Source organism: Pelophylax lessonae, assembly GCF_965119305.1.
Source record: "Pelophylax lessonae genome assembly, chromosome: 2".
NCBI classification, from domain to species: domain Eukaryota; kingdom Metazoa; phylum Chordata; class Amphibia; order Anura; family Ranidae; genus Pelophylax; species Pelophylax lessonae.
The window spans coordinates 727,635,177-727,707,265 of record NC_138769.1 but is presented as its reverse complement, the minus strand read 5'-3'; the positions used below and the strand labels follow the sequence as shown (position 1 = coordinate 727,707,265).

General features: G+C 45.6%; 1 protein-coding gene across 1 annotated transcript; it reads right to left on the bottom strand.

Moving 5' to 3' along the window:
- Window positions 1–18,922: 18,922 nt before the first annotated feature.
- Window positions 18,923–51,409, bottom strand: LOC309548304 (olfactory receptor 6N1-like; the record flags this gene model as incomplete). Its single annotated transcript, XM_082248243.1, has 2 exons — window positions 18,923–19,879; window positions 50,906–51,409. 2 exons carry the CDS (start codon window positions 51,407–51,409, stop codon window positions 18,923–18,925), a joined length of 1,461 nt encoding a protein of 486 aa, XP_082104369.1.
- Window positions 51,410–72,089: the final 20,680 nt, after the last annotated feature.

Genomic DNA, 72,089 nt, shown 5'->3' with positions numbered 1-72,089 from the left:
GGAATGAGCTGATGGAAGATTAGTTGGCAGTGTGATAGGCTTCCCCGAAGAGATGAGTTTTCAGGGATCGCCTGAAAGCAGCTAGAGTAGGAGATAGCCGTACAGGTTGAGGTAGAGCATTCCAGAGGATGGGAGAGGCCCTGGAGAAATCCTGGAGATGAGCATGGGAGGAGGAGACAAGGGAGAGGAGCGGAGAGGATGGTTTGGGTGATATTTGGAGACAAGTTTGGTGATGTAGCTCAGGGCAGAGTTGTGAATGGCTTGTATGTTGTGGTTAGTATTTTGAATTTAATTTGCTGGGCAATCGGGAGCCAGTGTAGAGATTGGCAGAGAGGGGAGGCAGACACTGAGCGAATGGTAAGGTGGATAAGCCTGGCAGCAGCGTTCATGATGGAATAAAGAGGTGATAGCCTATGAAGTGGTAGGCCTATGAGAAGGGAGTTGCAATAGTCTAGACGAAAAATAACAAGGGAGTGAATGAGTAGCTTGGTGGTTTCAGTTGTTAAAAAGGGGCAAATTTTAGAGATGTTGCGGAGTTGAAGTCTACAAGTTTTTGACAATGATTGGATTTGGGGCTGAAAGGACAGGTCAGAGTCTAGGATTACACCTAGTACCCTGGCATGTGGGGAGGGATTGATGGTTGCATAACTAATTTTGATGGAAAAGTCATGGAGGGGGGCACGGGAGGGGGGGGATTACCAGCTCAGTTTTAGAGAGATTTAGTTTGAGGAAGTGGTGTGACATCCATGTTGATATGTCAGTAAGGCTCCATGTACACGGGACGCTGGAAATGGCCGTTTAGGAGCAGTTGGGAGTTTTTTTTAGAAGCCCCTGAACGCAGCTCCATGTTATCCTATCTGTCCATGTACACATGGTCGTTTACAGTCATTTGCAGGCAGTTGCGTTCAGGGACTTTTTTTAGAACGCAATTATTTGCGTTCGAACGTGTGTTTCCTGGCGTTTGAAACGCAGAAACGCGGCCGAACGTGACTAAACGTGACTGAACGTGATGAACCTACGTTCAGCCACGTTATACGTTTTTTTCCTTCCATTCAAAATCAATGGTTCCCTATGGGAGCCTATTGATTTGAATGGAAGTCGCACCGCAAGTCGGATCCGACTTGCGGCGTGACCTGCACTGTGAGAATCTTGAGGGGGAACTCCACGCCAAAAATGGGAAAAAAACTGCGTGGGGGTCCCCCCTAGGGTCCAAACCAGGCCCTTCGGGTCCGGTATGGAATTTGAGGGTAGCCCCACGCCGAAAAAACGGCGTGGGGTGCCCCCCAAAATCCATACCAGACCCTTATCACTAAGCTAGGGCAAGCACTAAAAGAGTTCACCCTTATTTTTTTCTTCAACAATTTTATTTTTTATTTTTGCAGACATGTCCTCTAGAGAGGAGGAAAAGATACAATGTATCTTCTCCTCATTGGTAGAGGGACAATGTATAGTTTTTCCTCTTCACAGAGGAAAAACAACACAGGGGTGCTCTAAAGATTGAATAATCACTGTGATAGCCATTCAGAGGCTATCACAGCAGTCATGTGATCAGGATCTGGTTCTCCCTGGTCCCAATCATTAGGAGAGACCCAGGGGCTGTCACCAGCAGCCTAGTCTCTGTGCTACAAGTGAGCAATCGAGCCACCTCCTGGCACAAACACATATATGCAGCGCCCAGGTTTGAAACCCACTTCCTGGATGCCCCATATATGTTACTGTGCCATAAAGGGATTCATATTATCAACATGACACTCCAGTAAGACAACACTTCTTTATACCAGGCCACCGCAGAGGACACAGAGAGCATGCTTGCTCAGAAAGAAAATTTGACATCTGAGTGAAAGCGGAAAACTAGAAAATATAAATATATTGAAATGTTCAATAAACTACAGCAAGGGTTGAACTTGAGGCAAGAACTCATAGCACCTAATGTCACTTTGCTATGAGTATTTCAGGAAAATAATGATTTCCTACCTTTTACATTACAGTGCTAAAGAGCAACTCTTTGAGACTTGTGAATTTGTTGTTTATCTATTTAAAATATTTGTATTATTTTTTTTTTTTTACTATCATATTTACAATGTATGGATTGACATTTTATCATAATACCTGAAGAAGGAGCTGCAGTGGAGTAGACACCTTCAAAACCAAGAAACGTCTTTGGCTCCTCTTGCTTCCTCTTCTGCTGCAGTCTCGGCCTCTCCATCCACATCTGTAGTGATACCGGCACCTGCCACCCCGCAAACAGACGATCTGTCAGCAACACCACCACCTGGGTCACCAACCATCTCCACAATGTCCTGTGGAAGCGTTCAGCTTTCCATCTCCAAAAATTCAGTATTCACCTACACAAGAACGAGATTATAATATGTTTAATATAACATGTTATACTTTTTGTATTTCAATCATTTTTATTGAATTTCCAAGAAGGGAATTACGGACAAGTAGCATTCTGTATAGGTAGGATTATTACAGAGAGTACATGAATGAATACATCTTTCCATAAAAATCGTGGAGATTGTGAGCATACAGTAGCAGTTATGTTACATAAGTAGTCGGGGTGTTGCCTCCTCTCCCTGGACACCCCCATTGGAATCAAGAATTGCATCCTTAGGAGGGTGGCAGCATCCATGGTGTACTTTTTGTTCACAATAGTTACGGTTATTTCTTATCACATGGACTTTATATTGAATTCTGAGACCAAAAAAAAACCTGATTTTGAAACTCCAAGAAATGAATTGGCAGCCCATTCAAACAAATGTGCATGCAGAGCTCAAAGATCTTAAATTTTCAGGGGTCCTACCTGTCCATAATACACAAAAAGGGAAGGTCCTTTGTATTGCAGAGTTCAATGTTTGGTTAAATAAGATACGAAGCCAAAGGTTTGGTTATGTTAGTCATGATGTTAGCAGTTGGTCAGATATGGAGCTGTACAAAAGAGGGTCTGAAATTCTCACACAAGGCCATTGAGTTATGTTGTACTTAGTAAGGAATTCAGGAGTTATTTGGAAATGCATTCAAACTGAAAAATGGGGGTAGTGATTTAGGTGATTTAATTGATGAGGAGCATTTCTGTTCCCAGCAGGTAAGAAAAAAAATTAAGGATTCGTATTGCTGAGGACTGGGCTGATGGGGTAGTTAGAATGAAAGACAGTTGTTTAACATCTGTTGTAATTAGATTAATGGAATCACTCCTATTGAGGAACAATCATATAATGATGAGTGCACCACACAGACGTCCAAGGGTCTAAAGTTATTAATAATAAAATTGATTTATAGCAGAAAAAAATCCAACGTGTTTCAGAGGCCAAACACACTTCCCCATCCCACCTCCCAACACAAATCCCCTCAAATCACAACTCCCAGCACACCTTCCCAAATTTCCCTTCATAGAACCATTCTTCTCCTCTGCTGCCCCCCAAATTGACCCTCCCAACACAAATTCCCTCCCCCAACCTCCTTGTGGTCCTCACCCCCCCCCCACCTCAAATAATACCATAGTACGCCACAGTGTTTAGAGTTACATGTTGTTGAGTAGATATTTCTGTACTATACAGTTTATAGAGTTGGATGGTGTGGATCAGATAACCTACAGTTAATCCTACTTGCAATCTGCATAATGTTCCCTCTATGCTACTTGTACAGCCCAGCACAGCATTTAGAACATTCCTGGATTCTCTCCTGGGTGTACATAATATAAGTGGGTATTAATATTTATAGGTAAAGTCAGTGGTGTACCAACGGGGGCTGCAGGAAGAATAGGAAAAGATCAATTCCTCTATATGCAGCTGCCCCACCCCCTCCTATACAACTTCTTTTGCTGGCCCCCCAGTGATCTCCAGCCCCCCCCGCACTCTTAACCCCCCTCCCAGTGCTCTTAACCCCCCTCAATGCTCTTAAGCCCCCCGTGCTCTTAACCTCCCACCCCAATGCTCTTAACCCCCCTCAGTGCTCTTAACCCCCCCCCAGTGCTCTTAACCCCTCCTCAGTGCTCTTAACCCCCATTGCTCTTAACCCCCCTCAGTGCTCTTAACCCCCCCCCATGCTCTTAACCACTCCGTGCCCTTAGCCCCCCCAGTGCTCTTTACCCCCCCCTCAGTGCTCTTATCCCCCCAGTACTCTTAACCCACCCCCTCGCCCTTAGCCCCCCCAGTGCTCTTTAGCCCCCCCAGTGCTCTTTAGCCCCCCATGCTCTTTAGCCCTCCCCCGGTGCTCTTCAGCTCCCCACAGTGCTTTTCATCTCCTCCCCTATGCTCTCTGGCTCCCCCAGTGCTCTCCACCCCCCTGTGCTCCCTGGCTCCCCCCTCAGTGATTTCTAATTCCCCCAGTGCTCTCCAGTTCCCCCCTCCCCCCGTGCTCTCCATCCCCCTGGTTTTCCCTGCCCCCCAGTGCTCCCCCCAGTGCTCTCCACCCCCTGCGCCTTCCAACCCCCCTGCAATGCTTTCCAAACCCCCCTTAATTCTCTCCAGTCCCCTCCATACCCTTCAGCTCCTCCATTCTCTGACCATCTCTTGTATCATGTCTGCAGTGTCTGACCATCTACTGTATCATGTCCTCAGTCTCTGACCATCTCTTGTATCATGTCTGCAGTTTCTGACCATCTCTTGTATCATGTCTGCAGTCTCTGACCATCTCTTGTATCATGTCTGCAGTCTCTGACTATCTTCTGTACCATGTCTGCAGTCTCTGACCATCTCCTTTACCATGTCTGTGGTCTCTTACTCAAACTTAAACACATTGCTAAAAATATTAGCTATCTGTTTATGCTGAAGGTAGGACTGTGCAGGGGAGGCAGAGAGAGCAAAAGGGGGAACTGTGATTTGAGATAGGGGGGGGGGCAGACTGCAAGAGGCACTGTGATGGGGGGCTGTAAAGTGTGTGCAATATATATATATTCTTGAAAACATTACACATTTTTGTGGGTGTTTTTACATTTTAAAGTTGGGGGGTGCCAGATATAGGATCCGCCCCGGGTGCCAAATGCTCTAGGTACGACACTGGTCCAGGGAATATGTATCTGACTGCCTCTCGGGGGATCAGGAAGGATTTTTTTTTCCCCTGCTGTAGCGAATTGGATCATGCTTTGCTGGGGTTTTTCTTTTTGCCTTCCTCTGGATCAACTGCGGGTATAGGATTGTGCACATGGGTGTATATGGGCTTGTATGGTTTCGTTTTCATTACTGTTTTTTTTTTTTTATTGGTTGAGCCAGATGGACTTGTGTCTTTTTTCAACTTGACTAGCTATGTAACTATGTAACCTCTAGTAGGGTCGGACACCTATGCAATGACAAAGTTGTGGGGCAGAGTCTGTCTTGACATGCTTTGTGATAAGAAATGGACATGCCGGCACAGATCCTTACCTCCATCGTCTGCCCTCTCCACCTGTATTATAGACAAACAGAGCAGAGGAAACGCTGGGTCAGCCCGTACAGACTGTGCAGAATAAAGTAGAAATTCAATTGCATGTAGAAAGAGGTCTCCATATGGTGACTGGGTGGTTAGGATGTTAGATCAGTAAGTGTCACTGTTGCCATTTTGGTCTAAAACAACAGAAATCCTTTAAGTATATAGTACTGATGTGTACAATTTTATTCAATGGAGACAGAAATCTAAAACATGAAAAATTATTTCCTAAACCTATTGTGGCACAAGAATATATATTTCCTGAAATAGAGCAGAAGAGGTTCTGAGGTCCAGAACTGTCAACTACTAACATTTTTTAGGAGAACTCCCATAGCCAAAATATAGCAGAAAGTCACAAATAAAACATGAAAAGTAGTAATTAGGCAAATCTTAATAATTTTCAGTTGCTCATTAGCGGATAGAAGAGTACGTGGCTTACATGCTTAGTGTTTCCTTATATGCTAAACCTTATTAAATCAGTGAGATCCTTTTAATTATTTTTTTTTCCTTAGGGATCAATTACATGACCTGTTTGTAAATAATAAAATACTTTACTAAACACAAAATGAGGTTGAAGGATTGTAAGAGGTGCATGAAAGTCAGCCAGCCCCCAGTTTGATTTAACCTAATTATTTGAACTTTTTGAGACAATAGCCAGTCGTGCATGGGGATGGGTTGGGGGAGGTTGGGCTGTCTCCCTCTCACCTGTTCCCCATCCACCCATTAGCGGCCATGTGCCTCCAGTGTGAGGACACTAAATTAAGAGTGTAGGACTGCAGATTTAAACAGGGTGCCGTGACGTGGCTCTGCAGCTTTCACATGCGTTTGCAAATGTGTGTCAACTAAACCCCTGTTCTTTGTACCAAGAGACAGGTCTTATTTGGTTGGTGACAGACTGGAAGGTGAGTACATCAAACTGGGGGCTGGCTGACTTTCATGCACCTCTTACAATCCTTCAACCTCATTTTGTGTTTTGTTATAGGGATGGAGACGCCGGGCAACACCAGCCTGGGTCTCATCTAAAGTCCCACCTAGTCCAATATGTTTAAAATACTTTACTAATTACTTGTTTGTATTAATTGTATAATTATATAATAAAATTATAAATTATAAAATAATTATTTGTATTAATTGCACATAACATTAATTAAACAGCTGCAGAAAATCTCCTGGGATGATATGCAAATTATATATATATATATATATATATTTTTTTTTTTTTTTAATGTTATTTTTTATTGAAATTTAACAACATAGCAAAGAAACCAACCATAACACAGTCAGGTACAGTGCAAGAACAAAAAATGCAGCAGTAAGTGGGGAAGAGGAAGGAAGGGGGGGGGGGGAGGGAGGGAATCCGACATAAGGACACAGAGTTACAATTAGCGTTACAAAGACAAAAAAAGGAAGAAACTCCAATATTAGCATACGTAGTAGACATATCCCATTCCGAAATATACCGTAAGGGGGAGGAGCAAGAACCACCCCCACAACCCCCAGTGGAAACATACACGCCATGAGGGTGGCCCTCGCACCCCCTCTACACAGTCAAAGTACACACAGGGATAGTAGCTCCAGCAATGCCACACCTTCGCAAATTGATTATAGGAAAGGGAGTTCACCGCCAACGCTTTTTCTAGAACATAGTTGTCAATGACAGTTGTTACCACTTCATAGAAATTTGGCACATCAAGAGATTGCCATCTGCGCAGGATCAGGACCCTAGAGGCTAGAAGGATATGGATAACGACCTGTCTATATTGGACAGGATATGAATCAATACCCACGTTTAACAGAGCTAGTTCCTTCCTAGGGGGACCTAAGATACCCGTACATTCCGCTATACATCTAAAGATCCTGTTCCAATAACTTGTCAACGAGGGACATTCCCACAGAACATGTGCTAACGTTCCTTTGTGACCACAATTACGCCAGCAGAGGTCAGGAACTGATGGGAAAATCTTGGACAGTCTGTGTGGGGTATAGTACCACCTATTTACAATTTTTAGCATCATCTCCCAGTGCGAAGTACAGTGGGAGTACTGTTAAGCAGAGGTAAGGGCACAGGACCATTGTTCCGGGGTGACGGTGAGATTTAGATCACGCTCCCATCTCCGCATAGAGACGGAGACCGGAGGGTCCGGCCTACGCAGAAGTAAATCATAGAACAGAGACCTTTTTCAGGGAGAAATGGTAAAATGCCCACGCTTTCATAGGGACCTTTGCGGTCTGCAGGGGATGCTTCCTGAGGAAGCTGCAAATCTGCAGTATTGGGAAATACAAGGAAGAGGGCACCCGGAAACGATGCATCAGCAGCTGTGGGGTCAGTAATACACCTTTGTCATAAAAATGGGAAATTTGGAGATGCCCAATTTAAGCAGGCGGGACGCTGGTAAAGAGGGCATGTGTGCGGATAACACAGTCACGGGTAAGGATGAAGAGGAGTGGGGAGCCACCCCATCTTTCCCCCCCGCTGATTTCCCCCAACTTCCTCCATGACAAGAGGGCCTCCCGCAATGTCGGGGGGAGCCTAGACAGCGGCCACTGTATCCAGAGGTCACACAAAAGCAACAACCGAAGGTCTTTAGTGGGTGCCATGTGACTTTCTAGAGACTTCCAGGGGAAACCGTTCCCAGGGTCAAACCAAGACCTCAATTGGTCCAATCTAGTGGACCAGTAGTACGTGTAAAGATCCGGAAGTTTGGCGCCCCCCCCAAGCCTTGGGCTGAACTAACAGGGATGTAGAGACTCTGGCCCTCTTCTCATGCCAGATAAAGTTGCGCAAACCACAAGATGGGGCAACCATGTATTTCCTGGAGAAGGGGATGGGAATCGCCCTGAAGATATAGAGTATTTGTGGCAGGATCATCATCTTATAGGCGGCCATCCGACCTCCCCAGGAAATTTCAACCTTAGCCATATCCTCCATCTCTTCATTTATTTTCTTAAGCAAGGGGTCCAGGTTAGCAGGAAGGAGTCTAGCTATACTCGAGGTAACTTGCACCCCCAAATAAGGGATCTGGTCTCCTGTCCAAGGGTAGGGACACTGCAGTTGAAGGAGGGCAGCCACCTTCAGATCAATTCCCATGTTGAGTACTAAGGATTTGCAGGCGTTGACCTTGTGGTAGGAAATCTCCCCAAAAGCCAAGAGTATCCTGTGAACCGCCGGCAAGGACCGGACTGGGTTCGTCAGGATAACCACAATGTCGTCCGCAAACAGGTTAACTTTGTGGACGGTGTCTCCCATCCGGTACCCCTCTACCCGTCGTCAGAACGAATAGCCTCCGCCAACGGTGCCATTGGTGATGACGAACGGGGCCGAGGCAGTGCCCGAAGCGAGAACCTGGGCCGATGGGCAGGAGTAGAGAGCCAACACAGCAGATAAGATGCCCCCCGAGAAGCCAAACTTCTCCAAGGTCATCCATATAGAGCCAATTCACCCTATCGAACGCCTTCTCTGCGTCCAATGTGAGGAGCAGAGAAGGGGTGCGGGAACTTTCAGCCAAATGCACCAGGTCAATGATACGCCTGGTAGCATCCGACGTCTGTCTTCCTGGCATAAACCCCATTTGATCGTGTTTGATTAAGTACGGGAGGACGGTCTGTAAACGGGCGGCCAATATTTTAGCATATATTTTGGTGTCGCTATTCAGAAGGGAGATGGGCCTGTAATTAGCTGGAAAGCTAGGATCCTTACCCAACTTGGGGATGGTAGTGATCTAGGCACCCAACATTTCATGTGGGAAGGTGGATGTCGACATCGCCTTATTAAAGACCTGAGCAAGGAACGGGCTGAGGGTATGGTTATGGAGCTTATAGTATTCGTTGCCTAGTCCATCTGGGCCCAGGGATTTGCCATTAGGGAGGGACTGAATTGCCCTAGACACCGCCGGTATGGTTATCGGAGCTGAAAGGGATTGAAGGTGAGTTTCAGATAGGGAGGGGAAGGACAGCTTGTCCAGAAAGCTCTGGATGGCCTCAGTACTGGGTTGGATGGTGGAGTCGTGGGACAAGTTGTAAAGAGAACTATAGAACGTTGCAAACTCATTCGCAATGTCCTTAGGGTGCGTAAGTTTAGCTTTAGAGGCATGGTGCGTTAAGTGGGAAATGCGGGCAGACGCCCGCCGTTTTTTTGACCCGGGAAGCTAAAACTTTACCCGCCCTATTGGTGTGAACATAGTAGCGAAGTCTAAGGGATTTGAGGTGGCGATCATAGCGTTCCAGGAGATGGGATTTAAGGGACTCCCTCCTTCGGGTCAAATCCCTAGTCACTGTGTCAGTAGGATCTCGCTTGTGGATGGTCTCCAGCTCCTTAATCTACGCAAGGAGATCCATTAGCTTCCGGTTATAGGCCCTGCGCAACCTGGCCGTCTGTTGGATACACACCCCACGAATGAAAGCCTTGTGCACCCCCCACAGTGACCAAGGATCCGAAACCGAAGGAGCGTTGATGAGGAAGTACTCTGACAATTGACTCCCTATGACCTTGCCTGCCGCTGTATCCTGGAGAACTTTAGTGTCACATCGCCATAAGGAAATCCATTCCCTGGGTCCACCCTCCTCCAGAACCATCTCCACAGCCGCATGGTCAGACCATGTGATGCTTCTGACAGCCGAGAAGGAGACCTTGCCCAGTAAAGGGAGATCCGTCAAAAACATATCAGTACGGGCATAGGAACGATGCCTGGAGGATTAGTGGGAGTAGTCCCTTTCCGAGCCATGCTGGCACCTCCCTGTGGAGAAGGGATTGCAAAGAGAATTGTCGCCCCCGGGCGGGCACCGAAGTGTCAAGCCCTGGGTCGACCACCGTATTAAAATCCCCACACAGTACCAGATTACCATACACATTAGCAGACACCTGCCGAAGCAGCCTCAAGAGAAACCTCTTCTGGTGACTGTTCGGAGCATACAATACCACAAGAGTCATAGGAAGAGAGTTGAAGTCTCCTTGCAGGATCAAGAAGCGACTATCCGGATCACTGGTCTGACTCCATGGGAAACGTTCAAGCCGAGTGAGAGCAAAGTAACAGAACTCAAGGTGGAGCATGAGGAGGAGCACTGGAGTCAACAAGGTTACCAAGTGTACAAAAGTCAATCCAACGTCGGAGCAGGAACAGGAGGAGGAAGGGAGAGGAACAGGTGTGTCGGGCGTAGCCCGAATCATAAAAAAAGTCTAAAAGCAGGAGGAGCCTGCAACAGGTAACGAGGGGCCAGGAGGATTTGGGTCATCCTAGGCCTGAGACTAAAGTGGAGATTGTGGGAAGACACTCTCACCTATAGACGAACGATGCGTAGAGTTAGAGCGCTTGCGTGATGCTATCTGCCATTCACTGGAGACAGGTGTAGGTGAAGGAGCCGTAGAGGGTCGAGGGGACGAGTCCGGAATGATGTGCCAGCGTCGCAGCCGAGACAGTCCCTCCTCCACGGTAGAGATGGTGACCGTAGACCCATTGTGCGTTATGGACAGGAAGGCCGGATGCTTCCACTTGTGTGGGATGTGGTGATTTCGCAGGGCCTTAGTCACCGTGGCCAGGTTTCTACATTTCTGTAAGGTGTGCCTGGACAAGTCAGGAAGAATCTGGAGTTGAGGGTACTCTCCCGGCATGGATTGCAACTTTCTGGATGCCATAAGCACTTTGTCCTTCGTTTGAAAAAAATGGACACGGAGCAGTACATCCCGAGGCAGGTCCTGAGTAATGAAGCTGGGTTTGGGTATCCTGTGTATTCTGTCTATTTCAAGCTCAGCTGCAGAGAGAGATGGAACCAGCGCAGTAAAAAGGGTCTTGGCCATTTTTTCCAAGTTTTGCGGCAGCACTGTCTCAGGGACACCCCTGAGCTTCAAGTTGTTCCTGCGAGACCTGTCCTCCAGGTCCGCAACTTTGTCCTTCAGCCAGGATATGTCCTCAGAATGGCTATTATGAGCTGCCACCAAGGTGTTAAGAGATAGAGAGCATTTATCCATGGAGGCCTCAACAGTATCCACCCGCTGCCCAAGATGGCGGACCTCGCGCTGTGTCTGGGACAGTCCCTGCACCATATCAGTGTGCAAGGAGGTCCACAGGGATCGCAGCATATCCTTCAACAGGGAAGCTGATACCGGCTGGTCTCCAGCAGGGAAGGCTGCAAAGGGATCGGCCATAGCTGCAGGCTGGGTCTGAGATTGTTCAGGAGCAGCAGCCAGGTCCATGTGTGCACCGCCATAGCTTTCAGGGGGAGAGGGACCCCGGCGGGGCTTCTGCTTCGCAGGGCTGTGAAAAGTTGGAGAAGGTGGGGTAGACGAGCCCGAGAAATTCCCACTATCGGGATTAGCAACTTGCCTGAGCGGCGGGGATCCATCCCCTGCTGGACTAAGGGATCGCTCACGTGGAGGCCTTTGCTGCAGGGGTAGGTCGGAGCCATGTTGCCTGAGACCAGCGGCGCTGGAAATAAGAAATCCGTACATACGGGCGAACTTGTGGAAGCCCTTCTTACCCTTCGCCATCCGGGATGTCACCAGGAGTCAGACAGAGGTGAGAGGATCGTTCCGTGGGAGCTGTGGAGGCTGTAGTCTCGGGTGGCCGAGCGGAGCTGCAGAGCTATGTGGCCATCTCCAGCGCCGTACGCCACGCCCCCCTTGCAAATTATATTTCTGAAAATATTTAAGTGTATCTCTAGCCTAGGGATCTCCAAACTTTTCAAACAAAGGCCCAGTTTATTGTCCTTAAGACTTTAAGGCCAGTGAGGGTAGAAAATGTTTTAGGCCCAACACCAGTGAGAGTAAACATGGCCTCGGGGTTGGTGGTCAGTAGGGAAAGTAGTAGTGCCCCATCTCCTGTATTCATAGGTGGAATAGTGCTCCATCATTGATATTCGTGGGAGCAATAGTACCATATCATTGGTGTCAGTGGTAGCAATAGTACCCCATCATTGATATTAGTGGGAGGAATAGTGCCCCATCATTGGTGTCAGTGGTAGCAATAGTACCCCATCATTGGTATTAGTGGGAGGAATAGTGCCCTATCATTGGTGTCAGTGGGAGGATTTGTGCCCTACAATTGGTGTCAGTGGGAGGAATAGTGCCCTATCATTGATGTCAGTGGGAGGAATAGTGCCCCATCATTGATATTTGTGGTAGCAATAGTACCCATCATTGGTATCAGTGGGAGGAAAGTTCCCCCATCATTGGTATTATTTGGAGGAATAGTGCCCTATCATTGGTGTCAGAGGGAGAAATAGTGCCTCATCATTGGTATTAGTAGGAGGAATAGTGTCCCATCATTGGTATTATTGGGAGGACTAGTGCCCTATTATTGGTGTCAGTAGGAGGAATAGTGCCCCATCATTGGTATCAGTGGGAGGAATAGTGCCCCATCATTGATATTCATGGGAGCAATAGTGCCCCATAATTGCTGTCAGTGGTAGGAATAGTGCCCCATCATTGGTATTAGTGGGAGGAATAGTGCCCCGTCATCGGTGTCAGTGGGTGGAATAGTGCCCCTTCATTGGTATTAGTTGGAGGAATAGTGCCTCATCATTGGTATTATTGGGAGCAATAGTACACCATCATTGGTCTCAGTGCGAGGAATAGGGCCGAATCATTGTTATTAGTGTGATCAATAGTACCTCATCATTGGTATCAGTGGGTGGAATTGTGCCACATCATTGTTTATAGTAGGAGGAATAGTGCTCCATCATTGGTATTAGTGGGAGGAATAGTGCTCCATCATTGGTATCAGTGGGAGGAATAGTGCCCCATTATTGGTATTAATGAAAGGAATAGTGCCCCATCATTGGTATTAGTGGGAACAATAGTATCCTATCATATTGGGAAACAGAGTAGTGCCCCATTACAGGTATCAGTGGAAGAAATAGTGGCTCATTGTGAGTATTAGTGGGAGGAATAGTGCTCCATCATTAATATTAGTGGGAAGAATAATGCCCCATCATTAGTGTCAGAAAAGTGCCCCAATGGCTGGATAGAGGCTAGCAAAGACCCTCATCGGGCCCTTAGGACGCAGTTTGGAGACCACTGCTCTAGCCAAAACTTTTTGGGCTATGAGTATTAATCCGTAGAATTTATCCAACTGCCCTTGTGGCCTCAGCAATATGTTCACCCTATCGTGCAAATGTAGCCCCAGTCTGAGGTACTTTCTGAACTACAACTTTATTGTCCAGACTGTCATATTAGTGTAACACATACTGCAACAGTTCACACATAGTCAGCGTGAAACCAAGCTGCTGTGGTTTTTTGGAAGGACAGAGCTTGCTGGGAGTACCAATGACTTGCGGGGAATGTAGTCCCCATGGAGATTGAGCCTGTATTACAGACTGGCTTTGGTACTACATATTCCAGCATTATCAGAACTCGGTGGTACTATGGTAGTGGACATCTCCTGGTTTGTGGGTTCGCCGCTGTCAAGCTTGGTGTTGCTGTCTGATGTCACTGCAGCTGACACTGTTGACAATACGGGGAGTGGGAGAAGACAATTCTTCACACTAGGAGTTAGTAAAAGGCTGGCAGACATACCCTACTGCACTCCGCTTAAACAAAACTACTGCTTACTGGTTCCACCTACATCCAGGTTCAGTGTGACGTAATTGTGAGCGCTTGAAGACCAGATTTGGTCTCCAATGCACTAGCCAGTATGGGAGGCCTCTGCAACATTGCCCTAGCTTTGCCCCTTAGAAAGGACCTTCCTTAAGAAAACAGTAGAGCCTGAAGGGTATACATTAATTCAGAATGAAGCAGATTCTGAGAGGCACCCTATACACTGACCAGATCTGGATTTAGTTAAAGACTTCAGAAAAAGGGACGTCACTAAGTTATACTGAACTCTTAAAGGTAGTGAGAGAAGAACAAGAAGCTCTGTTTGAGGCCAGGAGAGTCATGGCTGGTTTAGAATGGGTTAGCTGGAGTTGGATCAGTGGGTGCAGTCGAAGAATATTCATATATAGCAACCCTAAATGCACAGATTTCATAAGTGATGGAAATGATGACTCTGCTGGCCCCCAAAATCACCACATCTCTTTTAGAGAGTGTTCTGGGGTCTGATCAGTCCTTGACCCCTGCAGCTGTTACTGCTGAAAAGTCATTATGTTTAGTAACTTTCTCAGGTATCGGTGCATCCCTAGTAACTAGTGTGCTAGAGAGGGGTGGGGGAGAACATTAGTACCCAGTGAGTGGTGGGGAAAATAATAGGTCATAGTGAAGAAAACAATATTGCCCAGTAAGAGGTGGGGGAACAATAGTGCCCAGCAGGGGGTGGGGAAGATTATATTGTCAAAATAAATATTTTTGCATACTGTTAGTGTGTAAAATACAGTATCTCACAAAAGTGAGTACACCCCTAGCATTTTTGTAAATAGTTTATTCTATATTTTCATGTGACAACACTGAAGAAATGACACTTTGCTACAATGTAAAGTAGTGAGTGTACAGCTTGTATAACAGTGTAATCATAGAGCACTTAGGGGGACATTTTCACTTAAGGGTGTATTCAGTTTGGTTTGCCAGCAGTTTAGACATTAATGGCTGTGTGTTGGATTATTTTGAGGGGACAGCAAATGTACACTGTTATACAAACTGTACACTCACTACTTTACAGGTAAAACTCGAAAAATTAGAATATCGTGCAAAAGTTCATTTATTTCAGTAATGCAACTTGAAAGGGGAAGCTAATATACGAGATAGACTCATTACATGCAAAGCAAGATAGTTCAAGCTGTGATTTTTCATAATTGTGATGAATATGGCTTACAGCTCATGAAAACCCAAAATCCACAATCTCAGTAAATTAGAATAGTACATGCAATCAATAAAACAAGGAGTGTACATAGAACAATATCAGACCTCTGAAAAGTATAAACATGCATATGCACTCAGTACTTGGTTTGGAAAAGATATTCGGATCCAGTGGTTAGAATGGGTATTGCCAACATCCCTGAATTTGGAAACTAGAAAGAATTCCCCTGGGTATGGGATTTTATGGGCAATAACCAATCCTTGAGTAGTGAAATCAATATATAATTTTATTATTCATGTTATACAAAATGTGTATGAAAAGATGTATATACAAAAAAGGAAAAGAAACAAAAAACTTTAAAAAGCATTTGGCCATATGTTACATCACTTGGACTTGAGGTGACTTGAGGTGACCAAACCTTTTGTATTTTAATTGAGCATTAATGTGGATTCAGTGTCCAAAGGTGACCAGACGCGTTTCGGACAGTCGCCTTTTTCAACGGTCAGGTGGAAATATATCTCAGACACAAGAGCTAGTCCATGGGATGTATGTAGCTACAAATTTTTAAAAAAGACAAGCAGAAATAAGTCTGCGTCTAGAGGGACTGCTATAGCCCTGACAGAGTCCAGTATGGCTCAATTGAAGAAGAAAATGGAATGCTACAGCTGAACCAAAAAAGCTATAGAAGTGACCGGACGTCATTACATAGCGGGAATAACCACACTCCACCAGTAGTTCCCACGAGGATCCCAGTGATCGATCCAAACAAAAGGGCGTTGTATGATATATGTAGATATGTCACAGTCCAGAAAGTATGTCGAGCTTGAGGTATTATTCGAGTATCTGATTTGGTAGTCCTCTGGGTTTCTGGTGAGAGAGATTCCTATGGCGGCAGTACTTGGTTTGGGCCCCTTTTGCAGCAATTACTGTCTCAATGTGGCGGGGCATGAAGGCGATCTGCCTGTGGCACTGCTGAGGTGTTATGGAAGCTCAGGTTGCTTTGATAGCGGCCGTCAGCTTGTCTGCATTGTTAGGTCTGGTATCTCTCATTTTCCTCTTGACAATACCCCACAGATTCTCTGTGGGGTTTAGGTCAGGTGAGTTTACTGGCCAGTCAAGCACAGTGATATCATGATCATGTGATCAGGTATTGGTAGTTTTGGCAGTGTGGACGGTGCCAAGTCCTGCTGGAAAATGAAATCAGCATCTCCATAAAGCTGGTCAGCAGAGGGAAGCATGAAGCTCTAGAATTTCCTGCTAAAGGGCTGCACTGACTTTGGACCTGATAAAACACAGTGGACCAACACCAGCAGATAAAATGGCTCCCCAAATCATCCCTGACTGTGAAAAATGTTGCATTTTATTTAGAAATCAAGGTCCCAGAGTCTAAAGGAACAGTGTAGAGGTAAATAATCCAAGTTGCGTAAGGTCCAGTGGGAAGTTTCTACAGTTGGTGATGATTTGGTGAGCCATGTCTTCTGCTGGTGTTGGTCCACTGTGTTTTATCAGGTCAAAAGTCAACGCAGCCCTCTAGCAGGAAACTCTAGAGCACTTCATGCTTCCCTCTGCTGGCCAGCTTTATGGAGATGCTGATTTCATTTTCCAGCAGAACTTGGCACCTGCCCACACTGCCAAAACTACCAATAACTGGTCACATGACCATGGGATTACTGTGCTTGATTGGCCAGCAAACTCGCCTGACCTGAACCCCATAGAGAATCTATGGGGCATTGCCACGAGACAGATGAGAGACATGAGACCGAACAATGCAGAAGAGCTGAAGGCCGCTATTGAAGCATCCTGGTCTTCCATAACACCTCAACAGTACCACAAGGTGATAACTTCCATGCCACGCCACATTGAGGCAGTAATTGCTGCAAAATGGGCCCAAACCAAGTACTGAGTACATATGCATGCTTATACTTTTCAGAGGTCTGATATTGTTCTATGTACACTCCTTGTTTTATTGATTGCATGTACTATTCTAATTTACTGAGATTGTGGATTTTGGGTTTTCATGAGCTGTAAGCCATAATCATCACAATTATGACAAATCACGGCTTAAACTATCTTACTTTGTATGTAATGAGTCTGTCTCATATTTTAGTTTCCCCTTTTAAGTTGCATTACTGAAATAAATGAACTTTTGCACGATATTCTAAGTTTTCGAGTTTCACCTGTACATTGTAGCAAAGTGTCATTTCTTCAGTGTTGTCACATGAAAAGATATAATAAAATATTTACAAAAATTTGAGGGGTGTACTCACTTTTGTGAGATACTGTATATAACTGAAAGTGTTGCAACACTAATGCTTTTCCACTATATCTAACTCAAATACCAAAACTGAGCTTGTGTACTTCTTCCTACACCTAATATAGGAAATAGAAATAAAAAGGAAAGGATCATGTGTACTGTATAATGGCAGTATAATAACTTTCATTGATCTTATTCCTATTCATTTAAAAACTTTACAACCAATAGCACAGCTCTTATCATGAGGTCACTTTGCATATGTAAAGCAATTCCATGCAACATTAATATGCTACCATGTTCTAAGGAGTCAACCTGTTCCATGGCAATGTGCTGCATCTCCCAGCAAGCCAACCCAAGACCAGAAGAGAGCCATGGATGAGAGGCTTAGCTGAGCGCCAGAGAGATGCTATGTGGGCACAGAAGGCCATCACTCCTAACATGTCTTAGAGAGCATCAAGGGACTGCCAGGACTTTTCTCAAGGGAAGAGGATAGCCACTGCCATTCCAGTGTTGAGTACTTAAAGCCGAGTTCCGGCCACAAAATCGACATAATCGACTTTGTGGCCATCCGCTTGCTTTTCATCACCTGAAAAGGAAATGGATAGTTACGATTTTTTTTTTCTACTTACCTTGTTATTGTAGAAAAATATACTCACCTTACTTCCACTTCCTCCCTCGGCGGCCGCGGCCCGCGCCGTCACTTCCGGTTTGCAATGATTCCTGGGAGCTGAACGTCATTGCTCCCAGGAATCAATGCGACGGCACCGGCCCCGCTCGTCACTTCCGGTGTGGCGCCCGCATTCCCTGCTAAACTGCTTTTGGGCATGCCCAGAAGCTGTGGAGGAATGCGGCGCCTACACCGGAAGTGACGAACGGGGCCGGTGCAGGCGCATTCTGGGAGAAGAAGACACGGAAGAGGATGCAGAAGAGGATCGCACTGGCTTTAGCTGCCCACATCCGAGATGGCAACGCTGGAGAAGAAATTTTAAAGTTAAGTATTTCTTCTTGCAGGTAAGTGCGACCCAGGACAGTACAGAGGCTATCCATTGTGGAATGTACTACTAGCCCTGACTGTCCCAGGGGTATTTTTATTGAAAATGTTTTTTCATGGCCGGAACGCCGCTTTAAGAAGGAGAGAGGATCATGACCCCACTCATCACCATCTTGAGAGGGGAGATCCTTGTACCTCTCGCCAAATCTCAGGAGGACACGCCTAAATCATTAGTAGTGATGAGTGGCCTTGTGGCCACCAAACATTTTGTATTTTAATTGAGCATCCAACATGTGGATTCAGTGTCCAAATGCCATTCAGCTATATGTGGAGTCCACTGAATAGTGGTATAGGGAGGGACCCTTATCTCAAGTAAACACTGTTTAGTATTATCTTTATTACTGTTTATAATTATCTCACCAAATGAGAGAGTCTGCTTAAAATATTGCTTATCTGAACTTGAATATGAACAAACAAAATCTTAAAGCACTTAGGGTTAAGTTAGGAAACATATACTTCAATTGTTTTGACTTGATTTTATATACATACATTTTAGGTACAACATACTTTTTTTCTAAATGCATCTTTAATATCTTTATTCCGTAAGCTATATACAACAGGGTTTAGCATAGGTGTCAATACCGTGTAAAACATAGCCACCAGAGAGTCAACATCAGCTGAGTAAGAAGCAGTTGGCCGAACATACATGAAGATCAAAGGCAGGAAGAACATGTTCACCACCACAAAATGGGAGGCACAGGTGGAAAATGTTTTCCTACGCCCTTTGGATGATGCTATCCTGAGCACAGACCTGATGATTTGAACATAGGACATCACGATCATAGAGAAGCATAAAAAAAGTATAATGGCACTAAGAGAGGATCCTACTGCCACATTGAGCGAAGTGTCGGCACAAGCTAGCTGGAGCAATGGTGGGTGGTCACAGTAATAATGGTGAATGATCTTTGAGCCAAAAAAAGGCAACCTAATAGACAGTATGATCATTGCAATTGGACTTGCAAAGCCCAATATCCATGATGTTATAGCTAAGATGATATACAGCTGTCTGGCCATGATGTTATGATAATGGAGGGGAGAACAGATGGCCACATAGCGATCATAGGCCATGGCAGTCAGAAGAAAACACGCAGCTGCTTGACAAACGACAAAGAAATACATCTGGAGGAAGCATCCAACAAAAGAAATGACATCATTGTGCACCGAGAACTTGGCAAGCATCTTGGGGATGGTCACGGTGGTGGAACTCATGTCCAAGAACGAGAGGTTGCTGACAAAGAAATACATTGGCGTGTGAAGTTTTTTTTCCAGAATAATAAGGAGAAATATGGTGCCATTTCCAGTCACAGCGAAAAGGTAGATAAAGAGAAATACACAGAAAAGGAGAGTATTGAGGTTCTGAAGACTCGAAAAGCCAAAGATGATAAACTCTGTCACCAATTTTGTAGAGACATTAGTGGAATCCACAGCATTAGGAAATTCTGTATTTACCTACGCAAGAACAGGATGATAATGAATACACTAACTTTTTATCTTGTTTTGTGTAAAATATGTACATTTATTTCATAGTACATGGACCTTATGTTTTATTCTGTATGGAGAGGGGAGGAATCTGTTACAGGACTGAGACCAAAAAAAAAACAAAAAACTGATGTTGAGGCTCCAGACCATCCGGTAATGGTGGTTGGAGCATTGTGGCATTAAAGCTACATGCACAGTTGAGCTGTGCCTTGTGACTTACCGTATATACTCGAGTATAAGCCGAGTTTTTCAGCATGTTTTTTCATGTTGAAAGTGCACCCCTTGGCTTATATTCGAGTCACTGGCTAGAGTGACTTTTTAAAAATGGCGCCGCTCGGCGATGTGTCACTGCGCATGTGCCGCATGCCCAGAAATAGCCAAACGTGTTCGGCCTTTCCCCAGCATCGGCAGCTCAATTGCGGTGACGTATTGGCGGCACCGGGTGGCACGATTTTTAAATAGAAGACGCCTCAGCGACAGGTAAGTGAGACTCCTCCGCAGCCCCTGCATTTCCTCATGCAGTGCTGCGGGAATGGTACAGGACATTCTCCTGTACCATGCCCGCAGCACTGCATCTCCTGTGCCATGCCTGTACATACTGTGCCATGCCTGTACTTACTGTGCCATGCCTATACCTACTGTGCCATGCCTGTACATACTGTGCCATGCCTGTACTTACTGTGCCATGCCTGTTCTTACTGTGCCATGCCTATACCATCACCTGTGCTATGCCTATACCATGACCTGTGCCATGCCTATACCATCTCCTGTACCATGACCTGTGCCATGCCTGTACCATGACCTGTGACATGCCTGTACCATGACCTGTGACATGCCTGTGCCATGCCTATACCATCACCTGTGTCCTGCCTGCACCATCACCTGTGCCCTGACCTGTGCCATGCCCTTACCATGACATGTGCAATGCCTGTACTATGACCTGCGCCATCTCCTGTACCATGCCCACAGCCCCTGTTTTGTGTCTTGTGGTGGTCCAGTAGCTGCTTCATTTCCCACCCTAGGCTTATACTCGAGTCAATACGTTTTCCCACTTTTTTGTGGTAAAATTAGGGGTCTCGGCTTATATTCGGGTCGGCTTATACTCAAGTATATACGGTACTACTTCTTCTCAGAGTGGTCCAGCCATAGGTGAAGCCTTGCCCAAAAATATACTGTGTTGAATGTTTTGCATCCTATATAGAGTGGGTACAGATTAAGAGAGTATTTTCTGTATTAGCTAACCAGAAAAACCTAGGTGACCTTTGTAAGTTGCCGTGTGCCAGACATACTCCAGTTAAAACTTTAAAGGCCCATTTAGGCCTAGCCATTGAGGAGCATTGTGCGCATTGCCACAACATATGGCAAAGCACTTGCATGTATTGGTGCATTGCAGTGCCATATATTTTCTATATCACCTCAATGCACTAAGGCAGGGGTTTCCAAACCTTCTAAGCAACGGGACAGCTTACTGTCCTTCACACTTTGGGGGGGGGGGGGGCAGAGTGTGGCCAAAAGGAGTGGAAAATGCCCTGGCATTAGTGGCAGTAAAGAATACTACATCAGTGGTTTTAATGGGAGGAATAGTGCCCCATTATTGGTGTCAGTTTGAGGAACAGCATGCCGAGGGCCAGACAAGACAAGCAAAGCAAATTTTGATTTCGTTTTAGTCTACTGTCATGTTTGGTGGCAGTACTTAAAGTGAATGGGGCTACTTTGGTGGGGGGGGGGGGGGGGGGTTGGGCTTAAAATAGGTGGTGAGGAGATGACATATTCCCTCCCAAACATCCGTCAAATGCTTTCTGAAAAAAATAATCCACCGAGGATTGCTTTTCAGAGTTTCAGAGAGGCGGCAAGGGCTGCCGCTAGTGTAAACAATCCCTAAGACAGACAGACGCTTACGCTATGCAAATTCAGTTACTGAGTACTAGCTAATAAATTAAAGCTCCTGTGAAGATAGCTAAGATCTTTGGCTCGGCTACTTTCTCATGCTGGTGTTGTTTTGCAAAGGGGGCAGATTTAATGCACATCTTTTGGGAATGTCCTGTCGTTCAGATGTTTTGAAAGGATGTTTTGCAGTGTGTACAACCAACCTCAATGCGCTCTTTCATTAGGCAACTATGTGGCAAATGAGGTTTAATGTTGATGAATGTAAAGTTATGCACTTGGCGGCTAAGAATATGCATGCATCATACATACTAGGTGGAGTAGAACTGGGGTAATCTATAGAGGAGAAGGATCTGGGTGTTCTGGTAGACCCTAAGCTTAATAATAGCATGCAATGGCAAGCTGCAGTTTCCAAAGCAAACAAAGTCCTTTCTTGTATTAACAGAGGCATGGACTCCAGAGAGAGAGATATCATTTTGCCCCTGTACAAATCATTAGTAAGACCTCATCTGGAATATGCAGTTCAGTTTTGTGCACCAGTTCTCAAAAAAGGATATCAGGGAACTGGAGAAAGTGCAGAGAAGGGCGACCAAACTAATAAGAGGCATGGAGGAGTTCAGCAATGAGGAAAGATTAGAGGAACTTAATTTATTCTCTCTTGAGAAGAGGAGATTAAGGGGGGATATGATCACCATGTATAATGTAACAGGAGGTCAGCTGGATCTGGGAATGTAGTCACAGGAAGGAGATGCATTTCCACCTGATTTAGAGGGTCCATTGGTTAATTTAGGGTGTTGGCTGCAGAGCTGGCCAGCAGGAAGTTGAAGGGCCTTCACCTGTTCGGAATGAGGGAGTTGGGGCTCTGTGGTTTGTTCGGAGAGATTCCTATTGTTTGCTGCCTCCAGAAGCTGTGTCCTGAAGCCATGTGGGCTGGGAGCAGGAGGACAGTCAGCGTGTGCCTCCCGACAGGATGTGTGGGCCTGGGAGAAGACCCCCCGGAGTGATGTGTGCCCGGGACGGTAACCAAGGGTGAATACGTCTCAAAGGTGAGAAGACGAACTGTTGATGTGAAAGAAACAAAGGACTGTGTTGCTCTGTGAAGCTATTATAAAAGGACTATTGAGTGTCCGCTGTAGGACAAGGAAGTCTGCCCGACGGTAGGTTGGAGACAGACACTTAGGCAGGTTCCAGTTGTGAGAAGGTAGCCGCCCACAGAGGCAAGGATTTATTTTCTGTTTTATTTTATTTTGGATGTTTTGCTGCATACAGCCTGGTGAAGAAAACACCATTTAATAAACCACACTGTTTGTTTGCAAGCACTTGTCGGCTACCTCTCTGGGAAAACGCACCCCCCAAGGGGTCACCCATACGCCTACCACCGAGCTAATCCCTCACATATGGTGGAGGTATGCAGTGGGCAGAAGCAGCAAGATCCCTGCAAGGAAGTGCAAATGTTTGATGAACTTTGTCTGGTGCATGAGATTGCATGAGATTGCACAATCTATGTGTGCAGGAGAGAAGATCCTGACAGAAAAAAAAAAAAAAAGTGTTTTAAAGAGACAGCGGTCTCAAAATTATTTGATGAACTTTGTTGTGTCTGGTGCAAGTGACTGCACAAACTGTGTGTGCAGGAAAAGAGATCTTGCAAGAGAGAGAGAAAAACTACATGTGTTAAAGAGACAGTGGTCTGAAAAATTTTTGCTGGACTGTGAAAAATTTGTTTGTGGAGTTATTGAAGATGGGGCGTTCAAAACGCCTGAAGAATGCAAAGATAGATGAAATGAGAGACCGGATTCTATGGATGGAGGGGATGTTGCCGTCTGAACCAGCCCCATCCATGCCTAAAGAGAGTCTACTAAAGAGGAAGGTTGTTGTCCCTAGCAACACGGATGAAACCGCTATGGAGACGCAGTGTGCTCAGATGAAAAGTAAACTCAAAATGGAGGAGATGTTGAAACATCTGATTATATCAAATGCAGCTCAACAGCAAGCAAATGCAGCTCAACAGCAGGCAAATGCGGATTTTCAGCAGAGCTTTGCAGCTCAACAAAAGGCTCATCAAGAGAGCATGGCAGGCTGGAAACAGAGACGCCAGCAGCCAATGGAGGCCATCGGTTTGGAGGAAACCGAGTATGTGTGCAGGGCTGAGTTGGATGCCTTGCAACGGAAAATGGAAGAAAAGGAACAAGCCTTGGAATTGCTTAAGATGGAGCATAGAAACTTGCAGGAAACTAATGAACTACTCAAGTCTCATGTGTCACAGTGGGAAGAAACCACTGCTCTTCTTTTGGTCGAGTTGCAAAAACGTCAAGACACTATAAAGGAGAAAGATACCATCCTCATGGAAAAGGAAATTGAAATTCAGACTTTGCAGAAGCAAAGCATGTGTGAAATGTTGGAGTTGCGTAATCAGCTGGAAAAAAGTCTTCAGTGTTTGGAAGTTACAAAAATAGACCTGCAGGAGTCGCAGGAACAGAATGTCGCTCTGAAAACGACATTGTCTCTCAGCGACAACGAGAAAAGTGAAAGAGAGGCTAAATTACTGAGTACTGTGTATGAGCTCACCACTTTGAGCAATGTGGTAGATGAATTACGTGCAGACTGTGAAAGTTGGAAAGGTGAAGCCCAACGTTTCCAGCAGCAGTTAAAGGAGAAAGAAGCCTGTGTGGCAGAATTACAGTCTCATTCCCAGAAACTAGCCAATGAGGTGAAGGCTCTTATGCAGGGAAAAGAAGATTGTGAACATAAGAGGGAAAAAGTAGAGGCACAGCTTCTGGAATCGCAAGTAGTGTTGAGCGAACACGGACTGTATTATTCGTGTTCGTACCGAATAATTGGATTTTTTGTACCCGAACACGGACACGGACACTTTACTGTATGTTCGGGTAAAAATCCGTGTTCGGTCGTTTTATTTCCGGGTTTTGCATGCTTTGGCGCTCTTTTCATGGCGGGCTTTCAACAGCCAATCAACAATCGTTTAACTGGTGTGCCTTAAGCCATCCCAGCCATGCCTGCAAATGTCTCAGTAGCTGTGATTGGCCGTCTGAAGCATGTGACCAAGTCTTTATAAGTTCGAGGCAGCCGCAGCGGCGTCATTATGCTGCTTAGATTCAGGGACAGAGCACACATCAACGTGCTGGCTGCTGATTAGGGAAAGATAGGCAGGAAAAAACCATTTGTGTCCGGATAGAATTGAGGGACAGGTCGGAGTGTTTAGGCAGGGCGAGTTGTAGGCATTTTAGGGATAGAGTCTGCTGAATTATATAGGGTCAGTGTCTTCTACAAACTACAATCGATATTGCTGTGTGGGGGGTGGGGTGAATCTGCACTCAATCCTGATCTACGATCTCTTCTCAATCCTGTTAGGGACAGAGTCTGCTGAATTTTAGGGAAACTGTGTTCTACAAACTACAATCGATATTGCTGTGTGGGGGGTGGGGTGAATCTGCACTCAATCCTGATCTACGATCTCTTCTCAATCCTGTTAGGGACAGAGTCTGCTGAATTTTAGGGAAACTGTGTTCTACAAACTACAATCGATATTGCTGTGTGGGGGGTGGGGTGAATCTGCACTCAATCCTGATCTACGATCTCTTCTCAATCCTGTTAGGGACAGAGTCTGCTGAATTTTAGGGAAACTGTGTTCTACAAACTACAATCGATATTGCTGTGTGGTGTGGGATTGGAGATAGGCAGGTGTCAGTGATCCACATCCATTTTTCTGTGTGTGAGCTGCAGTGAACACAATCTTTTTGGGCTGCAGTGAACACAATCTTTTTGGGCTGCAGTGAACACAATCTTTTTGGGCTGCAGTGAACACAATCTTTTTGGGGTGCAGTGAACAAAATCTTTTTGGGGTGCAGTGAACACAATCCTTTTTGGTGTGCAGTGAACACAATCTTTGTGGGGTGCAGTGAACAAAATCCTTTGTGGGGTGCAGTGAACACAATCTTTTTGGGGTGCAGTGAACAAAATCCTTTTTGGGGTGCAGTGAACAACATCCTTTTTGGGGTGCAGTGAACACAATCTTTTTGGGGTGCAGTGAACAAAATCCTTTGTGGGGTGCAGTGAACACAATCTTTTTGGGGTGCAGTGAACACAATCTTTTTGGGGTGGAGTGAACAACATCCTTTTTGGGGTGCAGTGAACAACATCCTTTTTGGGGTGCAGTGAACACAATCTTTTTGGGGTGCAGTGAACACAATCTTTGTGGGGTACAGTGAACAGAATCTTTGTGGGGTGCAGTGAACACAATCTTTGGGGGGTACAGTGAACACAATCTTTGTGAGGTGCAGTGAACACAATCTTTGTGGGGTGCAGTGAACACAATCATTGTGGGGTGCAGTGAACTCAATCTTTGTGGGGTACAGTGAACACAATCTCATACTGAAGGTTTGAGGGTGCTGCCTGTTCCATACTCCCCCTACTCCTCATCTAGCCTTTTAGGGGTACAAACAATAGTAATTGGGGCCTAGTGTGGTTGTGTACGTGTGATATACATACACTTTTTTGGGATCATATTTTCTATTCCGCTATTTAATCAAAAACCTTTGGGGATCAGTTAAATTGGGGGATAGTCTGTGTTGGTACGTGTGAGAGAGATCCACCTTTCCAAGTTGTTGGGGTTCATCTCATACTTCTGAAGGTTTGAGGGTGCTGCCTGTTCCATACTCCCCCCTACTCCTAGCCTTTTAGGGGTACAAACAATAGTAATTGGGGCCTAGTGTGGTTGTGTACGTGTGATATACATACACTTTTTTGGGATCATATTTTCTATTCCGCTATTTAATCAAAAACCTCTGGGGATCAGTTAAATTGGGGGATAGTCTGTGTTGGTACGTGTGAGAGAGATCCACCTTTCCAAGTTGTTGGGGTTCATCTCATACTTCTGAAGGTTTGAGGGTGCTGCCTGTTCCATACTCCCCCTACTCCTAGCCTTTTAGGGGTACAAACAATAGTAATTGGGGCCTAGTGTGGTTGTGTACGTGTGATATACATACACTTTTTTGGGATCATATTTTCTATTCCGCTATTTAATCAAAAACCTCTGGGGATCAGTTAAATTGGGGGATAGTCTGTGTTGGTACGTGTGAGAGAGATCCACCTTTCCAAGTTGTTGGGGTTCATCTCATACTTCTGAAGGTTTGAGGGTGCTGCCTGTTCCATACTCCCCCTACTCCTAGCCTTTTAGGGGTACAAACAATAGTAATTGGGGCCTAGTGTGGTTGTGTACGTGTGATATACATACACTTTTTTGGGATCATATTTTCTATTCCGCTATTTAATCAAAAACCTTTGGGGATCAGTTAAATTGGGGGATAGTCTGTGTTGGTACGTGTGAGAGAGATCCACCTTTCCAAGTTGTTGGGGTTCATCTCATACTTCTGAAGGTTTGAGGGTGCTGCCTGTTCCATACTCCCCCTACTCCTAGCCTTTTAGGGGTACAAACAATAGTAATTGGGGCCTAGTGTGGTTGTGTACGTGTGATATACATACACTTTTTTGGGATCATATTTTCTATTCCGCTATTTAATCAAAAACCTCTGGGGATCAGTTAAATTGGGGGATAGTCTGTGTTGGTACGTGTGAGAGAGATCCACCTTTCCAAGTTGTTGGGGTTCATCTCATACTTCTGAAGGTTTGAGGGTGCTGCCTGTTCCATACTCCCCCCTACTCCTAGCCTTTTAGGGGTACAAACAATAGTAATTGGGGCCTAGTGTGGTTGTGTACGTGTGATATACATACACTTTTTTGGGATCATATTTTCTATTCCGCTATTTAATCAAAAACCTCTGGGGATCAGTTAAATTGGGGGATAGTCTGTGTTGGTACGTGTGAGAGAGATCCACCTTTCCAAGTTGTTGGGGTTCATCTCATACTTCTGAAGGTTTGAGGGTGCTGCCTGTTCCATACTCCCCCCTACTCCTAGCCTTTTAGGGGTACAAACAATAGTAATTGGGGCCTAGTGTGGTTGTGTACGTGTGATATACATACACTTTTTTGGGATCATATTTTCTATTCCGCTATTTAATCAAAAACCTCTGGGGATCAGTTAAATTGGGGGATAGTCTGTGTTGGTACGTGTGAGAGAGATCCACCTTTCCAAGTTGTTGGGGTTCATCTCATACTTCTGAAGGTTTGAGGGTGCTGCCTGTTCCATACTCCCCCTACTCCTAGCCTTTTAGGGGTACAAACAATAGTAATTGGGGCCTAGTGTGGTTGTGTACGTGTGATATACATACACTTTTTTGGGATCATATTTTCTATTCCGCTATTTAATCAAAAACCTTTGGGGATCAGTTAAATTGGGGGATAGTCTGTGTTGGTACGTGTGAGAGAGATCCACCTTTCCAAGTTGTTGGGGTTCATCTCATACTTCTGAAGGTTTGAGGGTGCTGCCTGTTCCATACTCCCCCTACTCCTAGCCTTTTAGGGGTACAAACAATAGTAATTGGGGCCTAGTGTGGTTGTGTACGTGTGATATACATACACTTTTTTGGGATCATATTTTCTATTCCGCTATTTAATCAAAAACCTCTGGGGATCAGTTAAATTGGGGGATAGTCTGTGTTGGTACGTGTGAGAGAGATCCACCTTTCCAAGTTGTTGGGGTTCATCTCATACTTCTGAAGGTTTGAGGGTGCTGCCTGTTCCATACTCCCCCCTACTCCTAGCCTTTTAGGGGTACAAACAATAGTAATTGGGGCCTAGTGTGGTTGTGTACGTGTGATATACATACACTTTTTTGGGATCATATTTTCTATTCCGCTATTTAATCAAAAACCTTTGGGGATCAGTTAAATTGGGGGATAGTCTGTGTTGGTACGTGTGAGAGAGATCCACCTTTCCAAGTTGTTGGGGTTCATCTCATACTTCTGAAGGTTTGAGGGTGCTGCCTGTTCCATACTCCCCCTACTCCTCATCTAGCCTTTTAGGGGTACAAACAATAGTAATTGGGGCCTAGTGTGGTTGTGTACGTGCGAGATACATACACTTTTTTTGATCATATTTCCTATTCCGCTATTCAATAAAAACCTTTGAGGATCAATTGAATTGCGGGATAGTCTGTGTCGGTACGTGTGAGAGAGATCCACCTTTCCAAGTTGTTGGGGTTCATCTCATACTTCTGAAGGTTTGAGGGTGCTGCCTGTTCCATACCCCCCCTACTCCTCATCTAGCCTTTTAGGGGTACAAACAATAGTGATTGGGGCCTAGTGTGGTTGTGTACGTGCGAGATACATACACTTTTTTTGATCATATTTCCTATTCCGCTATTCAATAAAAACCTTTGAGGATCAATTGAATTGCGGGATAGTCTGTGTCGGTACGTGTGAGAGAGATCCACCTTTCCAAGTTGTTGGGGTTCATCTCATACTTCTGAAGGTTTGAGGGTGCTGCCTGTTCCATACTCCCCCTACTCCTCATCTAGCCTTTTAGGGGTACAAACAATAGTAATTGGGGCCTAGTGTGGTTGTGTACGTGCGAGATACATACACTTTTTTTGATCATATTTCCTATTCCGCTATTCAATAAAAACCTTTGAGGATCAATTGAATTGCGGGATAGTCTGTGTCGGTACGTGTGAGAGAGATCCACCTTTCCAAGTTGTTGGGGTTCATCTCATACTTCTGAAGGTTTGAGGGTGCTGCCTGTTCCATACCCCCCCTACTCCTCATCTAGCCTTTTAGGGGTACAAACAATAGTAATTGGGGCCTAGTGTGGTTGTGTACGTGCGAGATACATACACTTTTTTTGATCATATTTCCTATTCCGCTATTCAATAAAAACCTTTGGGGATCAATTAAATTGCGGGATAGTCTGTGTCGGTACGTGTGAGATCCACCTTTCCAAGTTTTTGGGGTTCATCTCATACTTCTGAAGCTTTGAGGGTGCTGCCTGTTCCATACTCCTCCTCCTCCTCATCCATCCTTTTAGGTGTACAAACAATAGTAATTGGGGCCTAGTGTGCTTCTGTACGTGTGAGATACATACACATTTTTTGATCATATTTCCTATTCCGCTATTCAATAAAAACCTTTGGGGATCAATTAAATTGCGGAATAGTCTGTGTCGGTACGTGTGAGATCCACCTTTCCAAGTTTTTGGGGTTCATCTCATACTTCTGAAGCTTTGAGGGTGCTGCCTGTTCCATACTCCTCCTCCTCCTCATCCATCCTTTTAGGTGTACAAACAATAGTAATTGGGGCCTAGTGTGTTTCTGTACGTGCGAGATACATACACTTTTTTTGATCATATTTCCTATTCCGCTATTCAATAAAAACCTTTGGGGATCAATTAAATTGCGGGATAGTCTGTGTCGGTACGTGTGAGATCCACCTTTCCAAGTTTTTGGGGTTCATCTCATACTTCTGAAGCTTTGAGGGTGCTGCCTGTTCCATACTCCTCCTCCTCCTCATCCATCCTTTTAGGTGTACAAACAATAGTAATTGGGGCCTAGTGTGCTTCTGTACGTGTGAGATACATACACATTTTTTGATCATATTTCCTATTCCGCTATTCAATAAAAACCTTTGGGGATCAATTAAATTGCGGGATAGTCTGTGTCGGTACGTGTGAGATCCACCTTTCCAAGTTTTTGGGGTTCATCTCATACTTCTGAAGCTTTGAGGGTGCTGCCTGTTCCATACTCCTCCTCCTCCTCATCCATCCTTTTAGGTGTACAAACAATAGTAATTGGGGCCTAGTGTGCTTCTGTACGTGTGAGATACATACACATTTTTTGATCATATTTCCTATTCCGCTATTCAATAAAAACCTTTGGGGATCAATTAAATTGCGGGATAGTCTGTGTCGGTACGTGTGAGATCCACCTTTCCAAGTTTTTGGGGTTCATCTCATACTTCTGAAGCTTTGAGGGTGCTGCCTGTTCCATACTCCTCCTCCTCCTCATCCATCCTTTTAGGTGTACAAACAATAGTAATTGGGGCCTAGTGTGCTTCTGTACGTGTGAGATACATACACATTTTTTGATCATATTTCCTATTCCGCTATTCAATAAAAACCTTTGGGGATCAATTAAATTGCGGAATAGTCTGTGTCGGTACGTGTGAGATCCACCTTTCCAAGTTTTTGGGGTTCATCTCATACTTCTGAAGCTTTGAGGGTGCTGCCTGTTCCATACTCCTCCTCCTCCTCATCCATCCTTTTAGGTGTACAAACAATAGTAATTGGGGCCTAGTGTGCTTCTGTACGTGTGAGATACATACACATTTTTTGATCATATTTCCTATTCCGCTATTCAATAAAAACCTTTGGGGATCAATTAAATTGCGGGATAGTCTGTGTCGGTACGTGTGAGATCCACCTTTCCAAGTTTTTGGGGTTCATCTCATACTTCTGAAGCTTTGAGGGTGCTGCCTGTTCCATACTCCTCCTCCTCCTCATCCATCCTTTTAGGTGTACAAACAATAGTAATTGGGGCCTAGTGTGCTTCTGTACGTGTGAGATACATACACATTTTTTGATCATATTTCCTATTCCGCTATTCAATAAAAACCTTTGGGGATCAATTAAATTGCGGAATAGTCTGTGTCGGTACGTGTGAGATCCACCTTTCCAAGTTTTTGGGGTTCATCTCATACTTCTGAAGCTTTGAGGGTGCTGCCTGTTCCATACTCCTCCTCCTCCTCATCCATCCTTTTAGGTGTACAAACAATAGTAATTGGGGCCTAGTGTGTTTCTGTACGTGTGAGATACATACACTTTTTTTGATCATATTTCCTATTCCGCTATTCAATAAAAACCTTTGGGGATCAATTGAATTGCGGGATAGTCTGTGTCGGTACGTGTGAGAGAGATCCACCTTTCCAAGTTGTTGGGGTTCATCTCATACTTCTGAAGGTTTGAGGGTGCTGCCTGTTCCATACCCCCCCTACTCCTCATCTAGCCTTTTAGGGGTACAAACAATAGTAATTGGGGCCTAGTGTGGTTGTGTACGTGCGAGATACATACACTTTTTTTGATCATATTTCCTATTCCGCTATTCAATAAAAACCTTTGAGGATCAATTGAATTGCGGGATAGTCTGTGTCGGTACGTGTGAGAGAGATCCACCTTTCCAAGTTGTTGGGGTTCATCTCATACTTCTGAAGGTTTGAGGGTGCTGCCTGTTCCATACTCCCCCTACTCCTCATCTAGCCTTTTAGGGGTACAAACAATAGTAATTGGGGCCTAGTGTGGTTGTGTACGTGTGATATACATACACTTTTTTTGGATCATATTTTCTATTCCGCTATTCAATAAAAACCTTTCTAGGGCAAGATCTTAAATTACAGAAATATGAGGAGACCGTCCAATAAGGGCCGTGGCCTGGGTCGTGGTGCTGCTGGTAGAGCTCCTGTTGCAAGGAGAGGACATGGTCGATCTGTGCCAGCTACACGCACAAGTGAAACACCTTCCTCAAGTGTGAGTAGGCGACAGAACCTGCATCAGTATTTGGTAGGGCATCAAACGCCCCTAGAAGTGATGAGGCCAGAACAAGTTGAGGCGATAGTAGATTGGTTTGCTGCTGACAGTGCCTCCAGTTCCTTCACATTGTCTCCCACCCAGTCTACTGCAGAAAGGTCAGAGTTGGCACCTGCAGCCAATGTCCAACCGTCTTTCACCTCACCCCCTTGCAAATCAGGCCAGCAGTCTGAGCCCCAAGCCATACAGCAGTCTCTTATTCTTTTTGAAGACTCTGTCAGCAGGGTTTCCCAGGGCCATCCACCTAGCCCTGCCCCAGAAGTGGAAGAGATTGAGTGCAGCGATGCCCAACCACTTATTCCTCAAGATGAGTACATGCAAGGATCATCGCAGCACGTCTCCGATGATGACGAAACGCAGGTGCCAACTGCTGCGGCGTTCAGCATTGTGGAGACCGACAAGGAGGGCAGGGGTGAAGACTGGGTGGAAGATGATGTGGAGGACGATGAGGTCCTCGACCCCACATGGAATGAACGTCATGCAGGTGAACTGAGTAGTTTGGAGGAAGAGGCGGTGGTCGCACAGAGCCACCAGCACAGCAGAAGAGGGAGCAGGGTGCAGAAGCGGAGCGGCCGTGCCCTAGACACTACGCCCGCTACTGCCCAACGCAGCAAGGGAACGAGCGCACCAAAGTCAGCTCAAAGGAGTTCTCTAGCGTGGAAGTTCTTTAGAAAATGTGCTGATGACAGGACACGAGTGGTTTGCACCCTGTGCAATCAGAGCTTGAAGCGAGGCATGAACCTTCTCAACCTGAGCACAACCTGCATGATCAGGCATCTAAGTGCAAAGCACGAGCTGCAGTGGAGTACACACCTTCAAAACCAAGAAACGTCTCTGGCTCATCCTGCTTCCTCTTCTGCTGCAGTCTCGGCCGCTCCAGCCACATCTGTAGTGATACCGGCACCTGCCACCCCGCAAACAGACGATCTGTCAGCAACACCACCACCTGGGTCACCAACAACCATCTCCACAATGTCCCGTGGAAGCGTTCAGCTTTCCATCTCCCAAACACTTGAGAGGAAGAGGAAGTACCCCCCTACCCACCCGCGATCCCTGGCCCTGAATGCCAGCATTTCAAAATTATTGGCCTTTGAAATGCTGTCATTCCGTCTGGTGGAGACGCACAGTTTTAAAAACCTTATGTCGGTGGCTGTCCCACAGTACGTCGTGCCCAGCCGCCACTACTTTTCCAGGCAAGCCATCCCTTCCCTGCACAACCAAGTGGGGGAAAAAATCAGGTGTGCACTGCGCAACGCCATCTGTGCCAAGGTCCACCTAACTACGGATACGTGGACCAGTAAGCACGGTCAGGGGCGTTATATCTCCCTAACGGCACACTGGGTAAATGCAGTGGCGGATGGGCCTGAGGCGGATAGCAATTTGGCGCATGTCCTTCCACCACCGAGGATTGCAGGGCGCTTCAGTTTGCCTCCTGTTCCTAACTCCTCCTACTCCGCTTCCTCATCCTCTACCGCCTCCTCATCCGGACAGCGTAACACCTTCACCACCAACTTCAGCACGGCCAGGGGTAAACGACAGCAGGCAGTTTTACAACTTGCCTGTTTGGGGGACAAACCACACACCGCGCAGGAGTTGTGGAGGAGCATGGAACAGCAGACAAATGAGTGGTTGCTGCCAGCGAGCCTCAAGCCCGGCCTGGTGGTGTGCGATAACGGGCGAAATCTCATAGCAGCTCTGGGCCTAGCCGGTTTGACGCACATCCCTTGCCTGGCGCATGTGCTGAATTTGGTGGTGCAGAGGTTCCTTAAAAACTACCCCGATATGTCAGAGCTGCTGCAGAAAGTGCGGGCCGTTTGTGCGCACTTTCGGCGTTCTCACCCTGCTGCTGCTCGCCTGGCAGCGCTGCAGCGTAACTTCGGCCTTCCCGCTCACCGCCTCATATGTGACGTGCCCACAAGGTGGAACTCCACCTTGCACATGCTGGAAAGACTGTGCGAGCAGCAGCAGGCCATAGTGGAGTTTCAGCTGCAGCACGCACGCGTGAGTCGCTCTGCGGAACAGCACCACTTCACCACCAATAACTGGGCCTCCATGCGAGACCTGTGTGCCTTGTTGCGCTGTTTTGAGTACTCCACCAACATGGCCAGTGGCAATGACGCCGTTCTCAGCTTAACTATCCCACTTCTATGCCTCCTTGAAAAAACAATTCGGGCGATGATGGAAGAGGATGTGGCACAGGATGAGGAGGAGGAGGAGGATGAAGAGGTAACATTTCCAAGGCTTTCAGGGCAGTCATTCGCAAGGGGCTCCGAGGGTGGGTTCCTGCACACGCAAACGCCAGGGACGCAATTGTCCAGCAGGGGCACAGTTCTGGAGGATGAGGAGGATGAGGAGGAGGAGGAGCTGGAGGAGGAGATGGAACCATGTTCACAGCAGGGTGGCACCCAGGCCAGCTCATGGCCATCACTGGTGCGTGGCTGGGGGGATACAGAGGACACGGACCATACACCTCCCACAGAGGACAGCCTTTCGTTGCCTCTGGGCAGCCTGGCACACATGAGCGATTACATGCTGCAGTGTCTCCACAACGACCGCCGAGTTGCCCACATTCTAACTTGTGCTGATTACTGGGTGGCCACGCTGCTGGATCCCCGTTACAAGGACAACGTACCGTCCTTAATTCACTCACTGGAGCGCGATCGCAAGATGCGCGAGTACAAGCGCACGCTGGTAGACGCCATGCTGCTGGCATTCCCATCTGACAGCGGGGCCACAGTGGAAGCACAAGGCAGAGGAGGAGGAGGAGGAGGTCGCCAACGCAACCAGGGCACCGCCAGCACCTCAGAAGGCAGGGTTAGCATGGCCGAAATGTGGAAAAGCTTTGTCAGCACGCCACAACAAACAGCAGCACCAGCAGCTCAGATGGAACGTCTTAGCAGGAGGCAGCATTTTACCAACATGGTGGAGCAGTATGTGTGCACACGCCTACATGTAGTGAATGACGGGTCTGCCCCCTTCAACTTCTGGGTCTCCAAATTGGGCACATGGCCTGAGCTTGCCCTTTACGCCTTGGAGGTGCTGGCGTGCCCTGCAGCCAGTGTATTATCTGAACGGGTATTTAGCACGGCTGGGGGCGTTATAACAGACAAGCGCAGCCGCCTGTCCAGAGACAATGTGGACAAGCTCACGTTCATTAAAATGAACCAGGCATGGATCCCACGGGACTTTTCCGTACCTTATGCAGAATAGCAATGGATACCGACCTTACCCACCCATTGTTCCATTTTTGCTCTTTCTCACTCTTTTGGGGTGTACCCTCATTTAAAATTTGTGAAAAGAAGCAGTGTTGGCTACCTCGTCCTCCTCCTCAGGGCCAGATTAATGTAGGGTCTATTGGAGCTGCAGCTCCAGGCCCCTACCTTTTATATAGGCCCCGGGTTGGCCATATTCACTGTTACCGCTCTTCTGTCACTTGTAAACACAGAAGTCTGGCTTCTATGCTCGCTTCCCCAGGCAGCACCCTCAGAACCTCCCCACACAGCGTGAAGGCCGGACAAGGAGGGACAGTTGGCGATGCATGGATGTGTTTATGGGCTTCAGAGACAGCATCCCATGTTGAATTAGGCATGCATGGCTGCACCCTTCCTCCTCTGGGTGCATGGCAAGGCACGGCCCTAAGGCCCTTCAAAATCCTCAGCACCAAGCCCATGATGCTGTTAATCCGGCCCTGGTCCTCCTCCACCGCCGCTTCCACCTACACCGCCCATAGGTGTGCGCAGCCTATTGCATTAAGGTGTGCACCCCAAAGTTGAAATACACATGCATGTGTTTGCCAGCAGGGAGAGTAATGTATCGGGGCCATGTACCTGTAGGCAAGGAGAAATAGAGCAGAGCAGGTCCCAGGGAGATCTTTCCCATCTCCTCACTGGCAATGCTATGTGCCCTAGGTGATTAGGGTGTGCCCAGGCACACCCAGCACACCCTGTGCGCACGCCTATGTCACCGCCACATCCACCACCACCTCAACCTCCCTCCTACTCCATATGGGCCTCGTCCTTCAGAGATGAAGAAGAACATTGTTTTATTTTTCTGTTTTTTTTTGTTGTTTTAAGTTATTTCCCTATCCACATTTGTTTGCAGAGCACTTGCCATGCTCTTAATTACGTTTTGCTGCCATTTGCAGCACTCTAGCCCTTTCCTTTGGTGTTTTAGAGCCATTTTAGTGCCTTAAAGTTCGGGTCCCCATTGACTTCAATGGGGTTCGGTGTCCGGGAAAAGTTCGGTAAAAGTCCGGGACACGGACCCGGACTTTTTTTTAAAGTTCGGCCGAACCCGTCGAACACGGACATCTAGGTGTCCGCTCAACCCTAATCGCAAGTCAAGGTGTCAGAAGGTGACCGATTGTGTGCTAAGCTGTCAGAGAAGGCAAACCGACTGCAGGTTGAGTTGGACAATGTTACAAATCAGCTTTCTCAAGCAGACAGAAAATCTAGAGAAATTGCGGAAGATTTTTCTATCTTGGAATCGCAGCTGCAAGACACGCAGGAACTCTTACAGGAAGAGAGGTGTCAAAGGCTGAGTTTTAGCACAAAGCTCAAACAAATGGAAGATGAGAAAAATGGCTTCCTGGAACAATTAAAAGAGGAGGCGGAAGCAAAGAAAAACCTATCAGAGCAAGTCGCAACATTGCAAGCTCAGATAGCGGTTATGAAAAAACGCATGGAAGAAAGCGTTGGTTCATTACAGTGTGTTGAAGATGTGAAAAAGAAGTTTGATCACATGCTTGGTGAAGAGAAGACTGTGTCTGCAAAATATGCAGAAGAACGCGCCCGTGCAGAAACGGAGGTGCGTGATAACGAGAGCAAAGCCCTGTTCTTGGCTCGCTCTTTGGAGGAAGCTCTAGAGTGTAAGGTTGAACTAGAAAGAGTTAACCAACAGCTGTGTACAGAAATGGAAGATTTGGTCAGCTCCAAGGATGATGTTGTGAAAAGCGTTCAGGAGCTAGAAAAGTCTAAGCGAGCCTTAGAACAGCAAGTAGAAGAGATGAAGATTCCGTTGCAGGAACTGGAAGAGGAATTCCAGGCAACAGAGGATCTGTCCCAAAGAGGGGATAGTGTGCCTGATGCAGTTTTTAAAAGGATCAGTGTTTTGGGGTCTGTCCTGAGTGAGCCTCAGAAATGTGATGACACGTGGCTTGAATCACCCCTTTGGAATAAACCGTTCCTTCAAAAACTTCAAGCATTGGAAAATGTATCATTAGAGCTTCAGCAAACAAAGGAGCTGAGTAAGAAATGTGGTGATTTCTCAGTTCAGGCTGAAAACCTAGTGGAGAAAACTAAGGCTGTTGGTGAAAACGTGAAGCAAATGAATAAGTGCCTTTCAGGGAGTGTTTCCAAAATGGAACTGGTGAAAGACGGGTGGCAGAAGTTTGATCGTGATCTTGAGATGCATTCCATGTGGAATTCAGATAGAGAAAAAGAACTAGGTGACCTTGAGCGGTCAAATAGTTCAGCAGAAAGTGCATTGAAGAAACCTGTAAAAGAATGTGTTGCAGTTCCATGCTTCTTCACTGATGCAGAGAGGAGGTCTATAATGGATACCACCCAGATCGCTGGGTTCAACTGTGTTGTTGCCTTTGACCCCTATGTTGGTGGAAGGAAAGTTGATGATGTTCTGGTTGGCTACTTCTGTGAAGAGTTTGGCAAGAAATATAAACTGAATATCAAATCAAATAGTAGGCCTTTACTGCGACTCGCTCAGGAGGGCGAAAAGTTTAAGAAGTTGATGAGTGCAAATGCTTCAGATCTGCCTATGAATATGAAATGTTTGAATGATATTGATATCTCTGGGAAAAGGAACAGGGGTCACTTTGAAGAAATGTGTGACAGCCTGTTGTCTCAATTGGAAAATCCTCTGCACAGCATCTTAGAGCAAGCAAAGCTCAAGAAGGAAGATCATTCCCTTTTACAACAAAAAGTCAATGATTGTGTACAGCTGTATGGAGAGGCAACTCAAGTCACAGAGGGATGTCAAGAGTCCCTACTTGGAACAAAGCTTAGTGAAGCAAAGGTTCTCAAAGTTTTGTGGAAAACATTTATGGATTGCAGAGAGAGGCGTCTTAAGAATGTTGAAGACATTAAGACTAGCCCAATTGAGTTGCCTATGGATCACGGTCCTCCGTGGTGGATTGGACAGACGGTTATGAGGGACAAGCTGTCTGACATTTATGAGAAAGCTGTCAATGAAGATGACAGAAACGAGAAGGAGCGAAATGATGCCAAAAATGCAGTTGAAGAATGTGTATATGAGATGAGAGACAAACTGTGTGGCATTTATGAGAAATCCGTCAATGAAGATGACAAAACAGTTTCATCCGGAAGCTTGAGGATAATAGGAGGCTTATCAGTGAGTCAGCAGTGCTTGACACATGCGTGCCTGGAAATCTGTGTCCCAACCCTAGGGTTGAAACAAGAGGGGGGGGTATGTAACAGGAGGTCAGCTGGATCTGGGAATGTAGTCACAGGAAGGAGATGCATTTCCACCTGATTTAGAGGGTCCATTGGTTAATTTAGGGTGTTGGCTGCAGAGCTGGCCAGCAGGAAGTTGAAGGGCCTTCACCTGTTCGGAATGAGGGAGTTGGGGCTCTGTGGTTTGTTCGGAGAGATTCCTATTGTTTGCTGCCTCCAGAAGCTGTGTCCTGAAGCCATGTGGGCTGGGAGCAGGAGGACAGTCAGCGTGTGCCTCCCGACAGGATGTGTGGGCCTGGGAGAAGACCCCCCGGAGTGATGTGTGCCCGGGACGGTAACCAAGGGTGAATACGTCTCAAAGGTGAGAAGACGAACTGTTGATGTGAAAGAAACAAAGGACTGTGTTGCCCTGTGAAGCTATTATAAAAGGACTATTGAGTGTCCGCTGTAGGACAAGGAAGTCTGCCCGACGGTAGGTTGGAGACAGACACTTAGGCAGGTTCCAGTTGTGAGAAGGTAGCCGCCCACAGAGGCAAGGATTTATTTTCTGTTTTATTTTATTTTGGATGTTTTGCTGCATACAGCCTGGTGAAGAAAACACCATTTAATAAACCACACTGTTTGTTTGCAAGCACTTGTCGGCTACCTCTCTGGGAAAACGCACCCCCCAAGGGGTCACCCATACGCCTACCACCGAGCTAATCCCTCACAATAAATACATAAGGGGTCCATATAGTGAACTTGGTGTTGAGTTATTTACTTTAAGGTCAACACAGAGGACAAGGGGGCACTCTTTATGTCTAGAGGAAAACAGATTTCATCTCCAAATACGGAAAGGTTTCTTCACTGTAAGAACTGTGAAAATGTGGAATAGACTCCCTCCAGAGGTGGTTCTGGCCAGCTCAGTAGATTGCTTTAAAAAAGACCTGGTTCTTTCCTAGGTGTACATAATATATATATTGGTACTTATATTTATAGGTAAAATTAACCCAGGAAATATCTGATTGCCTCTCGGGGATCAGGAAGGAATTTTTTCCCCTGCTGAAGAAAATTAGATAATGCTTTGCTAAGGTTTTTGCGCCTTCCTCTCGATCAACTGTGGGTATAGGATTGTGTATATAGGATTGTATGGTTGGGTTTTCATTACTGTTTTTTTTTTTTGTTTATTTTTTATTGTTTGAGCCAGATGGACTTGTGTCTTTTTTTTACCTGACTAACTACTGTATGTAACTATGTATAATATAAATGGGTACTAATATTTATAGGTAAAGTTAACACAGGAAATATCTGATTGCCTCTCGGGGGATCAGGAAGAATTTTTTTCCCCTTCTGTAGTAAATTGGATCATGCTAGACGTATGAGTGCTGCCAACATGGCAGCAGAGGTTGAACGGGAGGGGATCAGCCTGCCAGTGCTCAGACCATACGCCGCACGCTGCATCAAATTGGTCTGCATGACCGTCGCCCCAGAAAGAAGCCTCTTCTAAAGATGATGCACAAGAAAGCCCGAAAACAGTTTGAAGACAAGCAGACTAAGGACATGGATTACTGGAACCATGTCCTGTGGTCTGATGAGACCAAGATAAACGTATTTGGTTCAGATGGTGTCAAGTGTGTCTAGTGGCAACCAGGTGAGGAGTACAAAGACAAGTGTGTTTTGCCTACAGTCAAGCATGGTGGTGGGAGTGTCATGGTCTGGGGCTGCATGAGTGCTGCTGGCACTGGGGAGCTACAGTTCATTGAGGGAACCATGAATGCCAACATGTACTGTGACATACTAAAGAAGAGCATGATCCCCTCCCTTTGGAGACTGGGCCGCAGGGCAGTATTCCAACATGATAACGACCCCAAACACACCTCCAAGACGACCCCTGACTTGCTAAAACAAAAGCTGAGGGCAAAGGTGATGGACTGGCCAAGCGTGTCTCCAGACGTAAACCCTATTGGGCATCTGTGGGGGATCCTCAAATGAAAGGTGGAGGAGTGCAAGGTCTCTAACATTTACCAGCTCCATGATGTCATCATGGAGGAGTGGAAGAGGACTCCAGTGGCAACCTATGAAGCTCTGGTGAACTCCATGCCGAAGAGGGTTAAGGCAGTGCTGGAAAATAATGGTGGCCACACAAAATATTGACACTTTGGGCCCAATTTGGACATTTTCACTTAGGGGTGTGCTCACTTTTGTTGCCAGCGGTTTAGACATTAATGGCTGTGTGTTGAGTTATTTTAAGGGGAAAGCAAGTTTACACTGTTATACAAGCTGTACACTCACTACTTTACATTGTAGCAAAGTGTCATTTCTTCAGTGTTGTCACATGAAAAGGTATAATAAAAGTTTTACAAAAATGTGAGGGGTGTACTCACTTTTGTGAGATACTGTGTATGCAGTAACTCATTGGTGATAAGAAAAACAAGCAATATGTGAACAGTAGAAATAAACTGTATCAGAAACACTCAATGGGTGTAGAGAGCAATTCCCAATAAACTCTGTACTGGGGCAATCCAAACAAAGGAGTGCTAGACCACCATGACAGCCCAGCAGCCTGTAATATAATTCCAACTTTTTTTCTCCTGATCAGCTCGTTGGGGCCCAACTCTTGGGGCGTTAAGGTTAATGTCCCTTTAAAAAGTAATACAGGCATTAATTCTGTGTACATGCAGACAACACTGTCCTTTTTTGGTCAAAGTGTAATGTGGTTTTGGCCAGTGGCCTCCTACCAACTCCTGTGTCAGCAGGTGACCATCTTTGCTTACTGTGTGAAGCACAGCCATCCAGTGTCTTCAGCGGCCTTCCCTTTGATCAGGCAATGGGCTAAACCAAACATCCATTGCTCTTTCCAATGACCCAATATGTCTGTTACTGTGTGCCTCTTAGATGCAGCAGTGAGCAGTCTGCCATCAGCCAAAGGTGCATTCAGTCCATTCAAAACAGCCTTCAAACTTATTTTCCTTAGCCCAGGAAAAGCAGCAGGGAACCAACCCTCCTCTTCCTCACAGTATCTTGTTGGAACTGCCATTTCCTCCTTCCAGCTCACCAAGCCAGCTCAGTCTGTCAGAACTACACCTCCCACAATCTTAGCAGTCCACATCCTGTGTGCCTTCCTATTGGGTAGAGAATGGGCTCGACACTGGCTCCACACAACTTCACAATAGGAGTCTCATCCTGTAGCTGTGCCTGTGTAAAAGTCTTCTCTGCTGCCAGCCACAGAACCATTTTCCTTTCAATGCTGAACACTGGGCTACATTTGTATTTCTATCCATCCAGTCCTGAGATTTACACAGCATTGTAACACAGCACAGCACTGTCCGGAAAAGCGAGACCTTCATTTTCTTACTTGTTGCTCAGCAACAATAACAGATCTTGTTCCTCTCTCGACCTGTGACTGTACAGTGAAAGGAGAAGCAGCAGACCAATAAGCTCATCTCTCTGCCACTCTGCTCTCTTCTCCTGTTGGTATGCGGCTTGCATTGCAGCACAGCTGGTTGGCACCTTCTACTGTTTCTCTCTCCTCCAGTCTAGTCTTTGCTGTACACAGACTGTAGAAGACACATAACTAGTCAAATATACAGTAGGTACTTACAATGCTTGCATTTAACAAATACAGTACATCCGGAAAGTATTCACATTGCTTCACTTTTTCCACATTTTGTTATGTTACAACCTTTTCCAAAATTGATTAAATGTATTACTTTCCTCGGAATTCTACAAACAATACACCATAATGACAGTGAAACAAGTTTGTTTTAAATATTTGCACATTTTTTAAAAATAAAGAAATGAAATAAATCCCATGTACATAAGTATCACAGCCTTTGCTCAATACTTCATTGAAGCACCTTTGGCAACAATTACAGCCTCAAGTATTTTTGAGTATGATGCTACAAGCTTGGCACACCTATTTTTTTTTTCAGTTTCTCCCATTCTTCTTTGCAGGACCTCTCAAGCTCCATCGGGTTGGATGGGGAGCATCGGAGCACAGCCATTTTCAGATCTCTCCAGAGATGTTCATTGGGGTTCAAGTCTGGGCTCTGGCTGGGCCACTCAAGGACATTCACAAAGTTGTGCCATAGCCACTCCTTTGTTATCTTGGCTGTGTGCTTAGGGTCGTTGGCCTGCTAAAAGACGAACCTTCCCCCCCAGTCTGAGGTTCAGAGCACTCTGTAGCAGGATTTCATCAAGGATGTCTCTGTACATTGCTGCATTCATCTTTCCCTCAATCCTGACTAGTCTCCCAGTTCCTGTCGCTGAAAAACATTCCCATAGCCTGATTCTGCCACCACCATACTTCACTGTAGGGATTTTATTGGCCAGGTGATGAGCGGTGCCTGGTTTCCTCCAGACATGACGCTTGTCATTCAGGCCAAAGAGTTCAATCTTTGTTTCATCAGACCAGAGAATTTTGTTTCTCATGGTCTGACAGTCCTTCAGGTGCCTTTTGGCAAACTCCAGGTGGGCTATCATGTGCCTTGTACTGAGGAGTGGCTTCTGTCTGGCCACTCTACCATACAAACACGATTGGTGGAGTGCTGCAGAGATGGTTGTTCTTCTGGAAGATTTTCCTCTCTCCACAAAGAAATGCTGGAGCTCTGTCAGAGTGACTATCGAGTTCCTGGTCACCTCCCTCAGTGTACAGTGTGGGATAGGGCAAAACTGAGAATGTACAACTCAGGTATCAGAATGGAATGGTGTAGCGGTGAGAATGTCTGAGACAAGATGTGTCACCAGTAGCAGCCCTGGTCACCTCGGACTAAGGCCCTTCTCCCCCAATCGCTTAGTTTGGCTGGACAGCCTGCTCTAGGAAGAGCCCTGGTGGTTCCAAACTTCTTTCATTTACGGATGATGGAGGCCACTGTGCTCATTGGGACCTTCAATGTTGCAGAAATTTTTCTGTACCCTTCCCCAGATCTGTTCTTCAATAATATCCTGTCTCGGAGGTCTACAGACAATTCCTTGGATTTCATATCTTGGTTTGTGCTCTGACATGCACTGTTAACTGTGGGACCTTATATAGACAGGTGTGTGCCTTTCCAAATCATGTCCAATCAACTGAGTTTACTAGAATCAAGTTGTAGAAACATCTCAAGGATGATCATTGGAGACAGGATGCACCTGAGCTCAATTGTGAGTGTCTTGGCAAAGGCTGTGATACTTATGTGCATGGGATTTTTGCGTTTTCTATTTTTAACCACTTAATCCCCAGCCCTATTTCAGACACTTTTTGTTTACAAGTTAAAATCAGTATTTTTTCCTAGAAAACTACTTAGAACCCCCAAACATTATATATATTTTTTTAGCAAAGACTCTGGAGAATAAAATGGCGGTCATTGCAATATTTTTTGTCACGCGGTATTTGCGCAGCGGTCTTTAAAACGCCATTTTTTTTGGAAAAATTACAAAAAATCACATTTCACTGCATTTAAAAAATACTAAACAGTAAAGTTAGCCCATTTTTTTTGTATATTGTGAAATATGATGTCACGCCGAGTAAATAGATACCCAACATGTTATGGTTTAAAATTGCGCACACCCGTGGAATGGCGACAAACTACGGTCAATAGAAATCTCAATAGGCAACGCTTTAAAAATTTTTAACGGTTACCAGTTTAGAGTTAGAGTGTAGCTCTTTTTTTTAAACTCTGGCGATCGCGGCAATACCTCACATGTGTGGTTTGAACAGCGATTTCATTCGCGGCTCGACTTCGGTATATGTTTTCTTTCGTGCGCGAGCTAACGGTGACGGGGGCGGCTAAAAATTTTTTTTCCTATTTATTTATTCATTTTTTTTTTTACTTTATCACAGGTTTTTTAAAAAAAAAAAAAGTGATCACTTTTATTGCTGTCACAAGCAATGTAAACATCCCTTGTGACACCAATATGCAGTGACAGGTACTCTTTATGGAGGGATCGAGGTTCTAAAAGACCCCAACCCCCTCCACTACACTTCCATGTATGCAAAACGCCGAAAACTGCGTTTTTGCATACAGTCGTTTTTTAAATCTGCTGCCTTTTGCAGCAGAGTAACCCGGAAGTGACGTCATGGACGTCGCCTCCGGGTTACGTCATCGGAGACCCGATCGAAGCCGCTTCCGGCTTAGATCGGGACTGCATCCAGCCGGCGGACGCGCCGGCTGGTTGCTCGGGTCACCCGGTGGGACGGGAGACCCGGGCAAAGCTGCGGAAGGGGGGGATGTCCCCTCCCGCTCACCCGGGTAACGATCGGGCGGCTCCCGAGCCGCTTTGTTCCTTACCGACGGAAAGCCGACCGCCGGCTCTAAACCACGGTACTGGGATGGTGCCTCTAGCTAGAGGCATCATCCCGGTAAAACACCGCAAAGTTAGGCGACGTAAATATACGTCACTTTGCGGTAAGTGGTTAATACATTTGCAAAGATTTCATATAAACTTTTTTTATGTTGTCATTATGGGGTATTATTTGTTGTGAATTTTGAGGAAAATAATGAATTTAATCCCCTTTGGAATAAGGCTGTAATATAACAAAATGTGGAAAAAGTGATGTTCTGCGAAAACTTTTGAGATTCACTGTACATTTAAAGGATGTGTTAATACTTTATTCATGTGTCCCTTTTTATCCGCATGGAGAACAGCTTGCCCTAAAATGGAAATGTATAAAAGTGGGTTTAATTCAGTTTGGAACAAAGAATTTCTCAGATATCTGATATGTTTAACCACATTAAGACCGCCCGCCCGCCCGCCCGCCGCAGATTTACTGCAGCAGGCAGTCTCTCCTGAGCGAACCAATGTAACCCTTACGTAGGTCACACGCGTAGTGCTGGGGGAAGCGCACACCACCTGCGGCGTGCTCCTGCCCCCACTAGGCAGCAGGGATGCCGATGCACGGGGGTGACAGCTGCGATTGCCGCTGGGCACCCGCGATCGTTCCCCGCTGAGAGAACACAGCTGACCGTTCTTCTCCCTGAAATGAGCACAGAGCACCTGTGATCCTCCTATATAGGATCACAGGTCTCTATGGTCATTTCACAAGCCCCTCCCCCATACAGTTAGAAAACACCCCCTAGGCTAACACTTAACCTTTTTATCACCCCTAGGTTAACCCCTTCCCTGCCAATGTCATTAGTACAGTAACAGTGCATATTTTTAGCACTGATTACTGTAGCAATGTCACTGGTCCCCCCAAAAATGTCAGTTAGAGGTCCGATCTGTCCCCCCCGCAATGTCGCAGTCCCGCTAAAAATCACAGATCGCAGCCATTACTAGTAAAAAATAAATAAATAAATAAAAATGACATAATTCTTTCCCCTAGTTAGTAGACGAGATAACTTTTGCGCAAAGCAATCAAAATACGCTTATTGGGATTTTTTTTTTTTTTACCAAGAATATGTAGCAGAATACAAATTGTTCTAAAAGGATGAAAATTTTTTATTTTATTTTTTTTTCTTTTTATTATTGGGAATGTTGTATAGCAGAATGTAATAATATATATATATATATATATATATATATATATATCAATTTGGGAAAATAGAGAAATACAGTTGATCATAGACCTTACTACCGAGCCCGCATCCTAATTGTGAAATATATCAAAGAGTAGGGAACAAGGAGATGGAATTACCATGCAATCACCGGGTTGTGGGATAGAGGCCCAGGTGATACTCCCAGTAGGAGGGGGAAGTGGACTTTGAAGGGCTGGTATAGTAGTGAACAACAAAGGGATTAAAAATATAATATTTTATTCAAAAAGACAATACATCATTAAAAACATACACAGAAATACATGGACATATTTGGCATATGTACAGTGGGTACGGAAAGTATTCAGACCCCCTTAAATTTTTCACTCTTTGTTATATTGCAGCCATTTGCTAAAATCATTTAAGTTCATTCTTCTTCCTCATGAATGTACACATAGCACCCCATACTGACAGAAAAACACAGAATTGTTGACATTGTTGCAGATTTATTAAAAAAGAAAAACTGAAATATCACATGGTCCTAAGTATTCAGACCCTTTGCTCAGTATTTAGTAGAAGCCCCCTTTTGATCTAATACAGCTAGGAGTCTTTTTGGGAAAGATGCAACAAGTCTTTCACACCTGGATTTGGGGATCCTCTGCCATTCCTCCTTGCAGATCCTCTCCAGTTCTGTCAGGTTGGATGGTAAACGTTGGTGGACAGCCATTTTTAGGTCTCTCCAGAGATGCTCAATTGGATTTAAGTCAGGGCTCTGGCTGGGCCATTCAAGAACAGTCACGGAGTTGTTGTGAAGCCACTCCTTCGTTATTTTAGCTGTGTGCTTAGGGTCATTGTCTTGTTGGAAGGTAAACCTTCGGCCCAGTCTGAGGTCCAGAGCACTCTGGAGAAGGTTTTTGTCCAGGATATCCCTGTACTTGGCCGCATTCATCTTTCCCTCTATTGCAATCAGTCGTCCTGTCCCTGCAGCTGAAAAACAGCCCCACAGCATGATGCTGCCACCACCATGCTTCACTGTTGGGACTGTATTGGACAGGTGATGAGCAGTGCCTGGTTTTCTCCACACATACCACTTAGAATTAAGGCCAAAAAGTTCTATTTTGGTCTCATCAGACCAGAGAATCTTATTTCTCACCATCTTGGAGTCCTTCAGGTGTTTTTTAGCAAACTCCATGCGGGCTTTCATGTGTCATACACTGAGGAGAGGCTTCCGTCGGGCCACTCTGCCATAAAGCCCCGACTGGTGGAGGGCTGCAGTGATGGTTGACTTTCTACAATTTTCTCCCATCTCCTGACTGCATCTCTGGAGCTCAGCCACAGTGATCTTTGGGTTCTTCTTTACCTCTCTCACCAAGGCTCTTCTCCCCCGATAGCTCAGTTTGGCCGGAAGGCCAGCTCTAGGAAGGGTTCTGGTCGTCCCAAACGTCTTCCATTTGAGGATTATGGAGGCCACTGTGCTCTTAGGAACCTTAAGTGCAGCAGAAATCTTTTTTTAACCTTGGGCAGATCTGTGCTTTGCCACAATTCTGTCTCTGAGCTCTTCAGGCAGTTCCTTAGACCTCATGATTCTCATTTGCTCTGACATGCATTGTGATCTGGAAGGTCTTATATAAACAGGTGTGTGGCTTTCCTAATCAAGTCCAATCAGTATAATCAAACACAGCTGGACTCAAATGAAGGTGTAGAACCATCTCAAGGATGATCAGAAGAAATGGAAAGCACCTGAGTTAAATATATGAGTGTCACAGCAAAGGGTCTGAATACTTAGGACCATGTGATATTTCAGTTTTTCTTTTTTAATAAATCTGCAACAATGTCAACAATTCTGTGTTTTTCTGTCAGTATGGAGTGCTATGTGTACATTCATGAGGAAGAAGTATGAACTTAAATGATTTTAGCAAATGGCTGCAATATAACAAAGAGAGAAAAATTTAAGGGGGTCTGAATACTTTCCGTACCCACTGTATCACAAACTTGACTTATCCATGTAGTAACATTGAGATGTGGCTATGGTTGGTTCGACGCGTTTCGCCTGATTGAAACAATTAGCTTCTTCAGGAACCAAAAAAGTTCTAGGCAACAATGGCCTCTGATATAGATATTAACAGAAAAGAAGAAAAAACAAAAATTATAAAGGAACACATCATGTGTACATATAGTCAACAAACTATGCCTTTGACAGTTAGTATCAAGGCAGGTATACAAGGATATATTAATATGTTAACTTGCTCACCTAGGTCATATTGTAGGTTAGCTGGAAAAAGGGTTCAAGATGCCCAAATCGTCCAATGCGAGCCGGGACAAACAGAGCCTTCCTCCAACAGATCCTACAGAGGGATCAGGGTCCCTCTGATGATATAGGGTGGATCGGACCTCTTCCAAGTATACCCCAATGATTATTTATCTCATTATTCAGTGCAGATGGATGCCCCCCATATATTAATATGGAGGTGCTGACAAAAATTGGCACGGTAGTAAAGGGTAAAATGTATCAGCCCAGATAGCTCTGCAAAGCTGGTATAGGAACAAAATATGAAAAAAGAACAATATTAGGAAAATATTGTGGCTAAACAGCCAAAAAAAAAGATTACTATAAGTAAAATGTAGCAAATCAAAGTTCCTTTGTTGTTGTTGCTCACCTATATTAGAGGTAGATACTGCATGGAGGTCCGAGTGCCGATGCCTGCGGCACAGTTTGCCGCTGCTGTCGGCGTGCTCGCCTCGTGGGCTATTAAATAGGAAGAGATCCCACCGGAAATGCGACGCTAGCAGCGTCATAACGTCACTTCCGGTGCGGGCGCAATGCATCTGCGTCACTACCGGAGTGGCGGAAGATGGTACTGCAGCCAGGGAGGCGGTGCGCACTAATCCCATTATTGGGAGAGGAGCAAACGCCCGTGGGGGGGCGTATCTCCTCTGCTTTGCGCCCGAATCCACCCAATGTGGGGAAAGCTCATAACCGACCGGGCTCACATTAGGACAACCCGACATCAGCAGAACCCTATAAAACAAAATAGAGAAAAAAAACACATAATAGGTTATTAATAAATCCCACATTACTAGACAACAGAGAAAAAAACTGCTTACAAGGGACCAACTAAATAAACGTTGTTAATCCCTATATGCTGAGTTGGCAAGAGAAATATCTCTCATTCATGATATACCAATAATTGAGACCATAATTATAAACTATTAGCAAAATAAATTTTGCAACTAAACCAAAAATGTTAGAAGGAAAAAAAATAAATAATAAATATTAATGATTAAACATTAAAACATTAAAGGACGTGTGAGTATAACCCACGTTATTTTTTTGGTAGACTTGTAATAAATGAGGGAAAAAAAAAAAAAAAAAAAAGGGGGAAGGGAAAGGGAAAAGAAGGAAAAATAGATATTTCATATAGAGGAGGATATTTCAGGAAATATATTCAGAGAAATGGTTTATATGACACTGCTGTGTTCAAACCCGGCCATTTTGTGGCCTGTTGGTTAAAGATCCATTTTGCCTCCCTCTGGAGGATGATCTTGTCGGTATTACCACCTCGTGGGTTGCTGTTTATCACTTCTAAGACCGAGAAGGAGACCATATGGGGGTCGAAACTGTGGTTGAGACCAACATGTTTGCATATAGGGGTAAATATAAGTCCTACTTCTAGATAATACAGATGGTCGTATATCCTTTGCCAAAATTTTCTTTTTGTTTTCCCTATATAGAAAGCTCCACATCTACATGTGGCTAGGTAAACAACCCCCTCGGTCTGACATGTAGCTGAGAATTTAGGCCTTAAGGTTCCTCCACGTGGCAGGGGAAGAGTGTTGCCCTCCCTTACCCACGGGCATTGATCACAAACTCCACACCTATGTGTCCCTAGTTTACTTTCAGGATCCATAGGGGCGGGAGGCCTATAGTGACTATGAACAAGTGAGTCGCCCAGGGATTTGGCCTTTCTAAAGACCAGTTCTGGTCTAGGTCTGACATACTTAGATATTGTTAAATCATCAGTTAGAAAATGCCAGTTTTTGGACAAAATGGAACGGATTTCTTGATGATGACTGTTATAGGTAGTTATCATTTTGGTAGTGGGAGAGGGTTCCTGTTTTTTAGGAGTGTAAATGAGGTCCTCTCTGTTTTGTGATTTGGCCTTCTGATAGGCTTTTTTTAGAACCCTGTTGCTATACCCCCTCAATTTGAGTCGTTTTTTCAGGGCCCCTGCCTCCCTCTCAAAGTCCTCCTCCCTCCCGCAGTTACGGCGGATCCTTAAATATTGACAATAAGGAATGTTACGTACTAGTGGTTTAGGATGGCCACTCTGAAAATGCAGAATGGTGTTACCGGCTGTATCCTTACGGTACAGGGAAGTGAATAAGGTTCCATCGGGAGATAGGTGTATGTAGGTGTCTAAGAAAGAGATCACCGATTTGCTGTGCTGCATGGTAAACTTTAGGTTAAATTGATTAACTGAAATGAAATGCATGAACTCCATGAGCTGTTCATACGATCCCGTCCACACCACCAGGACGTCATCAATATATCTCTTCCAAAAGAGAATATATTCGAAAAAGGGTGACGCCTCCTCGTCCGAGAACAGGTAGCGCTCCCATCCCCCCAGGTACAGGTTGGCATACGATGGGGCACATGCCGTCCCCATCGCTACCCCCTGCACCTGGAGGAATGTTTCGTCGTTAAAGGTAAATAAATTTGAGTTCAGAATGAACTCAAGAAGTTGCAATACAAAATCAGTACGAACCCAATTGGAGCGCTCCTGTTCTCGGAGGAAGGAGGACGCCACCTCAAGACCTCGAGTATGAGGTATTGAGGAATAGAGTGCCTCAATGTCAATTGCTACCAGCAATGACTGTGAGGGCACAACCATCCCTTCAACAACTTTGAGTAGTTCTACCGTGTCTTTTAAGTAGGATGGTAAACTGGCCACCAATGGGCGCAGTTGACTGTCAACATACCGGCTTGCCATTTCCAATATGCTGCCAATACCAGATACAATTGGACGTCCTGGTGGTGGGACGGTTTTCTTATGGATCTTGGGGATGGAGTAAAATGTAGGCGTAATCGGCCATTTAACAAATAAATATTCAAATAACTCTTTGTCAATCACATTGTTGTAAGCAGCATTAGAAATTAAAGCATGAAACTCAGCATTTTTTGTGGTGATCAATGTCTCAGACACCCTAGAATACCACTCCTCATTGGAGAGGATGGCCATACACATATCAATATATTGATCACGATCCATGACGACCACATTGCCACCCTTGTCCGAGGGTTTAATGACAATGTGGTCGTCATGGATCAAGCGATCAAGAGCTCGCCGCTGCGGGGGGGACAGATTGGACTCGAGATGGGAGGAGGGGACAAGGTTTTCAAAGTCCTTTGTTGTTTGCTTCAGAAAGGCCCAGACTGCTGGGCAAGTTTGTAGACTTGGAAAATTAGTAGATTTGGCTCTAAATTGGGGTTCAGAGGGGGGCTCAGGTTCCTCATCAGATGAAGGTGGAGAATCAGGGTCATTTATAGGTCCTCCACTTTCATCTAGAAGTTGGATCAATATTTTTAGCATTTTAAAATCATTGATTTTGAAACCTTTGTAGGGATCCTCGTGTGTTCCATCTTTATCGCGTTTCTTTTGATTCTTGTCGAATAAGTATTTATAGGTGAGATTTCTCGCGAAAAGATGGAGGTCCTTTGTGATTTCAAATTTATTGACCCTTTCTAGTGGACAGAAGCCTAACCCCAGCCTAAGAATGTCCAGTTCATCAGCAGTTAGTTGCCGAGATGATAAGTTGACAACATCTAATCCGAGAGGGGAGGTGCCGGTTTTATCAGGTGTATGTCCAATGTACCTGTTTTCTTGTTTCCCAGCGCCTGCTGTCCGTTGGGACCTGCAGGAGCTGGGATAAGGCCTAAAGGGGCCTCAATAGGTAAACTTGTTTGTTTATTTTTAGGTTTGGTTCCAGTGTTGGAAGATGTTTGAGACGGGTCCATCTCTGTATTGAACATAGAGTACTGATTATGCTCTGTTCTAGACCCATATATATTTGTTAAGCCCCTATCAGTATGGGGAAGCTGTTTAGGTTTCGGTGTCGTTTCATGTGGCGACACCGACCTTTTTTGAGGTTTTTCCTGTTGGAAGTCCATGCGGTTCAGTCCTCCCCTTGAGGATGGTCTGCCCCGCTTTGGCTTGCCCCTCTGTGCTTGATTAGTACTTTTGTAAGACGAGGCTGAGGATGACAAGGAGGCTTCGGATTCTGTTCTAACAATATTATTGTTGTAGTTAGTATTTCTAGGAAAATTTTGTCTATTCCTTTTTTGCCAGTTCATTTTATTCCATTTGTAAGCTGTACCGCTTGCAAAGGCTAATCTATCTTTCATATATTTAAAGTCCTTTTTACCAATGATTTCTTTGTTAAATCGTTCTAGAAATTGAGTTAACTCTTGCTCTTTTCTAGTAAAATCCGTAGTTTGTGAAGCTGGTTTGTTGGTTTGAAGCAAACCAATCTCCTTGTCAACCTCTTCTAAGTCTTTTGAATATTTGTTTTTCAAAAGTTGCATCATTTTTGCTGAGCAGGCTGTGAGATTATTTTCCCACTGTTCACGGAAAATAGGGTCAAGAATTTCAAACGAAGGAAAAACCTGGATACGCAAACCAATTGGGTTGACTTCATCTCTTAGGTATTTGTCAAAATACCTGATGTGCCAACCCAAATTGGACTTGCGTTCCATAAGTTTCTTTAATTTTTGGAAATATACCTCCATAGTTATATCATTAGGGGCGTATGTTGTACATGTCTGCTGAATAGAATCCAAGAATTTCTCCCAGGCAGGACCTGTTAATTGTGCCATGATAAATGTTAAGAAGAAAGTCCCTCTCTATATAGAACGGAAGAAAAAAAAAAAAAAAAAAAAAAAAAAAAGGGGGGGGGGGGGGGAATAAGAAAAGGAAGGGAAAGGGGAGGGGGGGAAAAAGGGCTACCAAAATTGTAAATAAGGTTTTAGCCTGAATGAGAGATATTTAGTACATATATATATGTTAACTTGCCTAAAGAAGCTCTGCATATTAACATCAATTACCAAAATTTTTAGAAATTAGTTAACTTAATTTTGTACACCATGTGTATATATGTGTATATAGTCTCATCCGCAATATATGAGGAGGAGACCATCATATGAGGTCGTCATGGATCGTGATCAATATATTGATATGTGTATGGCCATCCTCTCCAATGAGGAGTGGTATTCTAGGGTGTCTGAGACATTGATCACCACAAAAAATGCTGAGTTTCATGCTTTAATTTCTAATGCTGCTTACAACAATGTGATTGACAAAGAGTTATTTGAATATTTATTTGTTAAATGGCCGATTACGCCTACATTTTACTCCATCCCCAAGATCCATAAGAAAACCGTCCCACCACCAGGACGTCCAATTGTATCTGGTATTGGCAGCATATCGGAAATGGCAAGCCGGTATGTTGACAGTCAACTGCGCCCATTGGTGGCCAGTTTACCATCCTACTTAAAAGACACGGTAGAACTACTCAAAGTTGTTGAAGGGATGGTTGTGCCCCCACAGTCATTGCTGGTAGCAATTGACATTGAGGCACTCTATTCCTCAATACCTCATACTCGAGGTCTTGAGGTGGCGTCCTCCTTCCTCCGAGAACAGGAGCGCTCCAATTGGGTTCGTACTGATTTTGTATTGCAACTTCTTGAGTTCATTCTGAACTCAAATTTATTTACCTTTAACGACGAAACATTCCTCCAGGTGCAGGGGGTAGCGATGGGGACGGCATGTGCCCCATCGTATGCCAACCTGTACCTGGGGGGATGGGAGCGCTACCTGTTCTCGGACGAGGAGGCGTCACCCTTTTTCGAATATATTCTCTTTTGGAAGAGATATATTGATGACGTCCTGGTGGTGTGGACGGGATCGTATGAACAGCTCATGGAGTTCATGCATTTCATTTCAGTTAATCAATTTAACCTAAAGTTTACCATGCAGCACAGCAAATCGGTGATCTCTTTCTTAGACACCTACATACACCTATCTCCCGATGGAACCTTATTCACTTCCCTGTACCGTAAGGATACAGCCGGTAACACCATTCTGCATTTTCAGAGTGGCCATCCTAAACCACTAGTACGTAACATTCCTTATTGTCAATATTTAAGGATCCGCCGTAACTGCGGGAGGGAGGAGGACTTTGAGAGGGAGGCAGGGGCCCTGAAAAAACGACTCAAATTGAGGGGGTATAGCAACAGGGTTCTAAAAAAAGCCTATCAGAAGGCCAAATCACAAAACAGAGAGGACCTCATTTACACTCCTAAAAAACAGGAACCCTCTCCCACTACCAAAATGATAACTACCTATAACAGTCATCATCAAGAAATCCGTTCCATTTTGTCCAAAAACTGGCATTTTCTAACTGATGATTTAACAATATCTAAGTATGTCAGACCTAGACCAGAACTGGTCTTTAGAAAGGCCAAATCCCTGGGCGACTCACTTGTTCATAGTCACTATAGGCCTCCCGCCCCTATGGATCCTGAAAGTAAACTAGGGACACATAGGTGTGGAGTTTGTGATCAATGCCCGTGGGTAAGGGAGGGCAACACTCTTCCCCTGCCACGTGGAGGAACCTTAAGGCCTAAATTCTCAGCTACATGTCAGACCGAGGGGGTTGTTTACCTAGCCACATGTAGATGTGGAGCTTTCTATATAGGGAAAACAAAAAGAAAATTTTGGCAAAGGATATACGACCATCTGTATTATCTAGAAGTAGGACTTATATTTACCCCTATATGCAAACATGTTGGTCTCAACCACAGTTTCGACCCCCATATGGTCTCCTTCTCGGTCTTAGAAGTGATAAACAGCAACCCACGAGGTGGTAATACCGACAAGATCATCCTCCAGAGGGAGGCAAAATGGATCTTTAACCAACAGGCCACAAAATGGCCGGGTTTGAACACAGCAGTGTCATATAAACCATTTCTCTGAATATATTTCCTGAAATATCCTCCTCTATATGAAATATCTATTTTTCCTTCTTTTCCCTTTCCCTTCCCCCTTTTTTTTTTTTTTTTTTTTCCCTCATTTATTACAAGTCTACCAAAAAAATAACGTGGGTTATACTCACACGTCCTTTAATGTTTTAATGTTTAATCATTAATATTTATTATTTATTTTTTTTCCTTCTAACATTTTTGGTTTAGTTGCAAAATTTCTTTTGCTAATAGTTTATAATTATGGTCTCAATTATTGGTATATCATGAATGAGAGATATTTCTCTTGCCAACTCAGCATATAGGGATTAACAACGTTTATTTAGTTGGTCCCTTGTAAGCAGTTTTTTTCTCTGTTGTCTAGTAATGTGGGATTTATTAATAACCTATTATGTGTTTTTTTTCTCTATTTTGTTTTATAGGGTTCTGCTGATGTCGGGTTGTCCTAATGTGAGCCCGGTCGGTTATGAGCTTTCCCCACATTGGGTGGATTCGGGCGCAAAGCAGAGGAGATACGCCCCCCCACGGGCGATTGCTCCTCTCCCAATAATGGGATTAGTGCGCACCGCCTCCCTGGCTGCAGTACCATCTTCCGCCACTCCGGTAGTGACGCAGATGCATTGCGCCCGCACCGGAAGTGACGTTATGACGCTGCTAGCGTCGCATTTCCGGTGGGATCTCTTCCTATTTAATAGCCCACGAGGCGAGCACGCCGACAGCAGCGGCAAACTGTGCCGCAGGCATCGGCACTCGGACCTCCATGCGGTATCTACCTCTAATATAGGTGAGCAACAACAACAAAGGAACTTTGATTTGCTACATTTTACTTATAGTAATCTTTTTTTTTGGCTGTTTAGTCACAATATTTTCCTAATATTGTTCTTTTTCATATTTTGTTCCTATACCAGCTTTGCAGAGCTATCTGGGCTGATACATTTTACCCTTTACTACCGTGCCAATTTTTGTCAGCACCTCCATATTAATATATGGGGGGCATCCATCTGCACTGAATAATGAGATAAATAATCATTGGGGTATACTTGGAAGAGGTCCGATCCACCCTATATCATCAGAGGGACCCTGATCCCTCTGTAGGATCTGTTGGAGGAAGGCTCTGTTTGTCCCGGCTCGCATTGGACGATTTGGGCATCTTGAACCCTTTTTCCAGCTAACCTACAATATGACCTAGGTGAGCAAGTTAACATATTAATATATCCTTGTATACCTGCCTTGATACTAACTGTCAAAGGCATAGTTTGTTGACTATATGTACACATGATGTGTTCCTTTATAATTTTTGTTTTTTCTTCTTTTCTGTTAATATCTATATCAGAGGCCATTGTTGCCTAGAACTTTTTTGGTTCCTGAAGAAGCTAATTGTTTCAATCAGGCGAAACGCGTCGAACCAACCATAGCCACATCTCAATGTTACTACATGGATAAGTCAAGTTTGTGATACATATGCCAAATATGTCCATGTATTTCTGTGTATGTTTTTAATGATGTATTGTCTTTTTGAATAAAATATTATATTTTTAATCCCTTTGTTGTTCACTACTATACCAGCCCTTCAAAGTCCACTTCCCCCTCCTACTGGGAGTATCACCTGGGCCTCTATCCCACAACCCGGTGATTGCATGGTAATTCCATCTCCTTGTTCCCTACTCTTTGATATATATATATATATATATATATATATATATATATATATATATATATATATATTTTTTTTTTTTTTTTTTTTTCAGAAATGTCGCTTTTTTTGTTTTTGTTTATAGCACAAAAAATAAATCAAAAAGACCACCAAATACCACCAGAAGAAAGCTCTATTTGTGGGCATCCCTGGGGTTATGGGTGGGCATCCCTGGTGGATCTAGTGGCACCTCCCCCCAAGGGTTTGCACTGGTAATCAATGCTCTGATTACCAGTACAGACCCCCCCCCCCCCAGGAGAGCCACAGATCGGCTCTCCTCTACCCGTACCTCATACATCAGTAGGCTCTTTACCGAGATCAGAGATGCGGTGTGCCAGAGTGACACGCCGCATCACTGATTGCCGCCATCATATGACGTCCGGTCAGGATAATGTAACCACCTTCCCGCCGTCATTTGCCTATAGGGCAGGCGGGAAGTGGTTAAGGGGGCAAATCCTTCCTGTCCAGAAGTGGTTAAATATATCCAAGAAGAGTATATAAACGCCCATGGACTGTACATAGGACGATAGGTCATCAACTGGTATGGAAGAAGTAAAATGGAACAGAACTCATAAAGTGAACATTTGCTCTTTTATAGGGACAAAGAAAATTCAGCCGAACACTGTAAAACATTTTTTCATTGTTGATGTTTTTTTGATGCGCTTGGTGCCTTTTCTGGTTGACTCCCAGCATGCACCTGTGAAACGTGGACATGTGACTCAAGTAGTGCACCTAAAATGCAACTGCGGTGCGCTTTTGACGTGTTTTTGGTGAGTTTTCCAATGATTTTAATAGGAGATGAATTTTTGGAACACTTTTTAAACAGGACACCAAAGATGCAGCATGGAGGACTTTTTAAAACGCACCAGACCCCGCATCGCACCGGCGTGAAGAGTTCCAAAGGATTTAAGGAGAATTATTTCTATTGCGTATTTCTTTCACTTTTAGCAGGGTAAAAGCGCAGCAAAAACACATCAGTGTCAAAGGGGACTTAAAGTATACCTTCACTGCTCTACTGACACCGTCCACTACCCTACTGACACCATCCACTGCTCTACTGACACCATCCACTGCCCTACTGACACCATCTACTGCTCTACTGACACCGTCCACTGCCCTACTGACACTGTCCACTGCTCTACTGACACCATCCACTGCTCTACTGACACCGTCCACTGCTCTACTGACACCATCCTCTGCCCTACTGACACCGTCCTCTCCCCTACTGACACCATCCTCTCCCCTACTGACACCAACCACTGCTCTACTGACACCGTCCACTGCTCTACTGACACCATCCACTGCTCTACTAACACCGTCCACTGCCCTACTGACACCGCCCACTGCTCTACTGACACCATCCACTGCTCTACTGACACCATCCACTGCTCTAATGACACCATTCACTGCTCTAATGACACCATTCACTGCTCTACTGATACCGTCCACTTTCCTACTGACACCGTCCACTTCCCTACTGACACCGTCCTCTTCCCTACTGACACCGTCCACTTTCCTACTGACACCGTCCTCTCCCCTACTGACACCGTCCACTGCCCTACTGACACCATCCACTGCCCTACTGACACCATCCACTGCCCTACTGACACCATCCACTGCTCTACTGACACCGTCCACTGCTCTACTAACACCGTACACTGCTCTACTGACACCATCCACTAACCCACTGACACCATTTACTGCCCTACTGACACCGTCTTCTCCCCTACTGACACCGTCCACCGCCCTACTGACACCATCCACTGCTCTACTGACACCGTCCACTTCCCTACTGACACCGTCCTCTCCCCTACTGACACCGTACACTGCCCTACTGACACCATCCACTGCTCTACTGACACCGTCCACTGCTCTACTAGCACCGTCCACTGCTCTACTGACACCATCCACTAACCCACTGACACCATCCACTGCCCTACTGACACCGTCTTCTCCCCTACTGACACCGTCCTCTCCCCTACTGACACTGTCCACTCCCCTACTGACACCGTCCTCTTCTCTACTGTCACCATCCTCTCCCCTACTGACACCACCCACTGCCCTACTGACACGTCCACTGCTCTACTGACACCTCCACTGCTCTGAAGTCAAACAAAGGAAAGCAGCTCAAGGTGTAGTGATGAGCCCGGTGCAGGTCAGATCTGTCATCCGCAATAATAAAACATCCAAGAAGTAGGGTCGCACTCAAGGCAAAATTGGAATCAATGGTATCCTTTATTCCTCATAGATAAATTCATACAGAGAGTGCATGACAGACATGTCAGGTTGACGCGTTTCACGATATGAATGATCGCTTACTCATAACTACACCACTGCTCTACTGACACCTCCACTGCTCTACTGACACCGTCCACTCCCCTACTGACAACGTCCACTGCCCTACTGACACCGTCCACTGCTCTACTGACACCATCCTCTCCCCTACTGACATCATCCACTGCCCTACTGACACCATCCACTGCCCTACTGACACCATCTACTGCTCTACTGACACCGTCCACTGCCCTACTGACACTGTCCACTGCTCTACTGACACCATCCACTGCTCTACTGACACCGTCCACTGCTCTACTGACACCATCCTCTGCCCTACTGACACCGTCCTCTCCCCTACTGACACCATCCTCTCCCCTACTGACACCAACCACTGCTCTACTGACACCGTCCACTGCTCTACTGACACCATCCACTGCTCTACTAACACCGTCCACTGCCCTACTGACACCGCCCACTGCTCTACTGACACCATCCACTGCTCTACTGACACCATCCACTGCTCTAATGACACCATTCACTGCTCTAATGACACCATTCACTGCTCTACTGATACCGTCCACTTTCCTACTGACACCGTCCACTTCCCTACTGACACCGTCCTCTTCCCTACTGACACCGTCCACTTTCCTACTGACACCGTCCTCTCCCCTACTGACACCGTCCACTGCCCTACTGACACCATCCACTGCCCTACTGACACCATCCACTGCCCTACTGACACCATCCACTGCTCTACTGACACCGTCCACTGCTCTACTAACACCGTACACTGCTCTACTGACACCATCCACTAACCCACTGACACCATTTACTGCCCTACTGACACCGTCTTCTCCCCTACTGACACCGTCCACCGCCCTACTGACACCATCCACTGCTCTACTGACACCGTCCACTTCCCTACTGACACCGTCCTCTCCCCTACTGACACCGTACACTGCCCTACTGACACCATCCACTGCTCTACTGACACCGTCCACTGCTCTACTAGCACCGTCCACTGCTCTACTGACACCATCCACTAACCCACTGACACCATCCACTGCCCTACTGACACCGTCTTCTCCCCTACTGACACCGTCCTCTCCCCTACTGACACTGTCCACTCCCCTACTGACACCGTCCTCTTCTCTACTGTCACCATCCTCTCCCCTACTGACACCACCCACTGCCCTACTGACACGTCCACTGCTCTACTGACACCTCCACTGCTCTGAAGTCAAACAAAGGAAAGCAGCTCAAGGTGTAGTGATGAGCCCGGTGCAGGTCAGATCTGTCATCCGCAATAATAAAACATCCAAGAAGTAGGGTCGCACTCAAGGCAAAATTGGAATCAATGGTATCCTTTATTCCTCATAGATAAATTCATACAGAGAGTGCATGACAGACATGTCAGGTTGACGCGTTTCACGATATGAATGATCGCTTACTCATAACTACACCACTGCTCTACTGACACCTCCACTGCTCTACTGACACCGTCCACTCCCCTACTGACAACGTCCACTGCCCTACTGACACCGTCCACTGCTCTACTGACACCATCCTCTCCCCTACTGACATCATCCACTGCCCTACTGACACCATCCACTGCCCTTCTGACACAGTCCTCTGCTCAGCTGACACCGTCTACTGCCCTACTCACACCATCCACTGCCCTGCTGACACCGTCCACTGCTCTACTGACATCATCCTCTCCCCTACTGACACCACCCACTGCCCTACTGACACATCCACTGCTCTACTGACACCTCCACTGCTCTGAAGTCAAACAAAGGAAAGCCGCTCAAGGTGTAGTGATGAGCCCGGTGCAGGTCAGATCCGTCATCCGCAATAATAAAATATCCAAGAAGTAGGGCTGCACTCAAGGCAAAATTGGAATCAATGGTATCCTTTATTCCTCATAGATAAATTCGTACAGACAGTGCATGACAGACATGTCAGGTTGACGCGTTTCACAATACGAATGATCGCTTACTCATAACTACACCACTGCTCTACTGACACCTCCACTGCTCTACTGACACCGTCCACTCCCCTACTGACAACGTCCACTGCCCTACTGACACCGTCCACTGCTCTACTGACACCATCCTCTCCCCTACTGACATCATCCACTGCCCTACTGACACCATCCACTGCCCTTCTGACACAGTCCTCTGCTCAGCTGACACCGTCTACTGCCCTACTCACACCGTCCACTGCCCTGCTGACACCGTCCACTGCTCTACTGACATCATCCTCTGCCCTACTGACACCATCCACTGCTCTACTGACACCGCCCACTGCTCTACTGACACTGTCCACTGTTCTACTGACACCGACCACTGCTCTACTGACACCGTCCACTGCTCTACTGACACCATCCTTTGCTCTACTGACACTGTCCTCTACTCTACTGACACCATCCTCTGCTCTACTGACACCATCCTCTCCCCTACTGACACCTTCCTCTCCCCTACTGACATCGTCTATTGCTCTACTGACACCGTCCACCAGGGCCGGACTGGGTATGAAATCCAGCCCTGGAAAAAATTACATATCAGCCCCATATTGTGCGTCATTATACCAGCACTACATCATTTTCTTGTTCATAAAAGGTAAAATCATTTATTTTAAAGCATATTTTAAGAGTGCATTATTTATAGATAAGACAGATAAAAGCACACAAGGCCTTATATAGAAAAAGCAAAAAATAAGTTGTAAACATGGAGCAATCATCAAGAGTAGTTCATTTATTGTTATAAATACACTAATACACTGTGCTGACCCCCTCCCCACTATCTAATACACTGCTGACTCCCTCCCCACTATCTAATACACTGCTGACCCCCCTCCCTACTATCTAATACACTGCTGTTTCCCAGCATTGTATTAAGGGGAGGGGGTCTTGGGGGGTCCTAATACAATTCTACTTCTCCCCCCCCCCCCAAATGCAATACACAAGGTTCCCTCCCCCCTCAAGCCCCTTTGCTCTTACCTGGCTGTCTACAACAGGGCAGCTCAGACTCCACTCCGCTCAGTGCTTCAGTCAGTGATGCCGCCTGGCCTGCTGGCTGCTGGTGTCTGTGTAGGATGGAAGGGAGGGATCGGATGCTGCCATCATGCTGCTCGAGGCCAGGAAATCCGCCGCTGCCTGTTGGATAAGACGTCATGCCGCTCACAGCGGCTGGCCTAACAAAGAATCCGTCGCTCGAGTGGAGCGTGCCGGCAGCAGCCGCATCTAACTAAGCTTCCCAATCTAAGTGGCCCCAGGGGCAGGGGCCTACCCGGAAATGTTTTGGTATCCCGACAGGCCAGTCCGACTCTGCCATCCACTGCTCTACTGACACCGTCCACTGCTCTACTGACACCATTGACTGCTCTACTGACACCGTCCACTGCTCTAATAGTGCTCTATCATCAGTGTCAAAGGGTGCTTAAAGTGTACCCACCCCAGAGGCTTAAGCACAGGGTGTGCCATGTTTGTCTTGGCACAACCTAATCACCCCGTGCAGTACTGAAACCCCCCTGCTTCCTGCCGCCCCCATCTTCCCCCTGCAGTGCTGCCAGCTTCCCTCCCCTGCCTCAGGCTGCTGAGAGCAGGGGAGGGGCTGGTAAATATTTCATTTACTGGCCCCTTCCTTTTCTGAATGAACACTGTGAGTGATCTGTACTGATTGTTCCAGTGTTCATTCCTAACTGACGGATATTAAACTATGCTGCTCAGCACAGAGCACTTTCCATTCCTCCACTGTCCAGTGCAGCTGAGGCTGCAGAGAAAGTGAATAGGGAAGCTCTGTCCTCAGTCTCAAAAGTGAGATGCTAGGAGTCTGTTTAGACCCCTGATATTTCACCAAGACCCCCAACATGGCAACTAAAAAAATTGAAAATAACAAATGATATTGTAAAAAATAATTATAAAAAAAAATTGTAAAAAATAATGTAAAAATAATAAAAATAAAAACCTGCTGACAGCATCCACTGCCCTACTGACACCAATCTCTGCTCTACTGACATCGTCCACTGCTCTACTGACACCGTCCACTGCTCTACTGACACCATCCTCTGCTCTACTGACATCGTCTACTGCTCTACTAACACCATCCACTGCTCTACTGACATCGTACACTGCTCTACTGACACTGTCCACTGCTCTACTGACACCATCCTCTGCTCTACTGGCATTGTCCACTTCTCTACTGACACTGTCCACTGCTCTACTGACATCGTCTACTGCTCTACTGACACCATTCACTGCTCTACTGACACCATCCACTGCCCTACTGACACCATCCACTGCTCTAATGACACCACCCACTGCTCTACTGACACCATCCACTGCTCTACAGACATCATCCACTGCTCTACTGACACCATCCACTGCTCTACTGACACCATCCACTGCCCTACTGACACCGTCCACTGCCCTACTGACACCATTCATTGCTCTACTGGCACCATCCACTGCTCTACTGACACCGTCCACTGCTCTACTGACACCATCCACTGCCCTACTGACACCGTCCACTGCTCTATTGACACCATCCACTGCTCTATTGAAACTGTCCACTGCTCTACTGACACCGTCCACTGCTCTACTGACACCGTCCACTGCTCTACTGACACCATCCACTGCTCTAATAGTGCTCTATCATAGGTGCTTTTGGAGGAATAGTGCACCAAGGGCCAGATAAAAGCAAGTGAAGGACCACGTCTGCCCCCCCCCCCCCCCCCCCCACGGACCACAGCTTGGAGAGCACTGGTTTAGAGTTACCTGTAAATATTGACCCTAGAAGTATTGATCTTACCATGGCAGGTGCAGAAATATGTAACAAATATAGTACAATCCGAGGTATTGTGCGTAGGTGTCACGGATGTTTCTATTTACGTTCTTATGTGCCATGATCATTTTTTTCTAGGGTGGGGGGGGGGGGGGTTAAGTGTTTGAGTGTAACTTTTTACACTTTTATTTAATATACATATAGTGAATACGGAACGACCAATGGCACCACATCCCAAGAATGTAAGGCCAGGGACTTTTTTTTTGCAGAAATGCGGGGAAACCTCCAGAACTGAATGGGATGCTGGACTGTACTGGAGGGTCTATTGATAATTGCAGGGGGATCTATTTTTGTTGGGGGGGTCATTTGTTGCTGGGGGGTCTATTTTTGCTGGTGAGGGATCTATTACTGCTGGGGGGATCTTAAGTTAGTAGGGGGTAATTTATTGCTGGGTAGGAACTCCTGTTGAGGGAGGGTTCCAATGAGGCTGGCTGCTAGAGGGTCTATTGATGCTGGTTGCTGGGATATCTACTGTACTGTTACTGGTAGGGTTTATTGTTGCTGGAGAGATCTATTGTTTTTGGGGGGGATCTGTGGTTACTGGTGGGGATTCTATGTTGCTAGGGAGTCAATTGTTGCTGGGAGGGATCTACTGTTGAGGGAAGCGTTTGTTGATGCTGCTGCTGGGAGATCTACTAAATTGTAATATTGTGGATATGTGTATATGTTGCTGGTAGGATCTATTCTTGTTGGAGGTATTTTGTTATGGAGGGGTCTATTGTTGCTGGTGGGGGGTCCTATTGTTGCTGGTGGGGATCTTATGTTGCTAGGGGTCAACTGTTGCTGGGAGGTATCTACTCTTAAGGGAAGGCTATGTTGATGCTGGCTGCTAGAGGGTCTGTTGATGCTGGCTGCTGGGAGATCTACTATATTGTTATATTGGGGGTGGATTGTTGCTGTGGGGTATTTTGCATTACGGGATCTATTGTTGCTGGGGGGATCTATTGCTGCTGACAGGGATTTTTTTTGGTTTGTTTTTTTTTTGTTGCTGGCTGCACAGGATCATGCTCAGAGGAGAGTAGGGGATGGACACTAGGGGTGACATTGAAAAAAAAGGGGGGTGGGGTAACTGCACCTATTCCCTGAGAAAAAAAAAGCCTTGTGTAAGACTTAATTATATAGAAAAAATGGGACTTGAATGGAGCCTACGCATTTTAACAACACATATAAAACAGTGTATAAAACATCAAAAATGTTATCTGACAATAATAATCTGCTAAATGCCAGCATCTTCATCAGGAAGAACATTACCACAGGAAGTGCATACAAATGAACCACCACACTAGGTCCAGCTCACAATCACAATGCATTTTACACCTCCAGAAACACGGGAGGGGGGAAAAAAAGAGAGAAAACAAGCCATTGACTAAAAAGTAATGTTTGTTCTGATGAAGCTAATATGGAGAAACTTGTTGAAGTCACTACTTGAAGATCCATCTATATGCAAATGAAGACATCTGTATAGAGCCATTTACCTACTAAATATGCGCTAAAAGTTGACTAATTTTTCACAGAATGGCTTTAATGGATTATTGTCAGATAAAATTATTAATTGCTATACATAACTGTGTTGTTAAATGCGTAGGCCCTGTTAAAGTCCCATTTTTTTCTATAAAAATAAATCAGCCTTTTTTCATTAAACTTTATTTAGACCACATAGGTTAGCTAAAGTCTATGGGATGCTAGTTTGTTATGACAGATTCTCTTTAATGAGCCATAAAGGTATTTTAGACCCCAGCCGTCTCACCTGACCCCTACTGACGATCTGTGTTTCATTAGCTTCTTCCATGGCCACAGTGGTGGAGACTGTACAGCACAGTATATAGAATGGGATAGTCTGGGCCAGAAAATGTACAGCACAGTGTATAGAATGGAATGGCGTGGGGCCAAAAACGAAGCATGGCACAGTGTATAGAGTGGGATGGCGATGGTATGGGGGCTGAGAGTCTACAGCAAACCACAAGTAATCAACTGGGATGTTGTTAAGCACAGAATAAACATGACAATGTATAAAGTTTTATGGTACAGTATGAAGCAGTAAATGTACAGCACAATGTATAGAGTTGGATGGTGTAGTGCAGATAATGTACAGCACAGTGTATAGAGTTGGATGATGTTTAGCAGATAATATACAGCACAGTGTATAGAATTGGATGATGTGTAGCAGATAATGTACAGCACAGTGTATAGAGTTGGATGGTGTGAAGCTTGAACTTGCTCAATATGCAATAGACCTACTGGCCTCTCCTGCTTCCAGCATGCTTTCCGAATGGACATTCAGTGCTGCTGGAGGTTTTGTGACGGACAAAAGAGTGCGTCTGTCCACAGACTCTGTTGACCAGCTGACTTTTATCAAAATGAATCAGTCCTGGATCAACAAGAGCTATCAGGCCCCTGATGCTGATGTAACAGATTAACAGGGGATGTAACAGGGGTATGCCATCCCTTGAAGACTGCGTATGCTGCCTATCCTATTCCTCAACCTTGATTTTGCTAGCTTCCAACATGTTTTTGGTTTTTGTGCCCAGCAAAAGTAACTGTGAGGGGTTACGGTGTTCAGGCACCAGCAACGCCAAAGGCCCAATTTTTGGCACCTGTATGACAAGTACATGCGATTTCAAATTTGTATGGAATTCTTGCCAGCATGTCCCGTTCCTGCACCCAGCAAGAGTAAATGTGAGGGGTTACAGTGTTCCAGCACCATCAACACCAAAAGCCCAATATTTCTGCACCTGTATGACAAGTGCATGAGATTTCAAAATTTGTATTGATCTTTTAGCAGCAGGGCCCGTTCCTGTGCCCAGCAAGAGTAACTGCGAGGGGTTACGGTGTTCAGGCACCACCAACAGCCAAGGCCCAATTTTTCTGCACCTGTATGACAAGTACATGTGATTTGAAATTTGTATGTATATTTGTAAATTTTTTGCTTTACAAATGTCAGTATTGCTGCAGCAGGCTACATACATCGTAGAGATGCACTACTTTACAGGCACATTCAGGGGGCTCCTTAGGGGGCTCACCAGGCACAATATTTGAAGGAATTTTTCATTTTTATAGTTTCACTTTAAGCCTCATTAAAATCAGTAAATCAGTGCTCCTTTAAAAACTTTTTTTTCATTGCTACATGTCCCCCCGGGCAGTACCCGGATCCCCATATACTTTTTTCGGGCAATAACTTGCATTTAAGCCTTCAAAATGAGGCCATTTCATTTTTGACGTTCGAGTCCCATAGACTTCAATGGAGTTTATTTGTTCGAACAAACTTTTCCCCTGCCCGCTGTGTTCTGGTGCGAACCGAACAGGGGGGTGTTTGCCTAATCACTACTCCAGACCTTAGTAAATAAGAAGCTCTGCTTCATCCTATTATGTGCAAGCAAAAATGCCGTTTTCTTTTTTTTTTTTTTTATTTCCCTTTGCATGGGATTGGGTATTCTTTGCAAAGTGAAGCTTCACCTCATTTACAAAGCTCTTGAGAAAGCTCACTTTTGCACAGTCCAATCGCCATTAGCAAATATATCGCATAGGGGTATAGGGGTTGATTTAAAAAAATTGGAGAGTGCAAAATCTCTAACCTCAGCTCGTTCAGCGAAAGGAGTTGTAGAGTCAGGAAGGTTTTTTATCTTCATGCATTCTATGCAATAGTATAAAAAGCCTCCTGTGTGTAACAGCCTCCCCAGCCCCTTAATACTTACCTGAGCCCCCTCTCTATCCAGCGATGTCCTGGAGTCCCTCAGTCGTTCGGGATTCTCCCTCCTGATTGGCTGAGACACAGCCGCAGTGCAAATGGCTCCCACGGCTGTCATTCAAAGTCAGTTAGCCAATCAGAAAAGAGAATGGGCGGGGCCGAACTGAAGCTCCGTGTCTGAATGGCCACACAGACTTGAAGCTTGGCTCGGGTGCCCCCATAGCAAGCTGCTTGCTGTGGGGGCACTCAAAAGGAGGAGCCAGGAGCACAGAAGAGGGACCAGAGAAGAAGAGGAGGATCCGGGCTGCCCTGTGCAAAACCAACTGCACAGAGGAGGGAAGTATAACATGTTTGGTATTTAAAAAAAATAAATCAGACTTTACAATCACTTTAAGCTTTGACAAAAAAAAAAAAAAAACCTGGAAGCTGATTGGTTTCTTTGCACAGCTGCACCACATTTTGCCCTCTCCAGTTTTAGTAAATCAACCTCCATCGTGCCACTAGGGCCAGTGATGGTGAACCTTGGCACCCCAGATGTTTTGGAACTATATTTCCCATGATGCTCATGTACTCTGCAGTGAAGTTGAGCATTATGGGAAATGAAGTTCCAAAACATCTGGGGTGCTGAGGTTCACCATCAATGATCTAGGCGCTATATTTCCTAAAATAGAGCAAATGAGGTTCTAAGACCCAGAGTTGTCCTCTACTTACATTTTCTAGGAGAACTCCCATAGCCAAAATATAGCAGAAATAAATGAAAAGTAGCGATTGGGTAAATCCTAATGATAATTTTCAGTTGCTCATTAGAAGATAGAAGGATTGGCTTCCACGCCTCGTGTGCTTATATGGGGAGCCTCATTAAATCAGGGAGAGGATTTTTGACTTTTATTTTGCTCCTCGGGGGCTGATTACATAAATTGTTTGTAAATAATAAATTACTTTACTAATTAAGTGTTGTAGTCATTGCACATAACATCATAGAAGCAGCTGCCCCCAATCTCCTGGGATGAGATGTATATTTCTGAAAAGATTACAATGTATCCAAAACTAGCCAATTTTTTTTTTTTTTTTTTCAATGAAGTAGAGAAAGTCTTAATTTTAATTATTGATATTTATGAGTCTTACTATCACCTTTTATAAGGACATCATTTTTGAATGGCTATCAGGTTGTCTTCCCCCTTTTTTTTGTTTCATTTGCTTCCCCCTTTATTTTTTCCATAGTTCCATCCATCCATTATTCGTGGGATCACCATTACCATCATTATTTTTGATTGTTTTGATTGTTTGATTTTTTTTACTTATTATATATTGATGTATACAAGGGCTTACCTAAACATGTATATTTAGTGAGAGAGGTGGATGCGTGTTTTTAGGTGTGTATGTAAGTCTTGGTACCATTTTAATGCATTACACAATTTGCACATATCAATTTCTTTGTTATACATTTGAATAATTAAATTAAATATTAATTAATTACAGTCCAGGGAGTAATGTTTTATATATATATATATATATATATATATATATATATATATATATATATATATTCTATGTAGCTCTTTGTTGGTTGAGTTTAAATCAGGTCTTTTGACCACTTTAAGACCTGAAGGATTTGCCTCCTTAACCACTTTAATACAGGGCACTTCCCTCCCTTCCCGCCCAGGCCAATTTTCCCCTTTTAGCGCTGTTGCATTTTGAATGACAATTGCGCGGTCATGCAACACTGTACTTACACCAAATTTATATCATTTTCCCCCCACAAATAGAGCTTTCTTTTGGTGGTATTTGATCACCTGTGCGATTTTTACTTTTTGCTAAACAAATAAAAAAAGACAGAAAAGTTTGAAAAAAAAAAAAGTTTTTTTGTTTATGTTATACAATTTTGTAAATAAATAAGTTTTTTCCTGCACTGATGAGCACTGATGAGACTGCACTGACAGGCACTGATGAGGAGGCAATGATGGGGTGGCACTGATGGGGTGGCACTGATGGGGTGGCACTGATAGGCGGCACTGATAGGCGGCACTGATAGGCACTGATATGTGGCACTGATAGGTAGCACTGATATGCAGCATTGGTGGGCACTGATAGGCGGCACTGCTGGGCACTGATAGGCGGCATTGATGGGCACTGATAGGCGGCACTGACGGGCACTGATAGGTGGCACTGACGGGCACTAATGGGCACTGATAGGCAGCACTGGTGGGCACTGATGGGCACTGATGGGCGGCACTGACGGGCGGCACTGATGGGCACTAATGGGCACTGATAGGCGGCACTGGTGGGCAATAATGGGCACTGGTGGGCGACACTAAAGGATGGCAATGATGGGCACTTGTGGGCAGCACTGATAGGGAGGACACTGGTGGGCATCACTGATGGGGAGGGCAATGGGGGGCTCCCTGAGCCCTGATTGCCATCCCTGGTGGCCATAGTGGGCATCCCTGGGGTCATGGTGGGTATCCCTGGGGTCATAGTGGGCATCCCTGGGGTCATAGTGGGCATCCCTGGTGGATCTAGTGGCATCCCCCCCCCCGAGGGTCTGCACTGGTAATCAATGATCTGATTACCAGTGCCGACCCCCCCCCCTGTCAGGGGAGCCGCCGATCGGCGCTCCTTTACTCGTGCCTGTCAGGCACGAACTAAGGAAAGCCGATCAACGGCTGTTCCTGTTTTACTATGTGACCAGCCGTGATTGGACACGGCTGATCACATGGTAAAGAGCCTCCGTCAGAGGCTCTTTACCGAGATCGGAGATGCAGGGAGTCAGACTGACACCTCGCATCACCGATCGCCGCTCTGCGCGCCCCCGGGGGGCGCCCAGAGCGGTGTTATCCTGCCGCCGTCATATGACGTCCGGTCAGGATAACTCAACCACATTCCCGCCGTCAATTTGTAATAGGGCGGGCGGGAAGTGGTTAATGACCAGGTCCTATTTTGCGATTCGGCACTGCGTTACTTTAACAGACAATTGCGCGATCGGGCGACGCTGTACCCAAATAAAATTGATGTTCTTTTTTTCCCCACAAATAGAGCTTTCTTTTGGTGGTATTTGATCAACTGTGCGGTTTTTATTTTTTGCGCTATAAACAAAAAAATAGCAAATATTCTGAAAAAAAAACAATATTTCTCTGTCGCTCATTGACAGACACAGTCCTCTTTGATTAATATCAGTAGGGTTATACTGCCCCCTACAGGAGTAGGACACTAGGCAGGAAAAACGTTCTGGCCACACCTTAGGGGCAGTCCCAGAGGGTATATCCTCTCTCTCCCTGCTACAGGATGTCAGTTTTTTTTCTGCCTAGTCAGGAGTAAGGACCTAAGTTCCTTGCTGGGATCTCTGGTCCTGGCAAGCTTTTTTAGATAAATCTTTTTTAGTTAGCTTTTTCTCTCCAGTTTTTGTTCCTGTGAGATCTTCAAGCAATTATGCTGGAGCTGGGCGATGGGCTGGATGTTGAGATCCAGTGGTCACCCCAGCCGGCCTACGAGCGCGTGCAGGCCCTAGCTCCGCGCTGGGTCGGCCGTGACATAGTCCCACTGGACGGGGACTGGCCCCGCGAGATAAACGTCTCGCCAGGTCGCCTACGACCAGTCGGAATCTGAGTCGCGGCGTCCGTATTGGTCGACAGCCCCCCACCTCGGTGGAGAGGGGTTCTGTCAGGAGTGGGTGCCCGTCTGTCCGGTATGGTGAGTAGAGTCCCCCTGTCGGGTTTTGGAAGTAGACGCGGGCCCCTTCGTGGGATGGTCGGACCCTCATGATCCCGGGTTCCCCTCTATCCTGTGACACACTCCACATATCTCCCCCTCGCTAGATGAGTTGGTGAGTAAGGTAGACCTCTCCAGGAGGCTTGGTTTGGGAGCTGAGAATCTGTATGAGTCCGTCGCTGCAAGGAAAGCCTGCATTGTAAGAGGACTGAGTGACTGATGTCGGTCAAGGATCGAGACAGGGCGCCGCGGCGTTACTGTTAAAACAGTCGTGCAGAGGGGTGATACTATCAGGCACCTACCTATCGCACGGTAGTTCTCTATTAGCGATTTAGCCGCACAGAGCCGCCATCCAGAGGGCAAGGTGCGTCCAATTCTGGACTTGAGAGCACTCAATAATTTTGTCCGGGTGCAAAAATTCAAGATGGAGTCCATTCGCACAGTAGTGGCATCCTTGCCTGCATCAGGGGGATTTTCTGGCGTCCATAGACATCAAGGATGCCTATCTTCACATTCCCATTTACGCAGGACATCAGCGTTTCCTTCGCTTTTCAGTGGGAAAGAACCATTATCAGTTTGCGGCGTTACCCTTTGGTCTCACCTCTGCTCCCCGGGTCTTCACAAAGGTTTTGGCCCCAGTTTTGGCGCTGTTGCGACAGCGGGGCATTTCGGTTCTAGGCTACCTTGACGACCTTCTTCTTCGTGCGGA